General features: G+C 32.3%; 6 protein-coding genes across 10 annotated transcripts in view; 2 read left to right on the forward strand and 4 right to left on the reverse strand.

The window, feature by feature from the left end:
- Positions 1 to 4,680: 4,680 nt before the first annotated feature.
- LOC123218628 (dof zinc finger protein DOF3.1-like) lies at positions 4,681 to 6,243 on the reverse strand. Its single transcript, XM_044640139.1, has one exon. It carries the CDS (start codon positions 5,673 to 5,675, stop codon positions 4,944 to 4,946), a length of 732 nt encoding a protein of 243 aa, XP_044496074.1. The 5' UTR covers positions 5,676 to 6,243; the 3' UTR covers positions 4,681 to 4,943.
- A 10,981-nt stretch (positions 6,244 to 17,224) lies between these two features.
- Positions 17,225 to 26,264, reverse strand: LOC123218074 (serine/threonine protein phosphatase 2A 55 kDa regulatory subunit B beta isoform). Of its 5 annotated transcripts, none has more exons than XM_044639285.1 (14): positions 25,893 to 26,264; positions 23,485 to 23,588; positions 23,272 to 23,370; positions 23,043 to 23,162; positions 21,911 to 22,117; positions 21,351 to 21,442; positions 20,474 to 20,592; positions 19,744 to 19,867; positions 19,439 to 19,562; positions 18,951 to 19,019; positions 18,765 to 18,856; positions 18,601 to 18,678; positions 18,450 to 18,517; positions 17,225 to 18,253 (listed from the first exon to the last, which is right to left on the reverse strand). In XM_044639285.1, exons 1-14 carry the CDS (start codon positions 25,996 to 25,998, stop codon positions 18,114 to 18,116), a joined length of 1,542 nt encoding a protein of 513 aa, XP_044495220.1. In that variant the 5' UTR covers positions 25,999 to 26,264; the 3' UTR covers positions 17,225 to 18,113. The 5 variants fall into 5 exon arrangements, with proteins under 5 accessions (XP_044495220.1, XP_044495219.1, XP_044495218.1 ...); XM_044639284.1 differs by having other exon boundaries at positions 17,225 to 18,250; positions 21,908 to 22,117; XM_044639283.1 differs by having other exon boundaries at positions 21,908 to 22,117.
- Positions 26,265 to 36,639: 10,375 nt separating this feature from the next.
- LOC123218588 (inorganic pyrophosphatase 2-like) lies at positions 36,640 to 38,009 on the forward strand. The gene is made up of 4 exons (XM_044640083.1): positions 36,640 to 36,853; positions 36,946 to 37,067; positions 37,178 to 37,379; positions 37,471 to 38,009. Exons 1-4 carry the CDS (start codon positions 36,716 to 36,718, stop codon positions 37,843 to 37,845), a joined length of 837 nt encoding a protein of 278 aa, XP_044496018.1. The 5' UTR covers positions 36,640 to 36,715; the 3' UTR covers positions 37,846 to 38,009.
- An 8,515-nt stretch (positions 38,010 to 46,524) lies between these two features.
- On the forward strand, positions 46,525 to 47,938 carry LOC123219544 (inorganic pyrophosphatase 2-like). The gene is made up of 4 exons (XM_044641550.1): positions 46,525 to 46,724; positions 46,817 to 46,938; positions 47,049 to 47,250; positions 47,342 to 47,938. Exons 1-4 carry the CDS (start codon positions 46,587 to 46,589, stop codon positions 47,714 to 47,716), a joined length of 837 nt encoding a protein of 278 aa, XP_044497485.1. The 5' UTR covers positions 46,525 to 46,586; the 3' UTR covers positions 47,717 to 47,938.
- A 1,992-nt stretch (positions 47,939 to 49,930) lies between these two features.
- On the reverse strand, positions 49,931 to 56,035 carry LOC123217872 (ABC transporter C family member 8-like). The gene is made up of 12 exons (XM_044638951.1): positions 55,837 to 56,035; positions 53,583 to 55,531; positions 53,179 to 53,499; positions 53,023 to 53,109; positions 52,316 to 52,945; positions 52,067 to 52,231; positions 51,659 to 51,953; positions 51,355 to 51,569; positions 50,920 to 51,225; positions 50,744 to 50,807; positions 50,415 to 50,654; positions 49,931 to 50,286 (listed from the first exon to the last, which is right to left on the reverse strand). The coding sequence occupies exons 1-12, from the start codon at positions 55,859 to 55,861 to the stop codon at positions 50,135 to 50,137; spliced, it is 4,449 nt and encodes a 1,482-aa protein (XP_044494886.1). The 5' UTR covers positions 55,862 to 56,035; the 3' UTR covers positions 49,931 to 50,134.
- A 14,443-nt stretch (positions 56,036 to 70,478) lies between these two features.
- The window catches only part of LOC123219014 (putative disease resistance protein RGA3), a 2,840-nt gene continuing 1,229 nt past the window's right edge, over positions 70,479 to 72,089 (reverse strand). The window contains exons 1-2 of the mRNA XM_044640667.1: positions 70,605 to 72,089; positions 70,479 to 70,494 (exon numbers count right to left, since the gene is read on the reverse strand). The exon at positions 70,605 to 72,089 is cut by the window's right edge and continues 1,229 nt beyond it. Coding sequence (XP_044496602.1) covers positions 70,479 to 70,494; positions 70,605 to 72,089 — 1,501 coding nt within the window. The remainder of the gene's footprint in view (positions 70,495 to 70,604) is intronic.

Here is a 72,089-nt window from a genome sequence, read left to right on the forward strand (position 1 = left end):
TTGGGTGAGAATAAGAGTATGTGTGTATATATATAAAAGTACAATTAGCTTATTTTACTTCTAAATATGTATCTCTTTGATAAAATTATCTTATAGATGCATAAATGATCTTAAGATCTATACCTGTTCATACCAAACTTGAGAAACAATTGCTTTGAAATTCCGTTTTATATTTAGAAAATTGAATTAAAAACACACAGGACTTGTAAAGAATAATCCATAAGTCGAAGACGAACGTGTAAACTTCAATTGTATGTTGATTCTTGTTTTACTAAACAAATTATAATTATTATATAAATATCAACATAGGGAATTAGGAGATTGGCTAAAAAAGATTTGGGTTCAATCCAAATTACCAGCTTCTTAACCATGAAAATGGTGGATAATTATCTAGTTGATTTGTTTCCTTTAATAGTAAAAAAATTGAAAAAAAAAATAGAAGAAGCAAAAAGCTCTCCATAGACTTTTCATACCAATTAATCTTGTCAAGGATATGGTCAAAAAGAATATTGAAACACACTGAATTTCGACAAAGTTGTGAACAAGAAACATACAAGAATCAGAAACAAAATCCAAGTGGTAGGGAAAGTTGAATGAAGTTTGTCTTGTGCTTACAAGACAAAATTGGAACAAAACAACTTCGACTATGGACTTTGGATTTCCCATATCTTTCTCCCATTCCATCAAACTTATCTTGACTCAATAAACTGCATGCCAGACAAATAAAACAATTCCATAAAGTCATCAAAACCTGTGATGAATATGTTAAATTAATAACCAATAGAGAGTGAATAGCTCAAACACTCCACAAATTTAGGGTTACCACGTCATCCCCTATGGTTTCAGATAGAGCACCTAACGTTTTTTATACCCATGGATTATGATTATGCTTCAAGTTAACTTTAGAAAGACAAGAAATAGTCTTAAAATTTTAGGAGTCAAAATATTCACCGACCGACATCTTTGAAATATGTTAAGGATTTTCTGAATTATAGATATATCATTGATATTTATTCTTCCATGCAAGATATTACGCTTAACTAGAATCAAAATTCATATTGTACAATATCTTATTGTTAATTGCAAACTATACAAGGTAAATGCCAGCAAAGCCTCCCAATTTTTTTTGTTGATAAGATTTTTCGTGACTAACTAATGTAAATAATTCAGAGTCTTTGCAAAATAGGTTACAATAGAGGCATTGAGAATCCGACAATGGATCCTAATATCCATTATCGTGGTAAATGCAAAAGAAAGTTGGATAGAGAGTAAATTTTTTACTTGATTTGGCTCACCATTTGAGAGCATAGTTGTCAATGGCGGGCCTAGGTGAGACTTTACGCAAGGTAATAGTCATATCGCCTTGAGTATGGTCAAGGCGACTACTAGTTTAAAGACGATCACCTTTAGCGCTTTTTTGATGCCTTAAGAGAAGTTTTAGACATAAAAAAAATGAGTTTTATTATCACCTAGTCTCTCTTTGACTAGATTTGAGGGTGTTCAACGATTTCTAGATAGTTTTCAAGACAATGCCAAACTTTTTAGTAGATTTTGAACAATTTCTAGCAAGATGTGAGGATTATAGGAAATTTTTTAGGTTTCTAGTGAGGTTTGAGATCATTAGAGAGAACACTGATAAGCTATTTGATTGTTGAGAGGTTGACAACGAGTTATAAGATCACCAAAGAGATTATCGATGAGTTATAATGTTACCAAAGAGGTTACTAAAGAGATCTAATATCATTAGATAGATTGTCAATCACTTATCCCTTATAGTGGTTATTAGTAAGATCTAGATATAATATCTATTTGACAGTCTAATCTAAGACTATTGATGAAGTTGTTGGTCAATTTTTCAATGTTGATGTTTAAAAAATCATTTAATTTAATGGAAGATTTGATTTTTTGTATTCACCTAAGGTAAAAAAGCAATGCCTCCACTTAGCCTATTTCGCCTAAGAAATAAAATCCCTTATCGCCTTTCAATGCTTGTTGCCTTTGACAACCGTGTTTAGGAGTTTGCAATCATTGTTATGACATTAATGAATCTAAGAGAATACTTTGACAAAATGACTTCGAATAGGAGACTTAAAGGGAAGTGTTGGATTTGAGAGTCTCACCACTTAACAGAAGGAACCAATCCTAAGTATTAATAATATTTTTATTTGTTTCTTGTATCTTCCCCCAGTTCTTTTATCAATTACAATTCAAAATTCAAATTCAAATATTAACTTTCTAAGAGGTTACATTAGATTTAAGATCATGATGAGGATAGATAAAGTAAAAAGCTATTATTTTCTATTATTGATAGATGACATGAAAGAGATGCCAAATGGTAAATTACATTCTTTGATCAAGGGATGTTCATTTGCTAGTCAAGGCATGGGTCATCTAGAGATGGTATTCGTAAATCACCATTCAAATCAATGAGTTTTACAACTCTTGATAGTTTAGCCAATTACTTAGGGTGTCAATGCATTAGGCGTTAAGTAGATAATATCACTAAAATATGAGAGAGATATCACACCTGTTTATATGTTAGTTGTCATTATGAATGATTGATAGTCTTTTGCATATAATAGATATGATTTGGGATTGTAGTACTTGCTTTTTAGCGTAAATAATTGCTAGTTATTTGCAAAATAAAGTTTTGTTCTAGTGACATGACTAAAGCGATTAGGGTCCTTGATTTTACCATTAAGGTGGCATATATTTTTGGCTTATATGTTGAGGATGACACAAACCATAATTACATCATGAGTTATTGGCTCATATCACAAGTTGCACATTTTTGTTTGAAGTCACGATGGAAATAAACTTATACTTGATGGAAAATGCATGAGAACATCTTGCTTAAGGTCGAGGGAAACTTTAGGGATTGAGACAAACACTACCAATGGGTGCTCTTGCAGTAGGTGTTACATGCCATTTGTAGATTAAACTACAAGTCATGGAACACACTTAGGTCATGAGTTTTGACCTCTTCAAGGTGTATATCTTTTGTGGGTTGCATTTGCACATGTGTGAATATGATAGTCTTTGGTCCACCTTGGTATTCTTCTATGGAGAATTTCAAAAGAGATGTTCTGCCTAAGATTGATAGGGTAGAGGAAATTGTTTGCCTTCAAATAGGTGTTCAGGGGAGTAATATAACAAAAATTGATGACATATTATTGTGTTTAGAGGGAGACTTTTCTTTTAGCGCTATATTGTTGATGAGATTTCTTTTTACAAACTGATCTATGCAAATCAAAGCCTTGCCTAATAAAAGCTTCAACAGTGGCATTAAGAATTTGATAATGGACTTTAAAATCCACTATGGTGGTACAAAAAAATGCAAAGAGAAAGTTGGACATTGAATGTCTTTTTAACATAGTTTGATATGCTAATTGAGAGCTTATACCACGATTATGACATTAACAACTCTAGAAGATTGCTCCAATTGAGTGAGTACATAGACTAAATAGTAATTCCTTAAGAACTTGATTTCAGATATAAGTCTTATTGGAATTGTTGTGTCTTAGAATTTTAATATCTTCTATATGATATAGAAATTGGATTATGATATTATTAGTTACAACTCAAAAACTTTAACTTTCTAAGGGATTATATAACAAATAAAATCAAGATCAAGATTGATAAGACAACAAATTAGAATAAAATTATGTATATAAATAAAATGTATAAATTTATTTATACAAACTGATATGATAATTTCTAAATGAATAATGTGATTGTTTATTTTTTTTTTTTGGTTTAAAATCAATCAAATACTATTATCTCGATTTATATAATTTATTTATATATATAATATTACTAAAAAAATTATTATTCTCTATCGTGAATAAATGACATGAAAGGGCTGCCAAATGATGAAATAAGTTCCTTAATTGAAGGATGTGTATCCAGTAATCCAAACATAAGTTGTCACTTCCCCAGATGATTGTTTCTCGAGGAGAGGCTTCACGGTTAGAAAGTTAATGCACAACAATTATTATAAACATTTTTGTGCGTTAACGGATAATAAATATCTTCTAAGTCAATTTCCGAAAGGGAACCAAAAAAATCTTAAAATTTCAATATTTGTAAGTACATAATTAATAAATTATCGTATAATTATATAATTTTAAATTAAAAATAAAATAATATCTAATTATATAATAATATATTAATTAAATATTTAATATATATATATATATATTACTCCTATTTCAATGCATTACAAACCTATTTTAATGTGTATGAGATGTCACAAAAATTTTTAGAAATTATAGATATGTCATTGATATTTACTCGAAAGCAAAAGGGCCTAGATAATAAATATTATCTCTCTTGTATTGTATATAATATAATCTACATCCGAATCCCCATTGAAGGCGAGAGGAAAGATTCCTTGACAATAAAACAAAACCAAAGCGGCAAAGCCTTACCATAAATTAGTGATCTAAATTACATATAATAACACACCAAAAAAGTCTACCCAGTGATATTAATGGTCATTAAATTACGATATATGCTAAAGTGAAATACTCAACAATTAAATACAGAGTAAATTTATATATATTTATTTTAAATACATATATATTTATATATATTATTAAGTAATTAGATGTTATTTTATTTTTAATTTAAAATTATCTAATAATATAATTTTACGGTTAAATAAATAAGATAAATAAATAAATAAAAATACCCATTCTTCTTTCATTTAGAGAAAACACATACAAACCAACACGGAAAGCCTCATAAGAGGGGAAAAAAAAAAAAACAAGAATAAAATTACCTATGCATATATATATGTCATGTAAATTTCTAGAATGGCATATAGCACCTCAAAATGGTCCTCTCTTTTACCACTTTAATCTCTAATTACCATAATTAATCACCATACTTAACATCATTAAACCCAAATTATATAAACAAAATACTCTCTCTTTTTCTCTCTATTGATAATTAGGACCTGGGGTGTAAATAGAAAGATCAGGCCACCCATTGCCACCAACACTCCAACAGCTGGAATCACCACCCGCACCTCTACCACTGCCGCCACTTTGCATGTAATTCTCACCACCACCACCATTATTATCGCCCTGGAGATTCAACCCGGACACCCGACCCGAACTAGCACCTGAATTATAACTCTCGCCAAAGCCACCCATTTGCACCATTTTTAAACCCGAATCATTTGGGTTCAACCCATCCAAGACAATTCCCAGCCCACCATTCGACGCCAGGAGCGAGCTGAAGCTCCCTGAAATGTCCAGCATCTTATGATCCTGATCCACGGGGAATCCGTATATCCTCCCCGCGTCCTCGTTCGAACCGTCACAAACCCCGCCCGCTGCCTGCGAAGAAGTAGGCCCCAGTAATGACTGCGTGTGTGAGTGCGACGGCTCTTGAGATTTCCGGGTCGGGTTGATCCGGGAGGGATCAGGATCAGGCTTCTGGCGTTTCTTGGTGGTGTTCTTGCGGGTACCACCGCCTACGGGGATGTTTCTAAGTGCGCCACCTTTGGTCCAGTAACGGCGGCAATTCTTGCAGAAGTGGCGCGGCTGAGAGAGATTGTAGTTGTTGTAGTAACAAAACTTGGTGTTGGTGGAGTCACAGCGCGGACATTTGAGCTGCTCAAGCTCTGGAAAATGCGGCTTCATTGCCTGGAACGTTGGATCTTGCATTATCTGTTATCAAAGACCAAAAAAATTGGATTTTGATTGATCTTTAAAGAATTTCTGACGATTTGGCGAAGCGGGTTCGGCTCAGAAAATGAAACTGAAAGTGATGAATTGAAGATCTGAAAGTGTGCTAAAAAGCCGTAACAGGAACTAAGAAGAGGACAAAAGTATAGAAATTTTTTTCACACACAAACATCAGTAAACACGGAAGCTTTAAAAACTGTTTCCAATTCCATGCTTCCTAGAAAACTCAACCAAACCAAAGCAAAACCCACCTCCAAGAAGCTCAAATTTTGCCACAAAATCTCACTGAAACACAAGTTCCAAGGGGGTATTCAACTTTCTTCAGGTTGAATGAGGGAAAATTTTCGGAGGAAGAAGATAATCTAATCCATGTGAGCTAAAGCGTGAGAAGAGAGTAAGACAGTGGAAATTTTGTGTGAATTGGGTCAGAGACGCTTGTTTGTTTTGAAGCCAAAAAACAAGGGGAACCCCACAGAGAGGTTTCCACTAATCCTGCGAGTAATTAATTAGAAAGTAATTCACTTTAGATTAAATTAATAGTAACAAGAATGGTTCTGATTCTTGTAAGCATAGCCGACGTCAAAGAGATTGAATAATTTATAGTTAAAAGAGAGAACAAATGTCAACTTCCACTCCATTATGCAATGTTTTCTTATTTAATTAATAATTAGTGGGTATCATTAACCATAAAGTATTTGTTTATCATCTTCTTCAATTTGTTGCTTAAAAGAGCCATCATTTTTCTTTATGTTTAAAGGCATATGTATAATATTTTGCTTGAAAATTATTATTATTGAGATTTTGGACAAATCGGTATTTTTTAGTAAGGTTTTGTAATGAATGTATTAAAAAAAAATGTTAAACATATTCAGTTTTAAGTATTCAATTGGATAATGTGGTCATTAAATGATTGAATACAAATATAATACAAGATCAAACTTTTGATTTACTTATAATAGTTATAGGATTGATTATTGAATCCGAAGTTTGTTATATTTGATATATTTGATTGTGATTTTATGTGACTGTCTAACTCGAATAAGATTTCTTATTATTAAAAATATATATATGATTTAGTTAATCAAGGGGGAACAAGTTAAACATGAAAAATTAAAAATTAATTAAATTATTATAGTAAATAATAAATTGTAATATCACTTCGTTCGTTCATTCTCTTTTTTAATAAAAAAATAAAGAAATATTAGTTTTATTGGATATTAAACTTTAGTTTGAGTATGCAATAAAAGTAAAATGATATGTGTTAATAATCTTATTAATTTGTTTGTATTAATTCTATTTAATTAAAAAACATACGTGTCAATTAATACGAATAAGTAAAAAAATTATTAATAAATGTAATTTTATTTTTACTAACTCATAAATTCTCTATCAAATACAAATTTGAGGTAAAAAATTACTAAAATTCCTTAAATATCCATTTCAGAAAATTTCAACGTAAGAAGTAATAATATTATAACTTAATTAATTAATTATTAATGAAATTATGTGAATTTATTTTAAATATATAAATAAATATATATTTAATATATAATTGAATAATTTTAAAATAAAAATAAAATAATAATTAATTATATAATAATATATATAAATATATTCACATAATAGTATTCATTAATTATTATTTATTTATTTTATAAAATTTTTAATTTTTTTGTTATAAACTCATAGTGACATTGACTACCGTTAAGCCTCAATAGCTACTTCAGCCAACCCAAATGGGCCAAGTTTGTGAGATCTTAAAAAGCTAGCGTACATATAAAGCAAGACAGCCCATCATTCGAATTCCATCAACAAATCATAACCATCCATGTGCATTAGTCACATCTCAGCCGTCCAAGTGTTTGAACGAGTTTAGTAATTTTAGCGTTAAGCTGCCGTCACCCAGTAGCCAATGTCACCGTTAACACGTGGCAGAACCCCATGAGTATCATAGGAAACACTACAGTGCCCTCCTAAAGTGACAGTTGCACAGGTGGATCGCTGACGTGGCTCCCATCGGTGGTATCTGTTTTTGTATTTAATAGTTATCTGTATTTTATATTTTATTTATTAATCACATTAAATTTGGAAACTTCAAGGGAAATTATGGTTGCATCGATAATTAATATTAGGCTAAAAGACTTGTTCTCACTCAAGATTAGGTGTAATCTTAAATTTTTATCTTTTAATTTTTAAAAACTTAAAATTTTAATTTTATAAATTTTTTTATTAAAATTAAAGGTAGAATAATAATTTAACAAAATAATTTTAAAAATTAAAGTTTCATTACATTTTTTTTCTTTCAGTTTAAAAATCTAACATTTCACTTACCTAAAGTTTGAAAAGTAACAATTTCACTTTTAAAGTTTTGAAACCATCATCAGAGATGGTAAAGTTCGCTGTCTCTGACTGTACTTGTCCTCCCACCATAGTTATCTCTCCCTATCAATTTGTTCCCATCCATTGATTAAAGTGTTTAACTTCAACGAAGACAAAATTGCCTTCATCAAGATGTCTTTGTCTTAGATGAAAACGATTTCATCTTCGTTAAAGGATATCATTGTCGTCGATGGATGAAAACAAGTCGACAAAAGAAGATAAACTATGAGGAAGAGTCAACGTGATCGGAGACAACGAACTTCACCATCTCTGATGATGGTTTCAAAACCCTAAAGGTGAAATTGCTACTTTTCAAACCTTAGGAGGGAAAAAAATACAATAAAACTTTAGTTTTTAAAATTTTTTTGATAAATAATATTTTTAACATTATTTGAGTATTTTAATATAATTTTGCTCATAAGTAAAAGTTTAAGTTTTTAAAATTAAAATATATGAATTTGAGATTACACTCAACTTTGGGTAGGATCCAGTCTTTTGGCCTTAATATTAGAAAGTTCAACTTCATACATTTATACTGCATCTAACATAACATGGTCCATAGAATTGAAATTTTTGATATGAATATACAACAATATGTAATTAAATAGGATAATTACAAATACCGAGGAACCTTTTTTTTTTTCTAAAGTAAAATTATGAATGTTTTGATGATCCCTATGGACTTTATAATTAAAATGGCTGAAGATTTGTGGTTGAATGAGTGCATATAAAAATGCACAGTGACACACATGGTAAACAAAGGAAAAAGATGCAGTGATTGAAGGAGCACGAGACTGAAATGGTGGGGATTAAAGTGGGCGGATAATGAGAGAGGATGATGATGAAGAAAGGGGGGAGAGGAGAACCATTGATTGATTGATATTGTGGTGGGTCATGGGGGAGTAAATGGGTAGTGTTGGTGGTGGTGGTGTGTAAAAGCGGTGGCTGAGGCCGGCTGGAGGGCTCCAAATGTCTGGGGTGCGCGCAACACGCATCAGTTGGCGTGCTGCTTTTGCTTTGCATGCATGCTCTCGTTTCTCTCCGGATTCGCCGCTGATTTTACCAGTATAATTATTGTTCGTAACTGTGTTTTCAACTTTCGAATAGTCCTGTCCTGTTCGTGCATGCTGATCGTGAACGTTCTGTGTCGGAAATGAAATACACTGACAAAGTATCAGGAGCAGTAATCTGCATGAATAACGTAGATAATTTTATATATAAATAATTATATAATTAAATAATTTTAAATTATATAATGATATATTATTATTTGTATATTCATTTAAATTTGTTTGTATTCCAATCTAATAATTTTAGTAAAATTATAAGTATGTGCCCCCATCTGATAATTCAAGAGACAATGGAGAGAATTTCATGTATAAAAAAAATAAGAAAATGAATTCAAATCAATTTTCATAATATTTTAATATTAAATTTTTGACTTGTTTAATGTAGTAGTCGTAAAACCAATTACTAAACGAGAGATTTTATTTATTCAATATGATTGATTTAACCCTAAAAAATAGTTTAACAGTACTTTAAGAATGTGGTTTGATTAAATTAGGCAAAGAGACTTCAAAATAAGAATTGTCTCCTAAATTGTGGATTGAGATAATTTTTTTTTTAAACCATGTCAACCTAATGAGCATCAAGAAAGGTGGTAAAAAACAGGTAATCAACCACATTTCTTAGGGAGATATACAAGAGAGGTTCTCGGTAAATTTTCTCCCTCACACACACAGAGTTATTCACATTTTCCCACTTAAGTTTTTACCTTAAAATACTCTTTTATCCACTCAAGTGATCTTTTACCAATGGGTCAATCTCCTTCACCTTCATCGTTTCCTTCAAAATCGCTGCCCGTGATTTTACTACCATCAATGCAAGTCTTTTCCTCCCTTACACCACTACCAGTGTTTACACCAACTCCAAGCAAAATTCCATTGATTTTGACTTCTTCGACTACCATGACAATCCCACCTCCTGCGCTTTCCCTGTTAACCATTTAGGTTCATTCATTGAAGGGTTAAAAATCTCCCATCTCATTGGGGGCGAAAAACAAATCAACATCACAAGACAACCTTTTCGATGTCTTGTATGAGATTGATTATGTGATTTGATTGGTTTTCAAGTGAGAAAAATTGGAAACTTTTCAATGAAAGAGGTTATGAATCTCATGTATTATTGAAGGTTTTTTAATTAGGTTTGATTAAAGAAGAAACTCTGGCTTTTGTAGATTATTAATGAATGTAGGAACAAAACAACATTGTTTTGTTGAAGCAGATTCAAAAACTTTAAGTTTGTTTTGGACATGATTTTCAAGTTAGTTGCGATTCCTTAAAAGGTTAAAATCGAAATTAACTGATTCTACAAAAATGAAACTTGAACCAAAACCTATTTAGAATAGACAAATTTTGGCTAGAACCAAAACTATACTTGACGATTATGGTTCCTCCTAATTCCTATGCTCATCTCTAGGAGGAAGAATCCCAGATTGCATGGATTGATTTGCAAGTTTTCAAATATATTAAGAAGAAACGGCAATCACAATGATTGATTTGAAGTTGGAGTACTAAGCTTATTCGAGGTTCCATTTTTTCGTATCTTTTGGATATATGACAAGTTTATAGATTTAAACTTTCAAAGAAATCATAATGGTATTTCCTTCTTTATTTTATCAAAATTTCATTAACAAAATTAAGTTTTAGATGAAAAGTGTGATTTATACAATCGTCGGTGAAAACGTGTTTTAAAACCAAACCTTGGTGGAAAAAAAGTAAAACACTCTAAAAAGAAACACCATTTTCTAGTCCTATTTGCAATTTATTTGTACTCAAATATTTACCAATCGAGTATTGTTTTTATGATAGTTAGCACTTGCATTGATAAGAGCTGTTCTTCTTAGAAGTTGGAGTTAACATAAGCTGCATGTTTGTATCAAAAATAGCTAAAAGTAAACGTCTCATGGTCCCCATTAGAAATTTCCTTGTGGTTTATTTTGACTTCAATATTATTCACAGAAATTGTGTATAAATTCTGTCGACATTCGACAACATAGCAATTTTTCACTATCGTTTTACATTTGAAGCATACATAAATGCATGCTCAGATTCTTTCAGTGCACGAATTGAACCCAGTTTCTAATTTCCGGACCCAGTTGCAGCAGAATCAGTTCCAGAGAGAATTTATTCGGTGAACATTGTATTCTACATTTCTGGTTTCACGTGTCATTGACTTGATCATTCAAGAAACCAATTAGCACAAATTCGCTGGTTTTTTCAAGGGCTGTTAATTCTCGTGCCAGCTTGATTCTTTGAAATGCTTGTTTACAAAGTCAGTTCTTTTACATTTTTAGTTGATGGATCAGAAAAATTGCTTCAGATTAATTCATGACCTGGAAGCTTTTCCGGAAATGCCTGGAATATTATTTGGTTAATTTGACTGTTGAATGTTCTCAGGAATCAAATTCTCCGGAAAATTGTGCGCAATAGTATCAGAAATGTGTCAATTTTTTGCGGCTTTGGACAAACTAGGAGACTGGTATGGTTGGAATATCAGTATTCAAATTCTGAAAATCCTGAAGCAACTGCAGTTAAACATAGTAACCTGCAACTGTGAAGCCTCTTCCGGAAATCTCACCGGCAAAGCACTCGACTCCAAACAAAGCAGCAAGGTCAGCATTCTCTAGATTCAACTCCATTTGCCTATTCTTGATGAACTGCTTCACCCCCATCAAGTTCCCTCCAGAAAGCCTCGCGACGATGAGGGATGCTGCAGGATTGCCAGTAGCAAGTTCAACAATTCACTAGTCAACATAATGTATATACAAAACATAGAATAATCAGGCTATTCTATTTACCAACATCAGAATCCGTAATCCTAAAATTTGGAATATAATGAAATTGTCACTTTAAGGTTCAGTAAAGATTGAGGCATTGCAAAGGAAACTTCGAGTTCATATTGGTTATGGGTTGATGATTAGATTCGCCTGAATTAAAGAATGCAGAATTCATTCTGATGCAACTCATCTACTTGTAAACCAGGAAAATGAAGATCAAACCTAACAGATTTAGATGTTTAGTAGAATAAAGTATATTATTATCCTGGAATTGAATGAGTTTCATGAATTACGTGGCAAGGCGAGTGTAGAAAATTGTTTGGCTAGCAGTTGTCAATTAGTGCTGGGTGGATCCTGGACATGGTGCTTATTCTGCTCCATCAAATTCTTCATAGATGAACTTCCATTCTTAAAACGCAAATTGTTAAACCTGATCTGCCTTTGCTTGCATTTGAGGCAACTTAGACTAGTGGTGGACCCAAGATTTTTGTTGGGGGAGGCCTCTACATAGCGGTGGATATGAACAAAATTGAGTTTGAACACTCATTGGCTCAAGTTTGGTTTGAATAAAAGATAATTTGGTTTGAGTTTAACTTAAGTTCATTGAGTTAATATTAATGGTTGCTTGAATTTGGCTTAAATTAGTGATTTGAATTTGTGACTTATTGATAAAATAATGTCATTTTCCTTAAATAATGGTAAAACCACCAATTCGAACTGAATTGAGTTACAAATTTGAATTACTAATTCGAGCTATGAATTCGAGATGAATCAAGCCATAAATTCAAATCACCTATATCGAGCTAAACACCTCCTAATTCGAGTTTGGGTCAGTTTAAAATACGAGTCAAAAGTTTTTGTTCGAATTTAAATTAAATAAATTCAAACTAAGTTAAACCAAACTAAGCTAGTTTTTCAAAGCAAACTAGTTTAGTTTAAATCTAACATTATCTCTACAATTCTACCATTGTTTATCAATTAAGTAGTGAAAAGTAAAACAAAAATAAAAACGTACTCATCCTTAGGTAAAGGAGATAATATAAAAGAAATGAAAAGAGAGAAAAAATACAGAGTTTTAATCATCGATTTAAATCCAATATAATTAAAAGTATTTATATCAATTATAATCTATAAAAAATACTTCACACAAATTTGGAGTTCAATCACAATTTTCATACAAGTAAAATACTTAAAAGTATACAAAAATTATTGTTAAATTTACTAGACAAGTAATCAATCTTTAGTTTTATAATTATAAATTCAGTTGTTAAATCCAAACTTAACCGTCTACATTAAATATTCATACATTTTGCTATATACTCATAAAAAAAAAATAAAGTTAAAATAGTATATTTAAATATTTGAATATTTAAAAATTAATTATTTAATTTAACACCATTTTTTGAAAGATTGAAATGAAATCATGATGTATGGTTGCCGAAATCAAGTTAAAGATGTAGAGAAAGAAATCCAATTTTTGAAATTAATTTTCTTGATTTCCATAATCAAGACTAGACTTAAAGTTTTATTTTGCATCAAGGTAAGTATGCCTCTTACACACAATCACTGCACCTCCTTAGGAATCTTGCAGCTCTACCATTTTTGTCAACCCTGGAAGCCTAGTCCGCCTTTGACTTATATGCCATTAATCCACTCCTTGAACAAAGACTTAAATTTGTACACACAAATATAAGTTATTTAAACCCACATTGATAATTTTAATAGGTAACTCATAAAAATCAGACTTTCGATTCTTCAAAGAAGATATATAATTACATAATTAAAGGTTATGACTATTTAATTAAGATTAATTACCTTTATTAATATTTGCCAAGACTTTTTAAGAATGAGCAAGTTTAGGAGATAGAAGGAAAGCCTTTTCTTACCTCTGTCCCTTCTGTTACCGGATTCGAAGAGAGTAGCTGGGCTTCTTTGTAGCAGTCTAGCAAGAAATGTGTATTACAAAGGGTGATTAACATTTTCCAACCCTATAAGGCAAAATTGTAAGCTCACTGTCCAAAAATTTAAATATTTTTTTAAAAAATCGTATGTTAATGTTTTAAACACGAGAATTTGACCTTTTTATAAGTTTTGGATACTTGCATTTTAGCTATTTCAAAAAAACTTGCATTTTAGTCCCTGAAACCCTAGCCAACATTTTGATTGGAATCTCACAATTGCAACAACTTTTGCATCATTGCCACTACCATAACCAAGTGAATGTTCAACATGCAAAGGAATGATGTTGGCGATTGTTTAGCACTTAGTAGGCAAATTTTATTGTTTTTCACACTCCTTAAGTGAGATCAAACCACTAATATGATAATTAGGACAATAATCAAAGTGACATGGAGGTTTGTGAGAAAGACAAGATTGAAGAGGTTAAAAAAGTGTAAACCAAAGATTACTATAGTGGAAGCTTTGGCTAAACCATGATCATGGGAAGCAACATCAAAAAAGAGCAAGAAGTATGTCTAAAGTGGTTTGATCCTCTTATGTGACAAAATGGTGGTAAGGATCGACAAGACATGCAACAAAGAGGTAAGAGATGGTGAATACAAGAGAGAGGGTGACTTTGTAAGATTTAGAGTGTGAGGTGGCTTGTCGGGTAAAAGAAAGTGGCAACTCAATGATGGAAGTGGGGCCAATTAAGGCACCCAAAAAAGGAAAGTGAAAGTGAAAGGGGAATGAGTAAAAGAGAACGTTGATGCAAATTTATTATCTAAATAATTTATTTTTAATTGGAATGTAAGGATGAAAGTAATTTTGAAAAGTTAAATAATTAAAAATAATATAATAATTATCCTAATACTATGTCATAATTTGTTCAATTATTAATTTAATTAAATTACGAGAAAAAAAGTATCAAAACTGTAAAAAAACATTGTTAAGTTAAACCTCGATAGTATCCTGTTGATCACTTTGTTACAATCGGTATTATTAACCATTTTATTCTACAATAATACATGAAATATGAGAAAATTACATAATTATTTAGTGAAAATTTTGGAATATGATTGAGAAATTATGAAATAATTAGTTTGATGACAATTTAAAAAAAAAAAAAGATGTTTTTTTATAACTTAGAATATCAGGATAATGATACTTGTCCTTCATCAATATTTGGTTGAGAACAAATACCCCTATGAGAAATATTTGGATCATTTCAGGACTGATGCAGAATTTCTTTCCTTTTTTGGTTTAAAGTAGTGCAGAATTTGTAATAATTAGATAACCATGTTTTGGTGGGCTGGATCGGACCAAAAATGGTCCCAAACTGATCCATATCATAAAGCCCCATTTGAACATCACCTCAACAGCCCGGTAGGTCAGCCCAAGGATGATGACTAGGCCGCCTGTGGCACATGGTGGGCTCTACTTGAACATGATTGGAGATAAGTATACAAATGTCGTGTAATTTTATTGAATAATAATATATGTATAAATAAATTATATAAACATATTTATATAAAATGTGATAATATCTAATTAAATAATTTTAAAATTAAAAAAATATATAATCACATTATCAAATCATAAACTGTTATCTCCCTTTAATTTAGATAAATAAATATGTACCATAATTTTATTTAATTTCATCAATTATATGTTTAAGAGGCAGGCTTGATATAACATTTCTAATTCAAAACAATTCTAATTCAATACTCTAACTCATTGTCAATATATTATTTATTTTGGATATAAAATCCATTATGATTTTACTTAAAAGCTTCATAACCCAAAACATGTCATAATAGATTAAAAAGTTTACAAATTATTTAATCAGTCAAATTTTTTCATCTAATCTTGGCCACGGTTCACGGTTCCAAAAGTTAAGGACCCTGAACCGAAACCATAATAGGACGGTTCGTTCACGGTTCGGAACCAACGATTCTGGTTCATGACCCTAGTTCGAAACCGACATTAAACCGTCAATTCTAATACATGATCTTAATTGAATTTTTAAATTATTAATTATAATAATTGAAAATTAAAAAAAAGACTTGGATTTAATTTTTCAATTAAGCTTCCTACGTATTTTCTTGAGGTTTAGAAGAATTAAAGCCTACATAGTTCTTTTACCTTTGCATAATAAAAAATAAATTATATGATTAATTATGAAAGATAATAAATAAAATTAATTATAGGAATAAATTCTATAATTAATTATGAATTGTATAATAAAAATAGAAATAGAAATTAATAAAAAATAAAGAAAGAATTTAATTAAATTTGAGAGAATTTGATTGAAAGATTGAAAGAGTATTAAAATTTGAAAGAATGAGAATAAATGAGAGAGTTTAAAGGATTTAGTGTGAAAGAGTTGAGAGATTGAATGGATATATATAGGAAAAATTTTTATAAAAAATTTTAAATAAAGAGGGGGTGAAACGAAATTTTAAAAAAATTTAAATCTTTTACAGGGGACCAACCTCCTGCAAAAGATTTTGAAATATGTAGGGGACCCGGTCCCCTGCATATTTGTAGGGAACCAATGGTTCCCTGCATGCAGGGAATTGTTGATTTTTTTTTTTTTAATTTAAAAAAATAAAAAAAATTTTAAAAAATAAAATAAAATTATCAGTTCAAAAACCTTAAATTGCCGGTTCATAAACCGAGAATGAACCAGTGGTTTACAGTTTCAAATTATATAAACCGGAACCGAACCGTCAAAATTTGGTTCCGGTTACACTTCAATCTGGTTCCGATTCTTCCAGTTCCGGTTCCGATTTTATGCAGGCTGGTTTCGGTCCTATTCACCGGCCAAACCGGCCCATGGCAGATCTATTCTCATCCCTAAGCTATATAAAATGCACAAATAGATCTAATACCTCTTTCGTGCTTAGCAAATATGAAATTTGCCTAAAGATATCACATATCTTGCTAGTGGGGCTGGATTCGAACTAAACTAACCTCCAACATGGACCCATCAAACTCGCTACAAATGAGTTCGAACTTAACTTGTTTTAAGCTCTAACTTTGCTCGAGTTCGAGCTTTAATTAACTTGTTATTAAAACAATATCGTTTTAATACATATTGATCAAAATAACGTCATTTTGTATCAAAAGTTTTAATTTACGAATTTTATGAATAGTTTGTGCTCGAAATTGTAAGCTTGAGTTCATTTAACACTGGCTCGTTTCAAACTCATTCGAATCAAACTCAAACTTAAACTTGAACAAACTCGATTCAAATCCAACCCTACTTGTTAGTGAGCCAGAGAATTAGAACAAGGATACCACATTTGGTATCTTAGGATTTGAAGCAAATCATCAACAATGAATAAACAGGAAAAAGCAGAGAGGCAAATGGTAACAACATCATTTCCTTGTTATATTAGCAATGGCCCATCATGGCTCGAAAGTAATGCTACCCTTCAAATGAAAAAAAAAAAAAAATCGAGTACAAGTTTACAATGGTACAGTGCAAATCTACATATTCGTTTTCTGGGACAACAATAGTTATGATCGAAACATGAACAAGAAAAGCAAACACAGAAGCAGTAATTCTTAAAACTATCAGAAACAATGCACATCCCACCAAAGACGTGAAGAAGCCTGGAAAATTTGGGTCAGAAGTCACTCGGAAATACCTAATGACAAAGAATCAGGAGGAAGAAAAACAAAAGCTACATTTGAACTAAGGGGTTATGTTCCAAACATGACAAAGAATCAATAAAAAAATGAGCACTGCAAGTTTCAACAGCTCCTTCCCACCAAGATCTGTAAAAAAAGGAAAAAAAAAAGAAAAAAAAAAAACACTACGTTTACCTTAAACCTAGTGGCAAATATTGAACATCTTTTAGTTTTTGTTGTAGGAGAGGTACAATTACATTTTCTTCTTGACTAAGGGCCAACACAATTATAAAACTTAACTGCATCTTCTATTTTACAAGAAGATGTGCAAAACAGAAAAAGGAAGAAGGAATTTTGGGACTTGGGAAGGGGATTAGGTGAAAAGAGAATCAAGCTGCCCACCCGGGAACAAAATCAGGTAGCTTCCTCATGGATTCTTTGACAGCCATTTGAAGACCTTCCTACTACAGCATGTGATACAGATTTAAGGAGCACTTACGCAAGTGTGACAGTTTTATGTAGCCTCCGATTCACTGGTTGGTGGGAAAGGGAAAAGAAGCCTTCTCCAACAGCAACCCAAAAAAGTTAACTAACCAAGAAATGCATTTCTCTTTGTACCATCTTTATGCATAGTACATATACAGACTGTTTGCAGCAGCACAAGCAATTGAGTTTTCAGTTGGGTGCCATGCTAGGTGGAGCAACTTTGTGGTGAAATCAAAAGAATTTCCATTTGCATCAACTCCAGGACTGTCTGCTCCTGCTACAGTCCCCCAATCCACAGAATAATCAAATTTAGGTAAGATAACAGAAAAATGACGAAGAGATGTAGTAAAAAAGTTCCTGTAATTGGCATAAATATTAATATAAAGACAGTCTTTAGTTAGCTCATGAATCAACACATGAAGTCACAGTCACTTTAAAATTTGGAACAGAAGAAACTATTAAGTTAATCTTACCTCGTCTGACAACACGTGTTATACTGCTAAGGGATCTGGAAGGCCTTGAAGGTGTTTGAACTTGTCTCCTATAAGGGCATATTAGAATTTATATTCACTAGTGTTTTTACATAAATCCCCAGTTACGCTATTCTTATGATATCTATATTACCTCATTGGATTTTTGCTGGCCTCCAAAGTTGTTGCTTCAGTACTTTCTGAAGCACAACCAAACACACGGAATAGATTGCTGTGATGATAGGCAAAAAAAAATCAATATGCAGTCCAGGGTTTTCTCACAGCAATGAAATAGTGGATTTATACACAAAAATCTACCTGTAAGAACCTGTAGCTACTCGCAATCCATCACCACTAAGGCAACACTCGAATTTATCAAAGATTGAATCATTTTCATATAAATCACACAACTGGAAACAAGAAAAGAAAAGTTTATCACAATACACAATTAGCGAAAAAAGGCAATACATTGGGTTTGGTTTTGTCCGGAAATAAAATCCTCACCTTAGGTCTTAGATATTCATGAACCTGAAAAGTTGCAACAGGACCTGAATCCATGTTAATATCCCATAGCTGCCAAAGAAGTAAATGACTCAAGTTAGAATCAGGAAAAGAGTTTATCCAAGTTCCAGAAAAATCTGACATTCACGTGTGCAGACAGCTAGTCCTAGAAACAACGCTGATACTATTATTGAGATACAGACCAGGAATAAAACATACAGAAATATTGTTGGACATGACAATACAGCCACAACTAAACAAAGCATGCAACCTATAGCTTAAAGCTTTTGATGTGAATGCAAGGACGTAAATAATCATCAAAATAGGAGTACAAATTAAAAAACACTAACAGCAAGGAAATAGGCTTGAGGAAGTAGCATTCAGAAAGAGCGTACTGTCACAGCATCAATAACACAATGAGCATATAACACAAAAAAAAACTACTTGCAATTATGAATCAAAAGTCAAAAACAAAGACAAAAACCCCCAACCTTAAGGGTCATGTAATCACGACTAAGTATATATCTTCCATTCTTTGCAAATTTAATATCTGATATCGAAGCAATTATCTCTGTGAAAAATGATCTAGAACCAGGTGCCTCTTGTTCCTCAAACCTGTCAACAAAGGATATTAGAGGAAACGGGAAGCAAATTACTATCATATCCAATAACATAACAGAAGAGATGCTTTCCCTATCTTCCATGAAAAAATGTGTTCAAGCCAATGAAGCATCCACCTTTTTCCCCTTCTACCACAAATGATATTAATAATGCAAAAACCAACTGAAACACTTACAATTTAGCATGAGAATCACATAAAGCTGATTGTCGCAAATCAATAAGCCGTATGGAGCCTTTTGAACTGCTATATGCTAACATATTACAATGAGTGGGATGGAATTCAGCTGATGTTATCACCTCTGCAAGAACAAATAAAAAGGGGTAAAAGGTTTTAGCAAGAGATCAGTAAACAAAAAACTTGAACTTAAAAACAAACAATAAAACAAGCAGACCAAAAAAAAACAGGGGAAAAAATGTAGAAAGTTGTAGTTTTCAGGAAATCTATGGAAAGAGGTGTGGATTAAAAGAAAAGGTAGGCGAGTAATGTGGAACCAGATTATTCTGGCGGGTGGTGACACTGGTATTGTAGTGTAAGCCCGGTGCTAATGTACAGCCAAGTCACGTGGGCGTTGGGACTATAGAGCATGGTGGTATGCTAGGATCTCAAGTGTAAGACATGAGACTTGGATCCACATTGGAAAGTATGAGCTTCTAATGTAGGGTTTATATGACTTTGGGCTCACCAATCTCAACACCTAGCTTTTGAAGTGTGATTCTCTTAAGATTCATATTAGACACACATAAGAAGGTGCAGGGTGAGAACATGACAAGAAACAAAAGCTTCCATGACAAATCAAAGTACCAAAAATCATAATTCATCAGATCAGAATCAACTAAAAAGGAGGAAACCCACTGTGAGAAAAATTTCAATACTACCCAAAATACCAAGATATTAGGATGTTTACCAGTTAGATCCTCCATGTTTGTAGGCTTTACATCAACGATATTGAAACTCTGATTGCTAATTTCCAAGTTCCAAAGATTGATGCGCAGGTCATCAGCTGATATAAATGTTTCACCATCACTGTAGTGCAAGAAAGAAAGAGGATCAGTAAAATCATTCAAATCAATGTCAATAATGAGGCGAAGCACATATCACATAGCACAAAATACAATATGCTAGCAAGAGTCAAATCACTTCACTGAATGAAGAGGGAAATTTGATGTTCTAAAGAGAAAAATAGTGAAAGCATAAACTCAATGAATGCCCCGATATATAATCTGAACCACTGAACTCCCTAGCATTGATATTTGAAGGTTTAGAAAGGTCAAGTGATTTCTAGGCATCAACAAAGACATCTTGTATAATGAAACTTAGCGAGAAAAGAGAAGTAGTGAAAGACCAGCTACTACAACTACCAGTTCATTTAACATCTTACAAAATAACAGCAGAATTCCTTTTTTTTTTTTTTTAAATTCTGACCATCTAAACTGCAGAACTCATATCCTGACCTCATAGAAAAGAAAGGACGTCAATGCTAATAATGAAAAAAAGTTAAAATCAAGCAACAAGATACCATAAATAAGTTTGGCTTCTATCAGTTGATAGTATTTTCTACGGATAAAATTTTGTGACAGATTCTATGTTACCAATGAAAAGGCAAAGGAATTGAAGCGCTAACTATTTATTAATAAGATCTGAACCTAAGACGTATCTCAACACCAATTCCATTGCATGTACCTTCCGACATTAAGCCAATAAAACATATCAAATATAGAGCATACAGAATAAAATATCTTCAGAAAAGTAGTTACAAACTAAATAATATAAGATGAATTTACCTATTGTTTGATATAGAATTGATATGATAGTCATGAGCATGGGCATATACCCTTCGGCATCTAGCCATTAGGCTAATCTCGTTGCTAGTTATCTGAATAAAGTTTGAGTCAGTATCGTATGTAATAAAACAAGCAGTTCACCAATTGACAACACTAACCGTTATCCAACACAAAATGTTTTTTTTCCATTACTAATTAAAAGAAATTTTGGAGAAGTTGTACACTTGAGGTGGTAATGTCTAAAAATCGTATGAACCTAAGCTAATTATACAGATTATTAACCCACACCTAGCTCTCAGTTGCAGATTTAAGCCCAAAACTAATTCATCAATATAATGCACTTTATATAAGGAAAGACTTTGCAAGATCGGCTCAGGATCCCCCAAGTCTTTTCATAAGCTGAAATTCAACTTTCTAAATGTCGACACATGGTTTAAGATATGATAAAAAAGGCAAAATTGATCACACACAAGAATAACGTGGGGCATTAAAAGTTGCTGTACACCTATTCTAAATTTTTAATCAAGGGACGGAGAACGGACTGGGCTAAGTACAACTACCCTTGGTAAACGTAGTGATGGAATGCCCCCAGGTGGAATGAAAAATTCATTGCTCAGAGAACTAGATGATTTGTCCAGACATCCACCATTTGCAAGATATGGTTTAGGGCTACTAGCATTACTTGAACTAGCAACACTTCCATTTGCTACAGCTTTTAGAGGGTCCAAATTCATGTCAGAAATCTTCTTGACCTTCTTTTCCTGTACCTGCTCAACTCAGATAGATATTGCTAATAAATAAGATGTAGGGCATAGGCATGCATTTACAAGTGTCAAAATATAAATGCTTGAAAAATGACAAACAAAAGAAAATGATAAATGAATGCAAAATCCTAGTTATAACAAAAGCTGGTGAGAATGAACAAAATTGAAGATGATATCCTACTTGGTATTAACTATTCCTACCACTGGACATCCAGTAGCCTGAAGCTTCACGACATGGATATTAACATAAAGCAATGATTTATAATAGTAACCCAGTCTAGCAAGATTCATCATGCAAACTTCCCTACAGCTTATAAACCTATTTCATCCAATTTTTCACGCACTGATACAATACCCTTCATAAAGTCTAACATCACATTTTATGCAAGTAACTTCACTCATGTTAAAATACTTTCACAGAAAACTAAAACAATTTTGATATACAAGTGAATGTGCTGACTGCAAAGGAATCAAAAGAATGTTGTCTTCTACCACCGTAAATATTAAAGTACAAAAGCTTTCAATTGTGCAGTTGACTATTTATAAAACTTAGAATCCCCCCAAAAGAACAAGCCCCAGAGCAAGCAAAGATATAATGCAAGTTGCCCTTATGTAAAAGGCTCCCAGTGCATGCAAGTTATATTAACTTGAAACAATATGACCATAGATAGCAGATAATGCAAAAATGAGAAGTTGTCAAATTAGATATTCAAGTAGAAAATTATATGTACTGCTTCTATTATAAATATCATATGTGAATATGCAGACACAGAAAGGGGGTGGTTTTGGACATCATATTCTACTTGTTATTAACGAAATGTCATCTTCAGCACAATCTATAAACAAATTGGGAAAAGATATAGAAATGAAAAAGGCAAGAGAACGACAAGAGAAGTAGTTTTTGCAGATATAGAACCATCCTCCTTACCTTCCAAAATTTGATGGTTTTATCATTAGTAGAAAGAAGAAACAGTGCACCATTGGCTGTTTGGCACCATCTAATTTTGTTGATTTTCTCCTCTATTTCCAAGCTCTTTAGATAGTCAAACTGACATTAAAAAGGCAGAGATAGTATGAGTACAAACAATTCAAACTCTTAATAGCAAACAGAGGATATGTATGAAATTGAAGCAAGAGTAACAACCCAAAAATGATACCTCAGGTTCATGGCTCTGAAACTCTGTTTTGTAACGAAACTCAGGATGCCTAGTTATTGGATAATCCATTCTCTCCAGATCCCTTCTGGATCCTCCATGCTACAAATTGCAGTATAAAAGATGTTATTTGTTGTGAGAAACAGCCAACAACAAGCCAATATAAAAAAATTATATTAAAAAGAAAGAAGCATGAATATGGAAGAAAGAACCCACATCCTTATTGTCTGTTCGCTCAAAGAGAACCACCCGCCCCCCACGGTCACCAGTAGCAAGATGATCGCCAGATTTGTCAAATTCAATTGCTGATATTATATCAACTGTAGAGACAAGGAAAGCAGCCATTTAGAGAAATCCCATCATACCTTCCAATAAAATAATGAAAATATAACTGCACTATGATAAGAGAAACATCATCATAATCCTCAGATCAAAATGATGAGTAAATATTTTCTTCTGTAGGAGACAGATTTGATTTACTAGAATATGCTAAAACTACAATTTCTCCCTTGAAGACTACTGATTACACTGCAAATACACCAACTACCTTTCCTAGGCCACAGTTATAACTTTTTGTTCATAAGCAAGACATATATACATAAATTTATTCTATATATAACTGAAGGTTTAAAACTTGACATGTCCACCAAATGTCTGCTTTGCTTCAATTGTCTCCATACAAATACATTGTGAATATATAATGACACCACAAAAGAGAGTCTGGCATATTTTTCCAGTTTGATAAACTAAATTATTTAAAAACTAATACGCACTATATCAAGAGCATCTGCTCTGAGCATTGCACGGTTCCTCCGGGTAATCGGTGTTCAGTCTCCACAAATTCCCACCAGAAGCTATAACATGACAGTGAACAACAATTTCCATCTCCTTTGATTATTCAATAATTCTACTTAAAAAATACTTTCTAATGCCACAATCCATGGAAAAAGAAAAATTATGGAGACTTGACAACAGTGCATAAGTACATGCAGGAAGAAAATCATCAACTTGAATTGCATTCATCATCTACTTTCTTGAGCACAGGTCTTCAACTCTTAAATGGTTTAACATAGCTATCACAGAAAATAAGCTAACTTATGGTTTTTATCAGAACCCATCAGATGCCAACCATGGGTCTTAAAGTTTACATTTTAGTCTAAACGGTAAAAGCCCTTTGCCATCAACCAAGGGTCAAGCATTCAGATCCCAGAGCAACTAATTAAGATAGAGTAGTGCTATGTGCACAAATAACATCATGTCATCATGTGATTGAACAGTTGAAAATTAAAAATAAAACAACACTCAATCATATAGTGACACATCGTTGTTTACACACAAAGTTGTGCACATAGTATTATTGATTAAAATATAGGGTATTCAACCTAAATAATCTCGTCATTAATGTCTTCTAGGGCTATATCCTCCAATGAAATCTGGAATCATAGTCTTGACTTAATACTTGAGCCATGATTGTTTTGGTAATTGTGATATTGTTCAAGCTCCTGGATCAAATCTTGTAACCATTCCTTTTGGTGCCCCATTGTCATTGACTTCTATTCCACATTACTTTAGATTGCTTCTATCGTCTTTTCCTTGGTGATGTCGCAACCAGATTAGAATCCTCATTCTTGTCTAAGTACTAGATGATGAAACCCCCTTATATTGATTCCACCACTGAAAGAGATATAACATAACACATAATTCCTGAAACTCATATGCAGATTCTCCACAGGTGAATGCTAATCAAATCAACATAGAACATAGACACAGGCTGATAAATTATGTCAGTAGATTGCAGCAGAAGTTATCGCTCCTAGACATGTATGATATCAAGACCAGAAATGACTAATCAACACGTCAGTCCCAACTTCCACAGCAATGCGACAAGTTTCATAAAATGAGCTCACTCATTGATTTCCACATAGTGGTTAATAAACACTCAACCCAAAGTAATCCGGGTTTAAGCCTTTCTTAACATGAATTGAGTTCAGTTATTTAACTACCAAAATATAAAACAAACCAACCACTTACAAGAACTACAACCTCAGAAGCAATGTACATATCCCTGAACCTGAATAATTACAACAGATGACAGCTACTTAGCTGGTAATACATTCACCATTACATAACTAACTTGAAATAGAATCCCCAAGCATTAAACGCGGAAAAAAGAACTTTCTCCCATGTACCTAGTTGGTTCTATGCATCACCAATAGTTGCATAGCCAAAAGAGAAATATCAACATATTATCTTCATTATAAATCAAGCTAACAAAATATGCTTAAACCCATATCGCAATTTCGTCATAATTCCAAAAAATTCACAACTTGATGCACGCAATACAGTCTCAATGCATCAATTAACAAAACCAAACAAGATCTAAAACATAGCTAATAACTTCGACTTACAAAAATAAAGTGCATGCATTTCACTTCAACAGAATATGATTAAAAAAAAAAGCCACACATCTAAACCCCGATTACTCAATACCCACGATCCGTTTTAGATCCAAAATCAAACCCTAACTGCATCTAACACAAGCAAAACCTAATAGATCCAAAACACATAACGACACCAACACCAAAAAACCAAATAAAATAAAACAATAGAATGAAAAAATTTACCTTCTTGGACTTCTTCCCCTGCGGTTCGCTCACCGAAGACCTGAGAGAACTTCCACTCCAACGGCTGCGGTGGAGCAGCCGTGCGAACCTCTTCACCGCCATTCATTTCTCCCTTTTGTCCCTTGTTGTTGACCCCAAGTAACCAAAATCAACGGCCAAAGCAAATCAGCAAACCCAAGATCGCATCATTATAGAGCCAATGAGATTCCGATTCCCAATTCAACCATTGAACACAACACAACTCAAAACCGAAACAAAAACCAAACTTTATTATTATTATTATTATGTTTTTGTTGTGCGTTGGTTTTTGTTTCTCTCTCTAGAAAATTAAAAAATAAAACAAACAAAATAAAATGCTTCTTGTCTCGGTTTCTCTCACTAAATTTTTATTTTTATTTATTTATAAAATTTAGAATTTTGGTTTTATTATTATTTTTATTATTTTCAAAGGATTAAAACGTTCTTTGGTTCTTTCTTTCTTTTCACCTTTGCGTTTGTGTGTTTCTATCAATAATGGAACTTCTGGATCTGTTATAGAATGACAGGTGTTGAGATTGCCTGTTGTGACAGACGGGTTTGATTAGTTAGTTGGTGGTGATGTGGCAAGTTATGGAAGTTGGATGTATAAAAGTAATATTAAAGGAATTTAATAAAAAATACTAAAATTAAAGGGACCTATAGAAAACAACCAACTTTTTGAAAGACATTCGGATTATCCCAAAACAGAAAATTTAATACATTAATACTCTCACACTTTTTTTATATAACTATAAAATTATGTGTATAATACAGATTTAAGTATCGATAATGATATAATGATATAATTTTAAATTTAAAAAAATAATATTTAATCATATTATAACATATCATCTTTGATATTTAAATTGATATTTATTATATAAATTTAATGTTTTATACAAAACAACATTATCAACAAATCGCACAAACTTCAAAAATCTATATTTTCATGTTTCTACGCAAATTCTAACATCGTGGTTTCGAATTCAAGGAAGAAAATTTATTATATCAAATATTTATGCAAATATTAGTTTAATTTTTCATTTATTTGATTATTGTATATTATTTTTTGGTGTATTGAATTTATTTGATAAGTACCAGAGTGTATTTTAAAATCAAGAATGATAGAAATTCCTGGTAATTTTTTTTTTTTTGGGGTAAAAAAATGTAGGGTTTTTTTATATTTAACCACGCTGTGGCTTTTAATATTTTACCATGTAGGAGGATTTATTGACAACTTATCATGTAGGGGATAACTTATGTTTGACCATGTACAAGTGAACAAGTATTTTACTACGAGGGTTAAATTGATATTTTACCATGTGAGTGGTTGAAATGATATTTTTCAACTTTCATATCAAATTTTTTTAACGTATATTTGTATATTCAGATATACAATTTCTCATTATTTTAGTTATGAAATACTTATAGGAAACTTCGATATGGATGTAAAGGAATATATTATCATGCGGGAAGTAAATAATATTTTATCATGTTAGGGGTAATGCAATATTTTCCAACATTTGTGCTAACTTTTTTTAATATTATACTTATACATTTAGTTAAGAAATTTTTTGTTACTCTAATTACAAAATAATATATAAAAAAAAATCTATATGAGTTTAAATTGATATTTGACGATTTAAGGGGTAAACTAATATTTTTATCAGATAGGGTGTAAATTGATATTTTATCATGAGAGGTAAATCGAAACTTTTAATTCTAAACCCTAAACTCTAAACTCAAAACTCTAAATCCTTAAATCTTAAACTCATAAATAGGACTATCAAACAAGTTAGCTTCGAGGCTTGTGAAAATATTTTAGGCCTTAGATTTTTTTTTTGTTGCCCATTTTGCTATAATTTTTCAGGTTTTGAGCCTGTTTTGGGCCAATTTTATAATTTTAGATATTTTATAAGATGACTATGAATAATTATCTATCTACCATGAATGTACATTCATTGTTTCTCTTATGTATGATTGTCCATTACTTGTGAATAAGCATGCACTGACTCAACATGAATATTCATAACTTCTTTTTTCACAGTCTTTCGTGCCCAATCATTTGTCTTGCTTGAACGACCATACATCCTTAACACCATGAACAGTTCTTCTCTTTCACATTCATGACCATATATGACCTAAAGGACATAACCAGCTTTTTGCTAATATAAATGGGCATGCACTCTTTTGTATGGGTACTCATTGCATCCTAACTTATGTGTCACAAATGATGCATAAGTTCTATGTATGATCGTCTATTGAATACGACATTTCTATCCTAATTGGTGAATGATCATGTACATCTTGTACATTGCTTCCTAGAGGACACAATATCAATTTTATAAATGGATAAGTATGTTATGAAAAATAAGGCGTCGTGCTAGAACGTGCCTCTTTAAATAGAATTCAAATCAGCTTACTGTTGGAACAATTGTACATTCTTCATGAATGGTCATTCAACCTATTAAATTATTTGATGTTACATGATATTTATATCATCCACCTAACACAACACGAATAAGTGTGCAATTTTCATGTATGACCATTCAATAGGCCAAATTCTCAATTTTTCAACATTTAGTCATTTTCTCATTCATTAATGTCAAATATAACTCATAAATTCAAAAAGAACTAAAATGATTTTGCTACGTATTTGTGGGAGTTACACACAACAGAGCACGGGTGATGGTATTGTAGTCCAATAAATGTGTTTAGAGAAATATAGCTATGAAGTTTTGCTACTCACATGCCAAGGTGTCTGATCCCTTTCGTAATATAGTTTGAACGACACAGAGCATACGTTTAGAAAATATATTTTAAAAAGAAAAATGTTTTCACCATTATTTTTATATGCATAGCATATAGAGATTTATCCACAAAGTAGGATTTGGAGGTGCATCTAAAATGACCGAGAGAATTCTTAATGCACGTTTTATTATCAAAGTTCTAAGATAGAAGGTGTTCCCTAGATAACTAATTTTAAGTTAAGAAGCTCATGTCATCAAAGTTCGAAGACGGATGGTGTACCCCAAATGACCAAAGTCATGTGGAATGCAAGTGATTGAATGGAAAGGAACAAGATAGAAGTTGTGTAAGACACATTAAATTAAAAAAATAATACTAAATCATATTATAAAATATTATTATTTATACTTATTATTTATTGACATAATATTACTCTTTAAATTTATATATAAAACACGTATTAATTTAGCAATATTATTTTATCAATTTAAATACATAATTAATAATATTTTATATTATCATGTATGTATTCTCTACTATAAAAAATTAATATGAAAATTTTTATAGTTAAATTTTGAGAATAGACTCACAAAAGTATCTCAAAAAAGCTAAAAATTGATAGGGCTGCAATTGTCAAATATAATATAATATTTTAAAGGTTTTATTTTCAAAAGCAGAAAATCCAATCACAGTAAAAAGACAGCTCGGTTTTTAATATAATATATTTCTGATAATCATGGATTTAATTGATTTTAAATGAGCATACGGACGAAATTAGTCCCTTGTTTAGCAATCATTATTAAGCGAATAAATATATGAAAAGTCTTAATCAGCCCATAATTAAAAAAAAAAAGGGGGCCGAATGAGAATTTTTCACCCAAGGTTTTGATAAAATAACATAGTCTTACCATATATGTTTGAAAATTCTATTTGTCTGATAAATTTTTAAAAAATATATTATATTTTTATAAAATTGTTAAAAAGATAAAAAAATCTACTAGCTAAATAACACTTTATTCTTAAATTTTATTGGATAATTTTTTTGTATCTTTAATTTATATTATTTTCTATTAAAATAATAATAAAAATTTGTTAGTATAAATATAAATAAGGATGTTAATGACGTATAATTATATGTTTAAGATAAATTATATTTTTGAAAATATTATGAGTGTTAATTAAATTTTCAAGGGGGTTTTGAAAATTATAAACAGTTCAAGGGTGTTTCAAATTTTTAAAATTCTATTTTGTCCCTGAATTGTGAACAGTATTTGAGTGTTAATGTCATTTTTTGAAACTTATTAGGCAAAAATGGATATTTCCCTTATCTTTTTAAAAAATTATCTTGTTCACCTCATATATTTTTTTGAATATGTTATCATGTTACTAATTTATAATATAACATTTACATTTCTAATTTGTTGTGTTTTATTAAGTTCTTTAGAGTATAATTATCATTTTTGAAACTATTGATGGGTATATTAAAATTTTAAAATTTTGATAACACCCTTGAACCTTTTTGAATTTTTAAAAATCCCTTAATACTTTTCTAACAGTCCTAGCATTTTTAAAATTTATGATTAGGCCCCAAACATATGCTATATGTTATTGACACCCTTATTTAGACGTGTACTAGTAAATTTTTTATTATTTTTAATTGAAACTAACATAAATTAAGGTAAAAATTATTTTAAAAAAATTTGGGGGCAAAGATTATTTAGTTTGAGAGTTTTTTGTCTTTTAAATAATTTTATGAAAAAAATTAACATTTTTTTAACAAATTTCACAAGGGGGTGGATAATTAGCTTTTCCAACATAAAAGGTAAAAATCTGTATTTGATCCAACCTTAGGTAGGACATAGTGATTTGTCATTTAAAATAAAACGAAGAAAAAAGGCTACTGAAGATAAAAAATGAAGCCAGGAAGGAAATGAAGGAGATTAATTTTGAGTTTAATATTATATAATATTATCTAATTACTTAACGGTGAAGCTTTATGGGCCAAAGAACTATTTCCCACCCAAGAAATGCTACATTCCCAAGTTTCCCCCTTTTAACTTTGACAATCTCAAATACCTACCCATAAATAATTAAAATTAACGGAACCGTAACCCTTTAAGATTTTATCTCTTTTTGCCCCCTAAACTATAAAAACTAAAAGTTTCCCCTAGCCTAAGTTTTAAAAAATGACAATTTCCCCTTACAGTTTCGTTTTGAAATCTCCGACGTTATTTTCGATGCCATTGTCAGCGACCTCTGCCTCCCAAAGCTTACTCTCCCTCCGATTGTCTCTCTCCTCCCATTTGGACCCCCAATGGGCATCAGAGTAGTCGTGGAAGACGAATAATTTTATTGGGGAAGACGAAGCTCTTTGTCCTCCCAAACGAAGATGAAGCTGTCAGAAATAGACCTCTGGGAATGGGAGGAGAGAGACTACCAGAGGGAGAGTAAGCTTTGAGAGGGAGAGGTTGCCTGCAATGGCCCCAGGGATGACGCTAGAGGTTTCGAAACGAAACCCTAAGGGAAAACTGTCATTTTTTAAAATTTAGGCTTAGGAAAACTTTTAGTTTTTAAAGTTTAGGGGGGTAAAAAGAGATTATATTTTAGTTTATTTTTAATATTATAGATAAAATGACGATTTTATCTTTATTATCGTTAATTTTAACTGTTTATGAGTGAATATTTGAAAATATCAAAGTTAAAGAGGAAAAACTTAGGAATGCAACATACCTTGGGTAGGAAATAATCCTTTGACCAAGCTTTATAGTAAGCGAATTCATCTCACAAGTTTTGCACTGTTTTATGGGGTCTAGCCAAACACGGATTTAATCTGAATTATTTCGAGCTTATATGCCGATTCGATTTAGTTATGTTTGAATTGAGCTTGCATTTTGCATGGCATGACTTCTGCACATCAAGATTTGGTCTCATTAGGCTCACTCAGAACTAGGTTAAAGCCCAATGGACTTCGAGCCGTTGCCCAGAAATGAAGCCTGATGTTAGATGAGTCCTTTTTGGGGATTTTGGATGGATTAGACATAGAGGACGAAGGCAACCTCTAAATTGGTCTCATTTGTTGCCAAAGGCCCAAAACCTAGTTGGTATTTCTACATGTTTTAGGTAGTATTCGAGATATATATATTATCAATAAATAAATAGTTAATTAATTACACCAATGTGAAATTATCAATTACCCCCTTATGTTAGAAAAAATACAAAAAAGTTTCACCATGTGCATCACACATATCGAATAAAATACATGTATATGACAAATTTTATTTTTTAACATCTTTACACATTATTTATATGTTTAACCCCATTCCTTTATATATATATATCAAAAGAGCTTGAACAAACCCTATCACTGTGGCCTAACCTGGCCAGTCGAAACCTCGGGCAAACCCTAAATAAGCCCAAGGCTTAAGCTCGTTTTCCACTTGTATATGTATCGTTATACTTTGAAAAACACGTAGTGTAATTAATTTTTTTCTTTTAACTTTCGGATGTTATATTAAAATCAAGTAATGTAGCATATGTTATTGTTTACATTGATGCATATATATGGACATGAAAACTACCTACCATTTTGATAATTAAATAACCATCGAATCTTATATAGAAAGTTATATCACATGCATCTCTCTTGTTTTATATTGATTGTCTGTTTCTTCCTAATGCATCTCTTCCCATATACATCTTTCTTGAATTTTAAACATTTGTACAGAGATTGAGCAATTATATAAAGCAAACCCAATTTGTCTTCAATCAGGAAATGATTCCTCATATCTAGGTAATTAAATAATACATAGTTTATATATGTAGCCAGAGAGATATTGTCTCAGTGAGAAGTTTAAGCCTCACCAGACAATTGATCCCCAACCATGTGAGGCCTAATTTTTAAAATTAAAGACGAAAACTGAGATAGATTGAATCACAGAACCTGCCAAAAACAATGCTATAGAAATATTATTACAGTGCACACACTAAAGACTAAAGTCTCTTTTGGAAAATTAGCTATAGAAGAAAGTCTATTGTTAATTTGGCTTGCTAACTGAGCCTTTGGTTGGCTTCATATTGGTTGCTAGCTATCATCAACAACAATTTTAGCAATTTTGAGGGCATATAAATGAGGACTGATCTGTTGAATGTGACCTGATATAGATCCTGTCTGTGAATTAATGAATAAGGGAAACTAGTAAAGAACAAAAAATGTTCTCATGCTTTTGTGTTAGCACATGATGCCAAATGCTATTCCTTCCACTTCGACATAAAGCGTCATAAAGGAGTATTATAAATATTCTTGCAAGGGTTATGGTTTGATTAGGTTAGAATAAAATAGAGGCAAAAGACGAGTAAACTTATATGTATAAATAATAAGTATAAATTTAAGTATAATTATTGTATATTATCATATGGTTGAATATTATTTTATCTTTAATTCAAATTCATCTAATCATATGATGACATATTATCATTTATACTCAAGTTTATATTTATTATTTATGCATATAATTTTACTATTAAAAGATCACTTTATGTATAGAAATTTGTATATACAATTTGTTTAGGAGTAATGTTATATATTCATATTTTTTAGTAAACAAATGGGTATGCATATATCGTGTTATTATAAAAATTGAATATTATTTTATTATTAATTTAAAATTACTCGATTATAAATATATAATTTTATTATTTATTTAGATAAAATTACAAAATTGGGTTATTTCCATTTTGGGTATAGCCAGCCAAAGGCCAAAAAATGGGGCTGGCTTTCTTCAATTTTGGTTTTGTGAAGTAACCTAAAATCAGCGTGGTTTTCAATATGGCTATTCATTCCTTCACATGTAAGGCACAAACAATTATGAAGTCAAATAAGAATTGTCAGGTTATAAAAAATCCAGAAATCGATTAAGCAACCGTGATAAAAAATTGAACATAATTAGAGCGTATTTGAGTTTGTAAGGAGGACCAGTCACCCTATCTAATAGCTTCGGATAAGTTTGGCAGGCATTCTTTTATCATTAAGTAGCTGTTTATCTGCAAGTGGCTGAGATGCACAAAAAATCCAGGGGACAGACCAGCAATCGTGGACACAAAGCAAACAAGGCCAAAGCTCTCGTCAAATTTGGATGTGCACGTTATGCAGAATGCTGACAGATGTTGTTAACTACTTTGCAGATAAAATATTATTTAATATCTTGATTTGTGAAGCCTCCAGGCTTGATCCCCAGATAAAACCAACTACAAAATGGAAGAATTCCCTTCTGTATTTCGGTCTTGCTTGTGGCGTTTTCCATTCTTCTTCTGGTAGTTTGAGATAACCATTACACCATTGCTAATATTAATAAAGGTTCTCCATCCAAAAGAGATTTCTCTTTCGTAGGGAATAATTGAGACGTACTAGGTTCTGTATAATGTGACAATTGGGTATACGAGTACATGTTTTTCCCTGCTTTTTTCAGGGAGAAGATTGTGCTTTATTATTCAGTTTTGATATCAAGATATGGGAGAGTTCATGCTGTTAAGCATCAAACGTCTGATTTTCTCTTAAAGAAAATCAAACGGTATTGATGAAGTATAGGAAATCTTATACGTAAGAAGCTTTCAATGGAGATCGATGACTAAAAGATACCAATTATCAGAACTCAAGCGGCTTAATTTATATTCTTGAAGAAACATGAATCAAATCCTGCAAAGATTAGACGAGAATAACAACAAATTCAACTAGAAATCAAGGCCTAGCCATGCCTTTACTTTCCCAGTGGAGTAGGTAAAGCTGGCGGTTCGTACTACCGTAACGTGTTCAAATTATATTAGTTTGAATTTTGTGTTAAAAACTTTTAATTTTAACCTAGCTCAAATTAAAATTGTGTCAGAATTTTTAACCCCAAACCAACATTTAAATATTCGAGCTCACTTAACCTTACCTAAATTGATATGAAATTGTCTATTGTTTTTATTTTCCAAAGTGTTTTTACCTTTTTAATTTTTTCACGAAATTATCCGAGTCTACTATTAATAAAACACACAATATAATATTTTATCTTGTTTATAAATAGTTTAAGAACTACATACTAAGACCTTTAAAACACATCGATAATCTAATTAATCAAATCACATTTTTACTACTTAATAATAATATAAAATATTTAGATAAAAATAAATAATAATATGAGTAATTACAATTATATAAAGATACAGTTATATTCAATATATAAAGATTCTAACTATTATTGATATTGTCTTTTAATATTTTTTTTAATTCATCCCTAACAAATTCGATTAAAATAATATTTTTTCAAAATATTCTAATCGATTCAGATCGTATTAGATATTTTTGTGTGAACTCTAGTATCATCCCATTTAATTTTAAATTGTGTCAAGTTGACCTGAAATAAATTAAAATGTACTACCTTATGAGTAATGTAACAATTTCCCTTACTCTTTTAGGAAGAAGATTGTGCTTTATTATTCAAAACGTTTGATTTTCTCTTAGAGAAGATTATTCTTCTTGAAGAAACTCGAATCAAATCCTGTAAAGATTAGACGAGAATAACAACAAACTCAACAAGAAATCAAGGCCTAGCCATATCTTTACTGGTGGAGTATATTCGTTGCACCTTTATATCTAATAGCTATCAAAGTTGAATACAAATTAGGCCAAAAGAATATTTCCCTCCCAAGGTTTTCTGAAATGAAATTACCACTCATTAGGTTTCAAAAAGCCAGATTTTTTCCACTGGTCATCCACTTGCATTAGTAAATTCCATTAAGTGAAAGGGTAAGACAATCATTTTGCATAGAATTTTTATTTTGTTTTTTGCTTTTCAAAATGATAAATGTTTGAGGGTGAATTTGATTTTTTAAAATACCAGGGTGTCAATGAAAAATTTTAGGCCTTCTAGAAATTTAAAAAAATTAAGGATTTTTAAAATTTTTTTAAATTTTAATATCTCCTCAATAGTTTAAAAATTACAATTATATCCTAAAAAATTGACCAAAATATAATTACTTAAAATTGATTAGAGTTTTGATAATTTTAGAGATCGATTCCAAATGTTAAAACCAAAATATGTATTGAATATTACTAATATCATGATATACATCTCTAATTTATTGTTGAATATTTACCTTAATATGTTGTTATTTTTCTAAGATTTAACGATCTTATAAATTAAAATATACTTTTAAAAATTATTTTAAAAGAAGTATTTTTATTTTGATATGTCATAATATTAATACCTAATCATATTTAAAAAAAATGTTTATATTATATAAATAAATATATATTTGAGATATACCTTTAAATAATTAAATTATTTTAAATTAAAAATAAAAAAAAAAGGTCGAAATCATACGTGAGCTCATTTAGAGACTTTAAATTTTATTGGTTTTCGAGTTAGGCATATCCCATTAATAAATCATAACAAAATTCCGAGTTGTATTCTGCCAGGATTGGGCTCCTGTTAAAGTGCGATTACAAAAAAGCAAAGCAAAGGTCAGCAGCCACATAAAGTAGCAGGAATCAACACTGGAGGAGTTAACTGGATATTCCAAGAATATTAAATCCTGAAGAATATTCCTTTATTCCCGCGTTTCCTAATTGTTACAATCTTGACCCTTTTGACCCTTTTGACCCTTTGATCTCCTGACCACAGCCCACCAACAACTTTGGCAAAATCAAGGCCATCAAACCGGGTGGATAGCCCAGCATGAAATATATTTATGTATATGATATGTTATTATGTAATTAAATAATATTATTTTATTTTTAATTTAAAATAATATTATTAATATAAAATTTATGCTCATTGTTTTTATATAAAATTCCATTATAACATAAAGTTTTTTACTCATTGTTTTATTTAATGATAGCTTATTGGAAAAGTAATATTCCTTTGGCATAACCGTGATTCTTCAGGATTGCACCCACTTTTCTGAGTATAAATAGCCTTCTCAGTTTCCCCTGTAACCTACAAAAAATTGTTCGTTCTTGTCTTGTTTTGGCACCCTAGGATTCTCTTCTTTTCTCTCCAATTTGCAGTGAGATCTCCATGGCCGGCATTGTTGTAATCTTCGATTTTGACAAGACCATTATTGACGTCGACAGCGATAATTGGGTTGTTGATCACTTGGGAGCTACAGACTTGTTCAATCAGCTCCTCCCCACCATGCCCTGGAACTCTCTAATGGTCAGTGTAGCACTTTCACTTTCTGATAAATTTTGTTAGTTTTCTTTAATTTCTCCGCACGAAGTTTATACTTCTTGTTTGAATATTTCCAGGACAGGATGATGGATGAGCTTCATGCTCAAGGCAAGACCATTGAAGACATTGTTGAGGCTCTGAAACAGGTTCCTATTCATCCCAGGATTGTCCCTGCCATTAATGCAGTCCATGATTTAGGGTAATGAACGATCGTTAATTTTCCAATTCTTTAAGATAAATTTTGCATCTTTCAGAGGAAAAAAAAAAAAAAACTGACATTCATTTGTTATAATGGGATTTTTTTTTCAGATGTGATTTGAGGATTGTTAGTGATGCTAATCTGTTCTTCATTGAGACAATCTTGGAACATCTTGGGATCAGGGATTGTTTCTCTGAGATTAACACTAATCCCAGCTTTGTTGATGAAGAAGGGAGGCTCAGAATTTCCCCTTACCATGACTTCACCATTGCTGCTCATGGCTGCCATCTCTGCCCTCCAAATATGTGCAAGGTATTTGATTATTCAGTCAATTTTGATAATTTGTTGTCAGCTTATTGTCTTTTACGCATTAATTAAAAAGAAAATTTGACTTTGTCAACAGGGTTTGATTATTGAAAGGATCCAGGCTTCTTTATCCAAGGATGGCAGCAATAAGAAGATAATCTACCTGGGTGATGGCAGTGGTGATTACTGTCCAAGCTTGAAGCTTGTTGGGCGAGATCATGTGATGCCGAGGAAGAATTTCCCCGTTTGGGATCTGATTTGCCGGAATCCAATGGTCGTAAAGGCGGAGATTCATGGCTGGACCGATGGTGAAGAGCTTGAGAAGATTCTTCTAAGACTAATCAACTCAATTTCTGCTGAAGATAGCCATAGCAACTCTGCTCAATTGATTTCTGGAGAGTGCAAGTTGCAAATAATGTCAGCCGCTGCTGCACCTGAGGCCCTGCCACAAGCTGTCCCAGTCCCCCAATAATTATTTACAGAATAATTTTCATTTTAAGGCGGATGCAAATATGCTAGCAATGTGGCACAAAAAAGTGTAACATTGCCCATGTTACATGAGTCTTGTGACTTCTTGTAGTCAATTATGTCAGCCCACACAAATGATAAATAAAGCTAGACCCCAATTATGTCTCAGCATATAGAAATGATCACTAAGGTTAAAATAATTTATCTACGCATACATTTGATTAAAAAAATTGATGTACTAACACAAATATAATATTATTTAATAAATTATTAATATATTTAATAAAATTAATATATATAAATAATTATTATGTTTGGTTGGTACTAATTAAAAATATATTAAGTATTTTCACTTAAATACTCCTAAAAAATTCTTTTTAGTATAAATTAATATTATATTTGATTAAACTGACATGTGTTAAATATTTGTTTTGTGTATAATTTATAATATTTTTATTTTAATAATTTTAGGCTTTCTGATATTATTAAATTATTTTTAAAAATTGTTACCTCTTTGTCAATATATATTTATTTTTCTAAAATATTAATGATAGTTGTCATTTTAATTTAAAATGAGATTATTTTTTTTAAATTTAATAAATAAAAATAAAAATATAAGTATGTAATAAAATTATGATTATTTTACTAATCTTTAAGTATCTAATGTCAAAGTAATAATCAAATTATCTCAAACCAAACACCCCTCCAATTTATTAGGAATCTGAGAAAAATCCTCCCAATCAACTAAATTATGCAGTTTATATAGTCTTTTTCTTTTTTTGTTGTGGGATTGATTTCTTATCTTGAATTTGGTCGCCAAACTTTATAATATACACACTCAAATTTGGTTTGAAACCCACCAAATTCTTGAGTTCTATTATGGCATAAATGAAAATTTGGAACCAGTGAAAGCAAAGTTGTCAGTTTATTATCACCATCATCCACAGGTTCATGAACTGAAAAGATGTTGGTGGGCAAGAGGGCCCTTCGTGATGTCAAGCACAATGTGCATCCTATTCTTTTAAGCACATTGAATTGCTGGTATTTTTGTCACTTAGTTAATATAATTGCGTAGCTATCACCTTTTTTGATTCCTTCTTGAGGAGAAATGAAAGCCTCGAATTTACTTTGAAGTGGGACTTGTCTTCCTTATGGTGAAACAGTGACAGGGTATTCGAATATTGGAATACTTAAGAGAATGAAAACAATTACACTGTGGTCTTTAGTGACTAAGCAATTTAATTGTATTTGTTATATCATCATTTATTGACCATATTTTTAGCTCAACATTCTTGATATACAGTCTCTATTTTCTCTTTTGTGTTTGACCTAATTTCTTGTCTTCTAATCGTTAATTAACATAAGACAACCTCCAACCTAAACCTTCGAAACTCGAGATTATTGTTCTTTTTTAATGTTATAATGACAAAGACATGTATTATAATTAACCAAGACAAAAACATATACAAATCTCCCATATGACTATAAAAAATTGTGGGGAGCAAACTTTAGAGGTGGACATGTTTAGGATGTGAAAATGTCAAACAGACAAAGACAAGGTAAAATATTTGATAGTTCATATTAAAAAATATATTTATATATCTTTGTGCATGCATTGAAGGCCAAACGACTATTTCCCACCCAAGGTTTGATGTTTTCTCAAAAGTCCCCCCTTTAACTATGGAAACACCAAACACCCACCCATGGCCGGTTAGATTTAACCAAACCCTAACGGTGGTAGGGGTAAAATCGTCATTTTTGCTATAATATTAAAAATAAACTAAAATAGAATCTAATTTTGCCCTCCTAAACTTTAAAAACTAAAATTTTCCCCCAGCCTAAGTTTTAAAAAATGGCAGTTTCACCCTAGGGTTTGATTTTGAAATCTCCGGCGACCGTTCCGGCTCCATTGCCGACGGCCTCTCCCTCCCGAAGCAACCTCTCCTTCCGGCGAATGTTTTCCTCCCATTTGGAGGATCGATCGACGTCGGCTTGGCCTTGGGAGATGAAAAACTTCGTCGGGGAAGACGAAGTTCTTCGTCTCCCCAGACGAAGCCGACGCCGTCGTCTTCGTCTGGGAAGACGGTCGTCTTCCCAGAGGTCCTCGGAGGTTTCAAAATCAAACCCTAGGGTGAAACTGCCATTTTTGAAAACTTAAGCTGGGGGAAAATTTTAGTTTTTAAAGTTTAGGGGGGCAAAAGGAGATAAAATTTTCAAGCGTTAGGGTTTGGTTAAATCTAACAGGCCATGGGTGGGTGTTTGGTGTTTCCATAGTTAAAGGGAGGACTTTTGAGAAAACATCAAACCTTGGGTGGGAAATAGTCGTTTGGCCTGCATTGAATTGCATTATTAGCTAAAGCTCCAGCTGTTTCCGAGAAATGTTACTGTAAATTAGGAAAAAAAACAAAAATCACTGGAGCCACCAAGGAGGACTCTTGTCAGCCAACAGGAATTGACATCCCATTTTGTATACAAGTCGATCATAAAGCTTGTGCCACCATAAACATTGAAATAATTTCACTAGTTTCTTCTGTTTACTATTTAATTTACTAGCCTCCGCGTATTTGAAACTTCAAACCATCTTCTTCAATTTACCATACCAGGTGCAATTTGCAGCTTTGGTTTTTGACCTTCAAATTCATGCCCAATAAAGTAAGATTTTGAATTGTGATATAAGGTAGCTAGATTGATCTCTATCATAAAAATAACAGCATCAGGGAATAGTGGAAAATTTTCTATCTTATCACTGTTATCATCCACATATTAAGTTTGAACATTTTGGATGGTAACTACATATGAAAATTCAATGATAAAAATTTGAACAATAGAAGTGATTTTGGAGTCTAAAAGTAGGCATCAAATTATATATAATATTCATGTCAATATATCATATTTGATAAAAATATTTAATAAACCTAGGATGAGTACATGACATTATATTTTCTAGGAAGCATCCGAGTTTATTTTTGGCCAAAAAGGTCCACAGTATTAAAGTGACTCATTCAAAATTCAGAAATGGCCTGCTCTCATGAATTCTTTAACCAACAGTAAATTGATCTTGATGAAATATTAGTCCCTTGGCATATTTCGAAAATCACAGCTGTTATTTTTACGTGACCTCCACATATACTTCCTATACCATTTACAAGATAAAAAACCCTCTTTCTTGTAATAACCTAAAAATAGTTTTTCTTAATCCAGAAATAGCAGGAATTTGGTGGATTTTGATTTTGATAAGCCACTGCGGTGATAACTGGGTGGTTGTTGAGTTAGGTGCCACTGAGGTGTTCAATCAACTCCTCCATACCTTGCCTTGGAACTCTCTCATGGTAATTAGTCCATAATATTGCATGCAAGATCTTGATTGGTTTCCTTCAAGACTCTGCTGAATTCATGTTATTTAATGCACAGAATCTGCAGGATAAAATGTTGGAAGAGCTTCATGATCAAGGCAAAACGATCGAGGATATTACAGAAGTTCTGAAGCTAACTCCTATACATTCCAGGATTATTCCAGCCATTAAGTCAGCTCCTGACTTGGAGTAATTAATTTTATATATAAATTATCTCTCTCTCTTTCAATTTGTTTGAGTTATGAGCTAAGTAATTTAACAAGTTCATTGATGAATAAACTAATTTGTGGTGGTGACTGTACAAATATGAGTAAAATTGTATTTATGTATATAATTTGCACAAGTACAATACAATCCAATAAGGAATCATAATCCTATAAAAATGGACTGATCGAATTACAATCAATCACAATCAAAATACAGAAATAAGTATATGCAATGAATCAAAACAAAACCAAATTGTATATTCACTTAACTCTTCCCAACAATTTTAGTGGGAGAGCACGAAGCTGCAATTAGAGACACAAATAATAGAGGTGCTTATATGATAAACCCTTGATAAAAATATCTGCAAGTTATTAAGAGACCAAAGGATCATGTTGCAGGCAAAGAACTCCACAAGCTACTAACTCAATTATGAAGCGCACATTGATGTTGATAAGTTAAGTGCAAACATGAAAAACAAGATTGGTGGTCATATAGAAAACAGACTTATTATCACAGAGCAAATATCAAAAAAGAGCAAAGAAAAATGTTGACTTCACACAAAAGATAATGGAACCATCAAACATCAATAATAACATGAACAAAGACTTGATACTTTAACTTAATTACTAGATTAGGATATAACAACTTGTTTCTTTACAATCTAACAAACAAGGTTACAACCAAGAAAAACATAATTTTTAGTAATAGATCGCCGAGTAGAAACATCGACAACTCAATCAACATAAAAATAAACCAAGAGATGAAGACTAAAGTCATGATGAAGTTGAAACCATTAAACATGGTGCCCCTAATGTACAAAAAATTGTGTTTCACTACACAAGTCTCTTTGAGTATAGCAGATAGTCACTGGACAATGTAATTCACAACAAAAATATGTAATATCAAGCCTAATAAGAGTAAGATACTGAAGGCCACAAATCATATTAAGAACTTGTGTAACTTTTTCAAAAATTAACCTGAATTTACCATATGGGAGAACAATACAAAAAAGCAAAATTTTCTAGACTGCTAAGACAACAGTATCAAAATCATGGAGAAAGATTATCTAGTATTTTGATAAACAATGGAGAGAGTCATGGTAACTTAGAAATGGTATATGTTTATTTTATTACATTGTCACTTTCTATTTTTAAGAAATTAATGCACACTCTTAATAAGAGGATAAATCAATTAAGAGATAGAAAAGATATCTCAAAAAGGTTATTGGTGTAATGATTCTAGGACTGATCAATAACTCAAATAGTTGGTCTAACTGAAATAAAGTTTTCTCATTATGAAAAAAATAAAGAAAGAAAGAAATGGTTGGTGATTTTCAAACGACAACCCGTTTTTATAATCCACGATTGTTACAAAACCAAATCAATTGACCAATTGGGTAAAGCTTCCCACTCGTCCAAAATTACCAGAAACTTCCATCTCTTTGGCCAAAATGCTAGAGCTTAAGATTCACCCAACGGGGATGATGACTTAGCTTGTGAAAATTAGGGGACTGGAAACCAACCCATGTTTTATATATTTTCTAAAAATCCAGAATTATATTCTATTATATTACATACATCTTTAGTTCTGTTCACAATAATTGATACATGCACATAGAACAGCCTTTGCAAAATACTTATACTATTCAAATACATTAATAACCTATAAAAATGCTAGCTATGTGACAACAATATCAATTGCTTAACTCTCTTTATTTTCTAATTATACTATCATCACTGCTGGTTGTCAGGTTTTGGTAGGAGTTTTTTTCCTGCAACTGGACTAGTACTCAGCTGCCAGCTTTGAAAAGGGATGAATTTGTCTCCATAAGCTTTGATGGTTCATTATATTCTAACAACTTCCCTGGAAATCATAAACCAACAGAACAATCAGCCAGAAGGTGTTTCTTATCAGTTTCAGTTGACTTTCTTAGAGGCATACAACACAACAACACTATTGATTATTGAAATGGAATGCCCAGTTCCTGTTACAATTTTGAGTTACGAAAAAATCCGATATCTCTTATTGACTCTTTCATACAATAGTTGATCAATACAATAGGTTTAAAACCTTTATCATTGATGTAAAAACATACATTTAAATATGCAATAAAGGAGATTGTGAGATAAATGAAACAATTTTATTTATTAAACAATTTTTTACACCATCTTTGAATGCATTGTAGTCTTAGGGCATGACCCCAACACTAGTTTCTCAATGATGTATTAGATACAAATGCCAATATGAATGGTCTTGCAAACTTGAAATGCATTTTTTTTTTTGGCTAGGGAGTTTAAAATGGAAGACTCTGGAATTGTAAATCAGATTTTCAAGATTGTGGTATTTGAAGATAGAAGTAATGGGAAAGCCTAGACAACTCAAGTTGTTTTGAAAGAATTTTGCAATGTTTCATATGCAGGATTTAAAACCAATTAGAATCTTATTAGACACAGATTCTCTTTTAAACATGCACTTACCATAAAAGTAGAGATCATTAAAATATAGTAAAGTGAATTTTTTGTTACTTGGAGGGCATTTCTAAGATTGTCAATGACATATAATTGTATGCTTAGGATAAATTATATTTTTGAAAATATTATGGGTAGTTAAAGTAATTTTTAAGGGGGTTTTGGTAATTAAAAAAAGTTCAGAGGTGTTTTAAAATTTTTAAAATTCCATTTTGCCCCTTGGTAGTTTTAAAAATGACAATTATACCCCTATAGAATTGAACAAAATGTAACAAAATAGTGGTTTAAATATTATATTACAAACTATTTGAACTATAAATAAAATTTTAAAATATACGAGAGTAAATATAATAATTTTTTTAACAATATAGAAAACATATATATTTTCCCCTAATAAGTTTTAGAAAATAAAATTTATACCCTCACAATTAAGTTACACATAAATATTAGGCCAAAGGACTATTTCCCATCTAAGGTATGTTGCATTCCCAAGTTTTCTCGTTTTAACTTTGATAATCTCAAATGCCCACCCATAAACAGTTAAAATTAATGGGATCTTAACTCCTTAAAATTTTATCTCTTTTTGCCTGTCTAAACTTTAAAAACTAAAAGTTTCCCCCAGCCTAAGTTTTAAAAAATGACAGTTTTTCCCTAGGGTTTCATTTTGAGATCTCCGACATCATTTCCGGCTCCATTGTCGATGACCTCTCCCTCCGATGGTCTCTCTCCTCCCATTTGGACATTCGATTAGCATCGGAGGAGCTGTGGAAGACGAAGAGCTTCATCGGGGAAGACAAAGTTCTTCGTCCTCCTAGATGAAGATGAAGCTATTGTCTTCGTCTGGGAAGACGATTGTCTTCCCAGAATAAGACCTCTGGGAAGATGACTGTCTTCCCAAACAAAGACTACAACTTCGTCTCCTTGAAGAAGCTCTTCTAATGCGGATCCGACATCCAAATGGAAGGAGAGAGACCGCCAGAGGGAGATAAAGCTTTGGGAGGGAGAGGTCACCGACAATGGAGCCGGAGATGATGCTGAAGATCTTGAAATGAAACCCTAGGGGGAAACTGTCATTTTTTAAAACTTAGGTTAGGGGAAACTTTTAGCTTTTAAAGTTTGGGGGGGGGGGGGGCAAAAAGAGATTATATTTTAATTTATTTTTAATATTATAGAAAAAATAATGATTTTACCCTTAGGGAGCGTTTGGTTCAAGTTATTGAATATTACCTTGATAATCTATCTTTTATTCCCTTGTTTGATTTATCAGTAATAAAAGAGTACAGTAATATTCTATTACCAATGCTGACGTGACAGGTAATATAGGTGGTAATCTGATTACCACCTTCATCTTAGGTATTTAAAGTTTACCAAAGTAATTTTAATTTTATTATAATTATATTATTATTTATTAATTTTTTGAGATAAAAATAAATTTATTTTTAATTAATATGATAAATAATATAAAAAATATTTAAAAATAATTATATTCAAGGGCATTTAAGTAATATAATTTACTAGTAATCTTTTATTATCTTTAACTAAACACAATAATTATTTATACCTACCAAATTTTATCAAACATAGTAATTATTTATATCCAGTAATCTTCTAAGTAATTTATCTTCAAGGTAATCTTTCTATTTTGGTAATAAAACATTACCCAAACCAAACGCCCTCTTACTACTACTAATTTTAACTACTTATGAATAGATATTTGAGGTTATCAAAATTAAAGAGGGGAAACTTGTGAATGCAGCATACCTTAGGTGGGAAATAGTCCTTTGGCCTAAATATTATTGTAATATTCTAAGCTTCAAGAAAGAATAATAGTTAACCTTTGTTATAATATTTAAACAAAAAGACATATTAGTGAAAACTAACGGTTAATTTTGACAAACCAGTGAAAAATGACTTTTTCAAATTTAAATTGTGGTAATATAAGTTTTCATCACAACTTAGGGCAAATATTATTTGGCCTAAAAATTTGACACTTAATTTTCGTAAATCTTTCCAATCAACCTAGCTTACTAACACTTTAATATAAAATAGGCCAAATAACTAGTTCCCACCCACAGCTTGATTAATAGCAATTTTTCATCTGTTAAGTTTGAAAAAATTATATTCTCATCCGACTATCAAAGTCATCTTCTAGTTTTAATAATTTAAGGGTATTTATGTAATTTTATTCAAATATTATATATTAGTATAATTGATTAAATCCTAAAAAATATTCCTTTATTCCCGCATTTCCGGATTCTGATGATCTTGGCTCTTTTGACCCTTTGATCTGCTGACCAAAACCCATCAACAACTTTGGTTAATCATTGTCACCAAATCGGATGAATAGCTAAACATATTTGTGCACGTGATATACTATTATATAATATAATAGTATTATTTTATTTATAATTTAAAATTATATAATTAGATATCATTATTTATATAAAATTTGTACTTATTATTTGTGAATAAAATTTTATTATAACATAAAGTTTTTTTACCCATTGTTTTATTTAATAAGAGCTTATTCTAGATTGATGAAGCCAAACTAGGTTTTTTACCTGTTTCACGTAATGTTCCTTCGGCATAACCGTGATTCTTCAGGATTGTGCCCACTTTTCTGAGTATAAATAGCCTTCTCAGTTTCCCCTGTCACCTATAAAAAATTGTTCGTCTAGAATTCTCTTCTTTTCTCTCCAATTTGCAGTAAAATCTCCATGGCCGGCATTGTTGTAATCTTCGATTTTGACAATACCATTATTGACGTCGACAGCGATAATTGGGTTGTTGATCACTTGGGAGCTACAGACTTGTTCAATCAGCTCCTCCCCACCATGCCCTGGAACTCTCTGATGGTCAGTGTAACACTTTCACTTTCTGATAAATTTTGTTAGTTTTCTTGAAATTCTCCGCACGAAGTTTATACTTCTTGTTTGAATATTTCCAGGACAGGATGATGGATGAGCTTCATGCTCAAGGCAAGACCATTGAAGACATTGTTGAGGCTCTGAAACAGGTTCCTATTCATCCCAGGATTGTCCCTGCCATTAATGCAGCCCATGATTTAGGGTAATGAACGATCGTTAATTTTCCAATTCTTGAAGATAAATTTTGCATCTTTCAGAGGAAAAATAACAAAAACTGACATTCATTTGTTATAATGGGATTTTTTTTTTCAGATGTGATTTGAGGATTGTTAGTGATGCTAATGTGTTCTTCATTGAGACAATCTTGGAACATCTTGGGATCAGGGATTGTTTCTCTGAGATTAACACTAATCCCAGCTTTGTTGATGAAGAAGGGAGGCTCAGAATCTCCCCTTACCATGACTTCGCCATTGCTGCTCATGGCTGCCATCTCTGCCCTCCAAATATGTGCAAGGCATTTGATTATTCAACCAATTTTGATAATTTGTTGTCAGCTTATTGTCTTTTGCGTATTAATTAAAAAGGAAATTTGACTTTGTCAACAGGGTTTGATTATTGAAAGGATCCAGGCTTCTTTATCCAAGGATGGAAGCGATAAGAAGATAATCTACCTGGGTGATGGCAGTGGTGATTACTGTCCAAGCTTGAAGCTTGTGGAGGGAGATCATGTGATGCCGAGGAAGAATTTCCCCGTTTGGGATCTGATTTGCCGGAATCCAATGGTCGTAAAGGCGGAGATTCATAGCTGGAGTGATGGTGAAGATCTTGAGAAGATTCTTCTAAGACTGGTCAACTCAATTTCAGCAGAAGATAGCAATAGCAATTCTGCTCAATTGATATCTGAAGACTGCAAGTTACAAATAATGTCACCTGCTGCTGCAAATGAGGCTCTGCCACAAGCTCTCCCAGTTCCCCAATAATTAATACAGGATAATTTTCATTTTAGGCGGATGCAAATATGATAGCTGAGTGGCACAAAAAAGTGTAACATTGCCTAAGTTACATGAGTCTTGTGACTTCTTGTTGTCAATTACGTCAGCCCATACAAATGGTGAAGGGAAAAGGATAATTTCCCACCCAAGTTTTGTTAAAATGATGTTTATATATCTATAACATATAAAAAAACTCAAATATCCATTCAAGTTTTAATTTATTAGAATACACCCATAAATTTTCCTTTAGCGTTAAGGAGTAAATTTGTCATTTTATGTGTAATATTAAAATAATTAAAATTATATCTCATTTTACTCCTCTTAGTTTGGAAAACTAAATTTTTTCCTAAATTAATTTTGAAAAATCCACTTTTTCCCCTAAAATTCAATGACTTTCTTCTGTAAACAGTTGACCAACAGTGGAGGAACATAACGGAGTCATCTAGAAGATGATCTTTGGACAACGACTATCGTCAAAGAATGATGATTGTTGTCCAAGGATGACGACTGTCACCTAGATCTGGACAATACTTCTTGTCTAGAATGGACAATAAACATCATCCAGTAAAGGACGATGAGCATCATCCAACAACCAACCATGTCAGTCGTTGGTGGCAAGAGGGAGGAGTAAAGAAAAGATTAGGGATTTGGAGAGGGGGGGGGGGGGGAAGTCACTTTTCAAAGTTTATGTATGAGGGTTAAATGTTAATTTTTAAAACCTGATAGAGAAAATAAGATAAAATTATATATATTTTTTAATATTATTGTTAAATAAAAGTTTTACTCTTGTATTTAATAGTAGTTTAGAAATTGGTGAGTGTTTAAGTTTTTCATCTGTTACGGATGTATTTTTAAGATTGAACTAAAACTTGAGTGGGAAATTGTCCTTTGCCCAATGGTAAATAAAGCTAAACCCCAATTATGTTTGGACATACAAATTAAAAACATTTATCTTTGGATTCATTTGATTATATTAGCACAAATATAAGGTTATTTAAAAGATTATTAGGTATAAATTATATAAATAATTATTACATTTGGTCGGTATTAATAAAAATATATTAAATATTATTTTACTTAAATACTTTGAAAAAATTATTATTAGTATAAATTAGTATTAGTTTGATTAAACTAACATGTGTTAACATTTGTTTTGTGTTTAATTTATAATATTTTTATTCTAATAATTTTAGGTTTTTTGATATTATTAAATTATAAAATTAATTAATTAAATTATTTTTATAAATTGCTTCCTCTTTGTCAATAGATATTTATTTTTCCAAAATATTAATGGTAATTGTCATTTTAATTGAAAATGAGATTATTTTTTAAAAAATTAATAAATAAAAGCAACATGCAAGCATTCAACAAAAGCCCACGAAATTCTTGAGCTTTATTATGGCAGAAATGACAATTTGGAAACAGTGAAAGGCTAAAAGCAATGTTATCAGTTTATTATCGTCATCCACAAGTTCATGAACTGGAAAGATATTGGTGGACAAAAGGCCATTAGTGTCAAGCACAACGTGTATCCTATACTGTTGAACATGTGGCTAAATTTAAGCCACTATTAAATTGCTGGTGTTGTTGTCACTTGGCTAACATTATAGAGTAGCTTTCACCATTTTTGTTGCCTTCTTGAGTAGAAATGAAAGCCTCAGATTTACTTTGAAATGGGACTTGTCTTCCTTATGGTGAAACAGTGACAGGGAATTCGAATATTGGAATATTTAAGAAAATGACAATTATTACAGTATGATCTTGACTAAGCAACTTATTTTGTCTTAATGCTATATTGACAAAGACATATATAATTAACCAAGACAAAAACATTTGCAAATCTCCCATTTGACTATAAAAAATTGTCCGAAACAGACTTCAGACGGGCATTGAATTATTAGCTAGAGCTCCAGCTGATTCTGAGAAATCCTACTTTAAATTTAAAAAAAAATAATAATAACGGATTAATGGAGCCATCAACAGGGACTCTTGTCGGCCAATTAACAAGAATTGACATCACATTTTGTATAGTCATAAAGCTTGTGCCACCATGACCATTGAAATAATTGCACTAGCGTCTTCTGTTTACTATTTAAATTTCCACTCGTCCGAAATTACCAGAAACTTCCAGCTGTTTGGCCAAAATGCTAAAGCTTAAGATTCATTCAACGGGGATGATGACTTAGCTTGTGAAAATTGAGGGACTGGAAATCAACCCATATTTTATATATCTTCTAAAAATCCAGAATCATATTCTATTACATTACATACATCTTTATTTCTGTTCACAATAACTGATACATGCACACTGAACAGCCTTTGCAAAATACTTGTACTATTCAAATACACAAATAACCTGTAAAAATGCTAGCTAAGTGACAACAATACCGATTGCTTAACTCTCGTTTATATTCTAATTATACTATCATCACTGCTGGTTGTCAGGTTTTGGTAGGAGTTTCCTTTCCTGCAACTGGACCAGTACTCAGCCACCAGCTTTGAAAAGGATGAATTTGTCTCCATAAGCTTTGATGGTTCATCATATTCTAACAATTTCCCTGGAAATCATAAACCAACACGTACAATCAACAAGAGGGGTGTTTCTAATCAGTTTCAGTTCCCTTTCATCTGATCCAATATTGTTAATGTTCCACGAATGTGATTCAAGTGAGAAATAGAGGCTTACCAAAAGAGAGGACCATGACCATGTCACTATCAATAACAGTTGGGACTCTGTGAGCTACTGTGATCATCGTGCAATTGACAAACTCCTGCCTAATAATTCTCTGTAAAATGGCATCTGTTGCAGAATCTATTGAAGCAGTAGCTTCATCTAGAACTAGAATTCTGTTTCTCTTCAGGAGGACTCTTCCAAGGCAAAACAGTTGGCGTTGCCCCACGCTCCAGTTTTCGCCTTCATCACTCACTGCATCCCAGCCATAATAATCACACATTCAGCTTGAGATACACACAGGAAATCAATACACAACTACAGTTGTTCTGAAATTAGCTTACCAGATGAATCTAGTTTGTTAGGCAGGCTGCTGATTGTTGCCTTGAGCTGACACTTCTCCAGAGCCTACAAATCAAAAGCATATCACAATGTGTGATTAATGGCTAATACATAAGAGACAAAGTCATTTTTTAAAATTATGAAATCAATAATATAAAGCTAGAGTCAGCTAGTGCACCTTCCATATTTCTTTGTCCGAATAGAGGCCTAGAGGATCCAAGTTGGTTCTAACACTACCTCGAAAAAGACTTGGTTCTTGAGGGATGATGCTGAGCTTCATTCTTAAATCTTTAAGACCAATTGAACAAATGTCAAGCCCATCTATCAGAATTGTACCACTTGCAGGCTCGACCAAACGAAACAAAGCACCTATAAGTGTGGTTTTGCCACTTCCAGTTCTTCCCACTACTCCTACCCTGGTGCCTTCACTAAATGTGCAGGTGATTCCCTTGAGTACCAATGGTGCATTAGGACGGTACCTAATCTGTAACCAAACAGCAGAAATAACAGTTAAATTGTAAGTGTATTCTTGCTTTAGTGATCAAAAGTGATATCCAGATGGCTCTTACTGGAAAATATTCGTGGTAAACATTACATTCATTAGGTAGCATACCTGCAGTTCCTGCAGTTCTATCCTGCCCTTAAAAGGCCATGAAGACGGTGGTCTCTTGTCTTCTACTATAGCTGGAGGCTCTGGTGGTAGGTGCATGAACTGTTTGATCCGTTCAACAGAAATAATGTAGTTTGCCAAGTAGCAGTACCATCGCGACATGAAAACTTGGGTGCCCGTTAGTGAAAGAGCATAAGAAAGAGAGAGTCCAACAAGCCCTGCAAAAGAAATTTGAGCCATACAAATCTTCCAAAAAATCTGGAAATTTATGATAGTGTTCACAACAATTTCAATGAAGTAATTTTACCTGGAGCTACATAGCCTTTAGGAATTAATACAAGGAGGAAAGCAGCAGTGAAGAGAGTAAAATTTTGAATTGCTTCTATTCTGAGAACTAGCCACTCCATGACAGCATTGGAATGGAAAAAAAGTATGGCATCTGTATCAACAAGCTTCAAGTAGTTCTGGAAAAATCTATCCACCATATTAAAGGCTCTTATTGTGATCACTCCAAGTGATGTCTCAGCTGTATAATTCATAACAGGAGCTTTCGTTGTTCCATTTATTCTGATTAGCTCCCTTGCAGTTGCTATGTAATACCCCTTCAGGAGAAAGAAAAAAAAAAAAAAAAGAAATTGAAATGAAATAGCTCAGTATTTGCCTCCATTCTGTGGAAGAGAAATTGCAGAAATCAAGAAGTAGGACTTGAATCCACCTGAATATATTTCACTGCAACCATAGCAAGAATGGCCACAATGAGAACTTGCCATGTTACAAAGGTCATAATTCCAATAATTGCTATCATTTCAACACCAGCAGCAGCCACAAAAATAATCGCAAACGGTATGTCAAAATCAAGGACACACAAATCTGATGAAGCCTGCAAAATAGGAATGTTGAGGTCTTCAAATGTTAATTTACAGTTAAATTACATTTTCGAAGAGTGTACTTGAGATTGTCTTACTCGGGTTAAAATCCGCCCAACAGGAGTAGAGTCGAAGAAAAGCATGGGAGCTTTAAATATCGAATTAGTGAAACCAGAGAAAAATGCTTTAGAAGCTTTTAGCCCCAGAAGTGCTGCAGATAATGATCTAAAATATACAAAAACAGCACTGGCTGTTGAGATGCCAGAGTAGACACCAATTAGAATGCCATTATTGATTTTAGGAAATTGAATGGCATATGCTAGCCAATAAGTTGAACCAGCCTGAAGAGCAACAAATCCAGCCTGAGCCAATAGGCCTAAACCTAAAAGAAGGGATCCTTTTGATACAAGGAGATAATCCAGGAATGGCTTCCATCCGACATCACCAGTCTCTTTTTCTTCTTCTTCTGTTAGTTGTACTCCTGGCAAACCCTTCACGGAAATCTCCCTCTCACTGTTTTCTTTAACAATGTGAGTCCCATTGGGCTCCTCTGCTCTAACCATCTTGTCTTTATCTTCCTTTGCAGCTCCTTCTTGTCCTCCATTATTCGCAGGATCTAATACTGTTATTGCATCTCTGTGTGCATTCACAAGTTGTTCAAATGCTGTACCAGCCAAAAAGAGCTCTTGATAGCTTCCTGACTGAATAACTTGTCCACCTTCCAGAACCTATGATCAAACAGGATCATTTAATTTAAATTAATAAAATTACATCAAATGAGTCACAGGAATTAGAGTTTGATTACCAGAATTTTATCAACTGAAGAGAGAAATTCCACTTGATGAGTCACTAGAATGACAGTTTTGCTTTCTAAAGCAGCCATGACACAATCCTGTAATCACATAACATGAGCAAATTGTTTCAATGCTTTAAAAGAGGCTTAAAAATGTGTTTTTCTTACATTGAATAGAGTTGCAGCGGTATGTGCATCAACTGCACTGAAAGGATCATCAAGGAGATAGATATCGGCATCATTATAGACAGCTCGAGCAAGTTGAATTCTCTGTTTTTGTCCTCCACTCATGTTAAGCCCTCTCTGACCTATTTCTGTGAGATCACCATGGTCAAAACTATTGATGTCTTTATCCAACGCGCATGCTTTTATAGCCTTATCATATCTGTCCTTGTCCATTGGCTTCCCATAGAGAACATTATCGCGAATGCTTCCACTTTGGATCCAAGAAGTTTGAGATACATATGCAATGGAGCCATATACATTAACCTGTTAAATGGCATCAAAACATTAAATTTAGTATCACAAACTTAGAGCATAATATATGCTTAAAATTGTTGTTTACAACTCACAGTTCCTGAAGTTTTGGGTATCTCTCCAAGTATGGCATACAAGAGAGATGATTTTCCAGCCCCAACTGACCCGCATACAGCAATTTTTTCCCCCCATTTCACTTCCAAATTTACATTTCTCAGAGTTGGAATGGGGAGCTCCGGATCCCAACTAAAATTGCCATCTTTTATAATTACACTTCTCTCTGAATTCTGCATTGAAATTCTACTTACATCATCATTTTTGAGTTCATCATCCAGCAGAACAGCATTAATCCTATCAAATGAAACCTTGACTTGGATCATCACAGAAAGAGCTTCGGGAATCATTCTGACAGGTTCTCCCATGCTCCTCAGTGAGGCAAGAACTGTGAAGATGGTGCTAGCATTCAGCGGTGCACTTCCAATCAGGGCACACCCCAAGAAGATAACCGAAGAAATGAGAGTTGGAGACATCCAATAAATGACTGTGCCATAAGCCTTTCTTAACTGAGATTCAGACAACCATTTAAATTCTCTTTCGCGGAGCGATTCAATCAAGTTCTTGAACTTCTCTTCCCATGACTGTAACTTTATAATTTTCATACTGTTTAGGATCTCAGAAGTGGCCCTCAGCCTCTCATCTTGAGCAACCATGAATTCTGATTGACACTTTTGCAGAATCTTTGCAAATGGCACATTAAGGAGTCCACAAATAAAAAGGGGGACTAAACCAGGAAGGGCACCAAGACCAACAACTCCGAAAAGGACAGCAATGGACAAAAAGAGTTGCAGAGAAAAACTCCACATTGAGTGGAACCACCAAGGAAATTCTCCCATTCGGTAGGCATCAACTGCAATATAATTTACAATTTCCCCAGTTGAATGCCTTCTCCTTCCGAAGCTAGAAAGCTTTAGTTGCTTCTGATAGACTGCCACCATTAAAGCTGATCTCATCCTCAATCCCGACCTCCTTGAATCAAAGTAACAATGCCTCTGAGACAGAGACTCAACAACCTTGGTGATTACAAGACACCCCACTATGGAGAGACCTTGGTGCAAATTTTCCTCACTGCGGTTGGAATAATTTACGAAAGCATAAACCAAAAGAGGAAGAACTACTACAGCAATTGTCCTGAGCAATGCACAGATTGCAATTAATATATTCTCCGTCCAGTAAACTTTTGTTATGGCTTGAAGGACCAAGTTCCCAGAATCGTTTGAGTTCTTCACTTTTACAAGGGAATCCCACACCTTAGCAAACTTTTGGTATGCTAAATTGGCTTCATCTTCAGGAACAAGAGATGGAATGTCTTCTAGAACTAATGGTTTTGAGTAACCCAAAGAAAGCAAAGGATTAATCCAAGAAAATGTCAATTTGCTAAAAAAACTAGCCCTGCCTAGAGCTGTTTGCTTTTTCTCAGCCCTTTCGCCTAATAGAGGCTCGGATAAACTCTTATCTTCTGTAAGTTGTGAAGCAAAATGACTGAAGTTTCTGAAAGCACAAAAGAGCAACAAAAGATTGATAGGCAATGACACTATATCAAATATCTGAATACTCTTTGTTCTTGATAAGATTTCAATGTTAAGAGCTGAAACCATTAAAGAAAATGACATCCACCAGAGAGAGATGAGAATGATGATCCATTTGGACCTTCTCACGAGCAAAGAGATTGCCAGGGAGGTCCAAATAAATCCTCTAACAATCTGAATCAACCAGCTCATATTATTAAAGTCTTCAGTTTTGGCTGCAAAATTCCACAAACCGTTACTGAAGTAAAATATGCTAACAAGAGCACAACAAATTGAAGCAACTACCGAAAGCCGGCCCCTTCTATTGCTCCCACTGCTGTGATGTTTTCTGATAGAACTTACAAGCAAAGACAGATAGAAAACACAAAGAAATACTACATTTATGAAGTCTATGATGGTTCTTTGAATGCAAAAAGAACCAACATCGAGTTCGCCTCCACAAATCCAAGAGAGCCTCTCTGAAAACTCATAAAAACACAGTTTTAGAAATTGCAGAAGAGAAAATCTATACTTGAACTAAAATATGATCGAAGAACAAGAAGAAAAGTGAAGAATGTCTAGATGATGGTATAAATGTATTCAATATGTATGTTCCATACATCAAATGTTCAAAAAGCTTGATCTTTTTCAAACAATTAGCCTGCAGTATTGCAACACAACAGAATTCTACAATCTTATATAACAAGAACCTCATAAAGAGATGTAGACTTTAAAAAAAAAAGATTCGTACAAATAACAAGAAGAAGAAAGCCTGAGAAGATACCAAGTGAGCTCCCCGAGAAAGCCATTGTTGCTTAAGTGACTTTGGTTTTTGCACCACTCAGTAGCCCAAGTAGATAAGATTCAACCAGAACTCACTTTGAATGAAGTGAAACCAGAGAAACTATGCCGGCAACTGATGCATTCAATAAATTATCAATGCTTACAACATATTGCCAACATTTTTGTTCATTCACCAGCTTTATATTTCAAGTTGGCAATTTTTTGTCCTTATATATCGAATGTCCAAGCCATTTCCCACCCAACTTTTGATGCATCCTCAAAATCCCACCCGTGGCAGTTCAATCCCACCCATGAGCCGTTAACGTTACGAGAATTTGTCTGAGTAAAGGGGCATTTTAGTAATCGTAAACATTATATTGTTAAAAGTGAACGAATAAAGAATTTGTTTATTAAACCAATAAAAATTAAGTGTGACAGTAGTAAAGGGGCATTTTAGTAATCGTAAACATTATATTGTTAAAAGTGAACGAATAAAGAATTTGTTTATTAAACCAATAAAAATTAAGTGTGACAGACTGTTATCTCGCACGCTATCTACCAAAGCATGACGTGTGGTGAAGTTTATGGAGGAAGGAAGCATTTTTGGCGAGTTGTAGCGAATTTGTCGGCGACTTGTTTTTGATGGATGGTGTGGTGAAACGAAATGAAGACACATGGGAGCAACAAAATAATTGCACTGATTTAAAAACAAAGAGGTGGTGCATTTTGCCGCACTTGGACGTAGCGCCTGTAGGAGAATTTAATGCGCAATGATTTTTCAAAATCAATGGCTCATATTGTTTAGATAGAAATCAACGGTCATGGAGAATTTCAGAATCGATAAGCCAATCAAATTTGGACACATGTAGGGGCATTTTTGTTATTTAATGGGTTTTGAATAAATATCAACGAAAAAAAGAATTTTTTATTCTTTGGAGAGCGAACAAAAAAATGACACATGGCTTGCTAATTCTAAATGCATTTTGAACAAAAGAAAGAGAACAAAGGTTTCATTTTGTTCTCAAACGATTGGGTTGCCTTATATGTTTTCTCTAAAATTTGAGCATCCTGTGAGTTCCAAAAACGGACAACGGTGAACCGCGACTGCCAAATGGCGATGACGACACTAACAACAATATCTTCAAGGGTGAATGAAGTAATGTTTCCACTAATGACAACGTGAAGGGTTTTCTATTGTTGGCTTTGAACCTATGACATCTACTTTTTAGATAGTGGTTTTTTGTGTTGTTTGAAGCAGCAATGACGACAAAGAGTACTCCAACCAAGGGCTATAGAAGTTCTTTGGCCTCAAGGTTTGATCTGTCCATATCTCCTTGTTTTGTGCACATTATTTCAACATTTAATCATTTAAGATTGTCTACTCTATTGGTAAAAAGGTTAAATGTGTTGATGTTAACAGATGTTTTTATGATTTTTTTGATATGTTGGTTTAGGGTTAATGCTAGGTTGATGTATTTTACATATATAGTAGGGTTAACAAATTTACTTGTGGGTTTTGCATGCTTTCATGCGTACTGTTGCTACAGTACTTACGGTTTGTTTTTCTTCACCGTATTCATTTATTTTTTTGTTGCTTCACATGAAAAATTGTGTAGTTCATGATGGGTTTTTTAGGGTTTATCGTGTATTTGTGGTTTTTATGTGCACTAATAAATCTGATGTTTTTAATTAACTGTTGATTGTAAATAAAACTTCTGATTAAGGTTTCTTTGTAGTTGAATATCCATTATTTGGTATATTAGTTTGACATCCAGAAGTGCAGTATTACTAGTGCAATAGGAAAAGGTAATACCTTCAGGTCTCCTAGTTTAATAATGCCTTGTATCAATAATGTTTAAATGTATGTTGTTTAACGTTTACTGATTTATTACTAAATGCATGTTTGCATGATAAATGCATTCTGTTTATATATTTGTAAACTATGAACATGCAAACAGTTTACATATTTGCATGTTGTTTATATGCTTACATATGTACTGTTAGATTAAATGAACATGTTTACTATTAATGAATGTTTGAAATGTTTGATAGTTGTGAATATCCATTATTTGGTATATTGGTTGGACATCCAAAAGTGCAATGTTACTGGCACGATAGGAAGGGGTAATACCTTTAGGTTTCTTGGTTTAACAACGATCTGTACCAATAATGTTTAAATGTATATTGTTTGATGTTTACTGATTCATTACTAAATGTATGTTTGCATGATAAATGCATTCTGTTTACATATTTGCAAACTGTGTACATGCAAATGGTTTACATATTTGCATGTTGTTCATATGCTTTCATGATATGTATAACATGCTTACATATGTACTATTAGATTAGATGAACATGCTTACTGTTAATAAATGTTTGAAATGTTTGATGGTTATGAATATGCATTATTTGGTATATTGGTTGGACATTTAGGAGTGCAGTGCTACTAGCGTGATAGGAAAGGGTAATACCTTCAGGTCTCCTAGTTTAACAACGCCCTATACCAATAATGTTTGCATAATAAATCACATAAACATTGTTTAAATTGTTTGACATGATGTGTTTAGATACATTCACTTGATATAAATTCATTTAATTAGGGATATGCCACATATAGGATGTTGCCCACGATATAGTTTAATTTACAATTTAATCCTTGTGATATTTAGTGTGAAATTAACAATGTTGATTCATATGAGTATAGTTACATTATCTTCATTAAAGACATAAAAAAATGTATAGCCAATGAAAATAAAATAATGGAGTTGTATCTAGATGAGAAAATAAATATTGAAGCAAAAAAGCTTAATAGAGTGGGGAGATATGTCATAAACAATGATAAAGATATGTGTTATATGTTTAAAGAGTATATTAAAGTTGGAGTGTAAAATATTGACATGTTTGTGGAATTCCTTCCCATTATGATAGTTGGAAATATAACCCATTTGCCACTTAAACAACAGTTTACACAACCCTCACAACAGCCTCCCCAACCTGAACAGTAGTCTGCCCAACCATCACAACCCTCACACCAACCTACACAACCACCTTTTTAACTTAAACAACAGTTTGCCCAACCATTACAACCTTTACACCAACCTGTACAACCCTCATAACAACCTTCTTAACCTAAATAGTAACCTATCGAACTACCACAACGCTCACACCAACCTGCATAACCTTCACAATAGCATCCCAACCTAAACAATAGCCTACCTAACCATCATAACCTTTACACCAACCTACACAATCCTCATGACAACCTCCCAACCTGAACACAACCTGCCCAACCACCACAACTCTCACACCAATCTACACAACCCTCACGATAGCCTCCCTAACCTGAACAATAGCTTGCCCAACCAGCATGACCCTTACACCAACCTCTACAACCTTCAAATAGTCTCCACAACAATGATCTAATTAGAGTAATGAATCTGATGAGTATTAAATAGAAATGTTTAATAATGAATATAGTGATGATGGTTGTCATTGGAACAATGCCTTCTATGAAGATGCATAATTTAATGATATTGATGATGATGTGAAAAATATAAATTAAAATAGAGTTGCAAAAGATGTAGACAATAAAAATGAAGAGACAGGTACATGTGTGAACTTAGAGTCTAGGGGTCTATCTAATTGTGAAAAAAGCAGTGGAGATGAAAATTCTAATTCATCAAGTTTTGAATATGATCTTGCTACAAGGTTGTCCAGGTTTATGAAGGGTAAAGCCTTTACATATAGTGCAGACAGGAAAATTAAGTGATTATACAATTCAAAGGGGCTTTCAGTTAAAAAAGATATATAATGAAAGAAAGGCGAATAAAATTAGTTTGTACAATAGAGGGTTGTCCGTTTCATCTTTATACAACCATGATGGTCGATCAATAGTCTTCCAAATAAGAATATACGAGCACACACACATACACACACTTGTTTGAGGGTTCATAATAACCTAGTAGTTAGTGCTTTTTAGATAGCTAAAAAGATAAAGAGCTTTATTCAATCGTAAACTATCAAACCTTTGACTGACCAATTGGAAATGAATCATTTTTTGAAGATTAACAACAAAAAAACTCTATAGGACTAGGAAACTTGCAACTAGGATGACACTAAATGGGCACTCTAACTCATTCAATTAGTTGTTTCAGTATTGTAACATTTTGTTGGTTAGTAATCCTGGTTCTAATTTGTTTTGAAAGTCATTAGGGAAGAAATCCCATCAAGTCCAAGATTTAATATGTTTTTTTATGAGCTTTGTAGCACAAAAAAAGGGATTTATTGAGAGATGTCATCATTTCGTAGGAGTAGATAGTTGTCATCTCAAAGGCCATTTTGGGGGAGTTATTCTGTCTGCTATTTCATTGGATGCCAATAATGGGATATTCCCATTGGTTATTTGTGTGCGTGAGGTTAAGAATAGTGACACATAAGGTATTTCATCATTTTATTATATGATTTTTTTGGGGGATGTCAAGCTTATCACTTTTATGAGTGATAAGCATAAAGGGTTAATAAATGCTTTAGAAACATAGTGGTCGAGTGCCAAAAGCAAATTCAGTTCAAGATATGTTTATGCAAACTTTAGGAAACATTTTCCTAAGATACGCATGAGGAACCTCTTTTGGGCTGTTTATAGAGCATCCAATAGGGTTGATTTCCAAGATGCATTAATAAAAGTATGGGAGGTTGATTAGACAACATATAAATGGATCATTAAAAATGAACTTGACTAGTGGTCTAGGTTTGGAATTGATACAAATGCCAAATCTGATCATATCACCAACAACATGAGTGAATCCTTCAATAGCTAGCTTAGAGAAGATAGAGAAATGTCAATTTTGAGTTTGTTGGAATTTTATCAGAAAAAGAGTAATAACAAGAATTCAAGGTAGGTTTAAGGCTGCGATAGAGTGGGTTACCCTATTGCCTCCACTGGTGTTGGCCAAGCTGAATAAGAATATTAAATCTATTAGAAATATGAGGATTTTCCATGCTGGTCTGATGGAGTTTGAAGTCATTGACATGTCTATTTTGCCAAGTAGAACATACACATTGGATATTTAAAAAAAAAACTGTGATTTTGGCCTATGGCAGATTTCTGGTGTCCCATGTTAGCATGCAGTGTGCTTCATACTGCATATGAATTTTTCTTCATTTGAATTATTTGTTGATGAGAAACTCAGAATTCCAGCATTCATGACAACATATTATGGAATAATTCATCTAATTGTAGATAAAAAGAATTGGCCAACCACCTCTAAAAGCAAGCTGTTCCCACCCCATGGATATCAAACCCTTGGCAGGCCAAGAAGAGCAAGAAGGAGAGACTCTAATGAAGGACCAAAGAGAAAAAAAATGTCCACCATCAAATGCAGTTTATGCAAGGAATTTGATCACAACAAAAGGTCATGCAAAAATAATTTTGCTAGTGCTAATAGAAGAAATCAAAAGGTAATTCTTATACATCATTTTTTATTATTTTATCATATCCTCTAGTCTTTTTATCCTTAATTAATTCTATTAATTTTTTGTTTTGTAAACAAAGAAAGACAATACCAACTATGACAACTCACTCAACAAGGGCAGAATTTACACAAACTTCTTCTAGCCAACCTTCACAATATGATATTAATGATCCAAGTATTTATGCAATAGAATACATCTTCAAACTCAATTTATTTATTTTTATATTTTTCCTTCTATCTGAAAGTTGATAAATGTTGTGCCAAGAAAGTTTCATTGTTGCAAATGTTTTTTTTCAGGGGTCTAATTCAAGTAGTTACATCAAACCTGTCTCTCTAGCCTTTCATGAAGAGTTTATTGCATTGGTTTTTTTTTGACAGAATTGAAAAATGTTAAGATAATTTCAGTTTTATTAATATGTAGTGCTCATAAATAGTTTTGGAGTAGAATTTTTTTTATTTTTGATATACTACTGTTGTTCAAAACCATTTATTGATGTATTGTTGATATTTTATCGTTGATAATTGTAGTTATAATGATATTTTGTTGGTTGTGTTGGTTTATTGCATTGGTTCCTGCTTATGTGGTTTTTGCACTAATAGGTTAAAATTTGGATTATGGAATTTAATTGATTCTGCATTTTTTTTTTCTAAAAGTTTATTGTTTTCCAGCATACCGTTTACAATTTGGTTTCTGCGTTGTTTGCATACTGATTATGCATTGATAACTGAAACTGTATTTTTATTGTTTCTAGATTTTGGTTTTTGCATTTTCAGTTTAGAATTTAAAGTGACATCTAAACAGCAAAATTATCCAAATATAACTATGCTTGTATCAACTAAAGCATTTAAAATGGTGTCTAAGCTTATGAACATGAACAAAACTAATTTCAGTCTTGCCTAGGCATAAAACATAAAAGTAGAAGTTAGGTTATTACATTCTAGGGGGTAAATTGATAATTTCAATCAAACCCTAATGTAAATTTATTGCACTAATTTTACAAATTAATTGAGAGGTATTTTTGTTATTTCATCTAATAAAGATAAAATGATCATTTTAACTCTATCTTAATAGATATCATCCACATTAACGGCCCATGAGCGCGAATAAAGGTTTTCAAACTATTGTGGATGGCATTTTGAGAAAACATCAAAAGTTGGTTGGGAAATAGTCCTTTACCCAAAACTGTAATTACAGCTGGCTGCTGCACCTCCAACCCCAGAATCAAGCAAAATTTTTTGGCTTTATGCAAAGTATTTCACCAAAAACATGTCCATTGAATACTTGCAGTCAAGACTTTGCCTTTTTAGCGATGCATATTCAAGTAAGCCTGTCAAATATGACACTGCTTACAAAAACAAGAATCCAACGAAGTAGATACCATTTGCTTCACATGGCATTTTGCAAGCTTCACGGATTTATTTTTAACATCATGTACATGCAGAAGCATATATAAAATAATATTATTCATTAAATGTAGCTGCCAATTTCAGTCCATTCAAAATCAACCAAGCCAGGCTCCTGGAAATTAATCTGAAACCATTGTTGCCTTATCTTGAGAGAGTTTTTATTTATATAAACCATTATAGTTTTTATTGTGAGAAAAAATGAAGAACCTACCAAAAATGTGAGCACCACCGTCAAATTAGGCTGTCATTGTGAGAAAAAAATGAAGAACTTAGCAAAAACGTGAGCACCATCGGCAAATTAAGCTGTCATTGTGACAAATGACTAAATTATGCATAACAATAATTAGTGGCCTTGTAATTTGGTTCATTTTGGACCATCAACTGATTCCTGAAAGGGGCAATCAACTGTCGGTTACAGCCAGCCATATCAACTTCAACCTGAAGCAGGCCATCATCAATGATGCAGCAGTTGCGTGTCAACCTCCTCTGCTCTGCAATAATTTATCCCCCAAAATTAGAATATTGAAAGAAATAAATTTTATCCACGCATCAAGAATTTTTTTTTTTTAAGCCAAGAGCCTTGTGGTAAATTTTGGACCAAACGATTTATTCTCACCCAAATATCTTCTTTTCACGAATTTTCATCTCCTCGTATTAAAAATTTTATTTATCTATTTATAAATAATTAATTTTTAAAACAATTTTATTATATTATATATAATAATAAAAATAAACTTAAATTTTATTTTTTAACTTCAAAAATTAACTATTTTTTTTTATAGACAAAGTTTTAAAATATAACTTTTTTTAGATTTTAGTTTTTAAATTCTAATACTATTTCTAGCACTATTGTCAATAATCTCTCTTTTCTGAAATTTTTTTCTCTACAATGATCTCTTTTTTTTATTTGAGTATTTAATCAATATCAAATGAAACTGAAGAAACAAAAAGCTTTACAGGGAAGATGATATTCTTTGTCTTTTTAGATGAAGGTCAAGGTCTCATTTAAAGACTCTTGGTTGTTTGTCATTGAAGTTCCTTGGCAGCTTCTTTTATGTTTTATAGCCTCCTGCAACCACATGTTCTCTTGCTCCGACAGCTGCCAATCAATGCGACTCCAAAAATTGTAGTGAAACAATTTTACTTGAAGCAGAATTTAACCAAAGTCTTGTGGTCTTAGTCATAAGAAAACAAATTAAAATTGATAAACGAGGAAGACGACAAAATAAAGCCATTCATTGCTGATTGTGGACCTCTTGCGAATTCGTAAGGCGTTATTGGCGGCAAATTATTATACACTTGACCGGAGATTTACGACAATCATTCGATTCGTTGAAAGAAAATTAATATTAAAAAGGAAAGCAACAGCAAATATTAAAGAAAGAAGACGCTGATGTTCAATGAATCAACTTTATTAATTCATTTGTTTATCTTCTGTTCAGTACCGATTAGATTGTCCCCGTACCGTGGTATGCACGTTTTCAAACTTATTATTATTATTAATTCCTTCTATTAATCCCAGGAAGTGCGAAAACTTATCCCTTGCCGCTCTTCTATCTTTCCAAAACATTTTCGTTTTTAAAATGCTTCAAAACTAGGATGAAAAATATTTTAGGGCGACTCATAAATATAAAAAGTTTAAAATTAATCTATTAAAAATTAATTTTACATCATTTTCTTTTATAAACTTTGTTATTTATAAACAATTTTTTATAGTTATATATTTCACATGTTTTTATTTTTTATATTTTTTAAAAAACGTGTTTTAATATTTTTATTTCTATATTTATATCTCTATTTCCGTGCTATATAGATTAAACCCTTTTATGTGATCTCATAATTATAAATACCACGTTTCATGTCATTAAAACTGTTCTTTCAGTAACATAGTGATCTAAACTGTCACATGGGATAGTTCTGATTATTAATGGGAGAACCCTAGATGTATCTATGGAAACGCACATGCATGAAATGAGTGACCACTCAATGTTTGCGCTTGCGTATGGGTCACAAGACAGCACTGAAATAGCCATCATCATTGAAGACTCATGCATGGCCACAGTTGGGTCGAACTTCTGTGGCAGTATGTATACAAATCACCACAATAATTCAGTTCATTGACCTAAATGGACCAGTAGTGTTTGTTGGTCAACAAGCAGAAATCTTCTGGTTGTTGTTGAAAGTTCGGTGGAGAAGGTTAGGTTGGACCGCTCCAGTGCCATAAACACGAGAAAAAATGTCATGATTAGGTTTCGACAATTTCTTGTGGCTGAAAATTTGGCCAGAATATTAGACTACAAAAGCACATATCATCTTTAAGATCATCATCTTAATTTCTTTTGAGGCTTGAAATATGATTCTAATCAAATATTATTTGACCATATAGTTTGGTTCAATTATATTTTGTCTTCTTGTAATAATCACAACCAAGCTTGGAGACGTCTCTAATTTTGTCCCAAAAAAAAGAAGAGTGGACAATCTCTCTAACATATTAAACCTATCGAGTTGAGTTTGTCATCTTTCAACTCAGATCAAATATTGTATGAGCCATTTTATTGAATCTCCCCATAAACAGATGGAATAATTTATGGTAAATGAATGGAGAAAGGTTTTTTTCTTGGATCAATGGATTTAAAGAAGTCCAAAGGATTATTTCACACTCTATATATGATGAAACTGTGAAGTAAAAAGAAATATTTAATGAAATTCTTTATAGTATTTAATTAAAAACCCTTGAAAATTATAAGAAGTTATTGCGACATTTATAATAATTAATGTTATAAGAATATTTAGTGATATTTTTAGTATGATATTAATATTGAAATCCACTAAAAAATATACTGATTTAAAAAAAATTAAAAATTGATTAACGTCATAAAAATATTTAGTAACATTTAGTTTATGATATTTATATTAAAACCACTAAAATTTATGGGAAGCTAAAAAATTTTAAACCTTGCATTATGATAAAATTTAGTGGCGATAATTTATTTACAGGCAGTTTGGACGTGTTAAAAAGTTCTACAGAATTAAGCACACTTAGTTGAACCGACAGCACCTTTAACAAGGAAACTTGATGGAACACAGTTAACAACATGAATGTCACATCTTTATGGCATCATTTGTTGCTAAATCATTCTCAATGCTTTCTTGGCTGGTCGAGAGTAGCTACTCAAGTCACATGGCCAAAGATGAAGACCTTTACAAGGTAAGAATCAATCTTTACAAGTTTTAATTTTCGATTCTTGTTTTTATAAAAAGATATTGAACAATTGAGTGGTCCGTGGGCCAATGTAGTCTTCTATTTATGTGAATAATTAACCATTTAATTTCTTTTAAAAATATAGTTTTAGTGTTCAAATTGGGGTTTAGAGCTTAAGCTATTTGTTGACCGCAAAATGATGTACATTGGTGGATTAGTTTTGGCTTAATTTGTCATTAAGATCCCAATTCAAAGCGGGAATATATCAACTTCAACCAACAAATGTATAATCATATATAATATTTCATGTATTAATAGAAGGATACTAATAAAGATTAATAGATAATATCATCATATGATTTAGCAATTTTGAATTACAGATAAATTAAACAGCTAGATTTTTTAATCGCATAACGATACATAAGTTTATTAGTATCTATTAATACTCATTTGTTTATACAAATAACATTACTTATAATTTTATAAGTTTGTTTTTAACCTATAAATGTAATATTTTTCCATGAAAACTTGATATTTAAGGTATTGTATTTGTTAATTTCTCCAATAATGCCTAATGTTTTTTTTATTTTTTCGAATGAGACTTATTTGGGAATATACTATACAGTACATATCAGTTGAAAGGAAAACGAGACATATGAGATTTGCTTTTTGGATGATAAGTAAACATTTTTAATGATATGTGAGGAATTAAATATAAATGAAAATTAATTTATTTTATCTTATGTATAATTTATTTTTTCTTTTTGCAATAAAAATACCCCATTATGATAGTTTTCTGCATAAACCCATATAAAAGAAATTTTAATTTAGTTGCAATTTTTTTTAAGGAAAACAATATTTGATATATAAACCTATACAAAAGAAATTTTGATTTAGTTACATATATTATTATTATTATTCGCAACAAGGAATAATATTTGGTAAAACTTAAACACTAAGCTTGTATAATTTGTCATTCTGATCACAGAGACCAGCATCCTACTTTAATACGAGCATATAACATAAGATGTTATTATGCATACTCAAGTGAATAATACAGACATTGGTATAAAGTGTTATTATGTGTATGTAAATCCATTTGTAAGAATTGTGGAGTTGAACTTGAGTTTTTTAACTGTATGAATGAGATTCTATATTTTAACTTCTTGTTTCACCCGTGCTAATATCATTATTTCAAAACATGTTTGCTTTCTCTACATGCAAGGTGAAGCTTCAACCTTTATGTCAAAAACACAAAATTCAACCTTTTGAGCACTCTTGATAGGTTAATCAATACAAGAGTGAAGCATAGCAACGGTACAATTGTGGAATCTATAAGAAGGGGCAGAGTGACGATTTGGACTAAAAAATGAACCAAAAATTTCAAATTGTTCTATTTATATTGATTTGGATCAAAATTTGTTGAATATAGCCCAAATGGTAAACAAGTGTTACTCATTATTTTTTTGAAGATAACCTTTGCATGATATATAATGCCAAAGATATTAAATAGTTAAAATTATGATGGTTAATTACAATTTCTCCTTTAATGATAATCCTATAAACCATCTTGTTTATGTCTAAAAAATTGATGATTCAATACTTTGGCATATGAGTTTTGGGCACTTTAATATGAGATCCCTAATATTTATGTAATTACATTGTTTGGTTAGAGATGTATCCGAAATTTATGTTAGTTGGTTCATATTGATCTATGTGGACCAATTAGGACAACCTTTTTAAGCCTAAATCTCTACTTATTGCTCTTTATAGATGATTTTACACTAGGATGACTTGGGTTCACGTATGAACCGACAAGTCTCAAGTTTTCTCAATCATTAAAAAGTTCAAGAGGTTAGTTGAGAATAAAAGTGGATGCAAGATCAAGACCACCATATTAGAAAGTGGAAATTAAAGAGTACAACTCAATTAAATTTGATATATTTTGTGAAGAAGATGGAACAATTACTATTCCCCTTTTTGGCTTAGTAATCTATGATATAACCTTGGGTGTTTTTGTATAGCCCTAAAGAACTGGGCAATGACTTGAATTTATTGACCAATAGAAATTAAAGGGTTGTATAAATAGTTATTGTTGAAACAAATTCTATGCACACTTATTAATTCGAAAAAGTATGCTTAATTTCCCGAATATTCTGAGACTATGGTGTTTAACTAATCGAAGATAATGTTGAATTGCATTAAGATATTGACATGTTGTTATTATCAATTTTTTTTTTAAAACTAAGTCAAGTTTACCTTGAAATTGTATGATAATAAAAAATAAATTATAACAAATAAAAAGGTTACAAAAAAATAGAGAGACAAAATTTTATCGTGGTTCGGCCATAAACCTAACCTACGTCCACGTTTCAAAGTTGTATAAGAACTTTGAAAATTCCACTATGAATTTTCAAATATAGCTTACATTTGATGCTACACACACCCAAAGCTCTCAAGCCTCTTGAAATCAAATAAACAATCTTTAATGACTTTTTACAGACAAAAAGAAAAGAAAAAGAAAAAGAAAAAGGGAAAGGGAAAAAAGAAAAGATAAAGAAAAAAGAATAACTTCTCATCCACAAAGATTGACAAACCCAGCACAAAGAATGATTCATCAATTTAATGCACTAAATTTCATTCAAAATAAATAAATAAATAAAAACATTTTGAAAATCATCAATGAAGCATTAATCATAGGCACATTCACGTCCACAATTTTGGCTTTGTTCCCATACACATGAATATCTTCAGGGTCCTTATGTTATGTGATATTAAAATGCAAATCTAATGGGAAAAAAGGAAACATAGTTTTATATAGATAATAGAAGCTCACCAACCGAATGCAAACTCAAAGAATGATCGCTACAAATAGTTTGATCGAATGCATTTTCCTTTGCCCTGTGACAATTTCGAATCTGTTAGTTGGCATTACTAGTAAGTTTTACATTATTTGAAGGCCAAAAGACTATTTCCCACCCAAGGTTTGATGCAAACCCAATTTTCCACTTGTTAACTATCGTAAATTCAAATACCCATTTATCTGTTAAATTTTACTATTATTGTCTGGGATAAAATCGTTATTTAAAAATTTTAATTACTCTAAAGTTTTAAAATATTTATGTTTGTCCCCTAACCTCATATTTCCTATATTTAAAAACTTATTCCCCCTCCCCCAAGTCTAGGGTTTTAAACTCTCATCTTTTTTCCCATTACAACCGTCTCCCAACTTTTTAAAACATTTCAATTTCACCATTTATCTCTCTCTCAATTTCCAGATCTAATATCTAGCGACCATCTATCATCTCCAACCACCAACTCTCTCCCTCCCAACCACTCTCCCTCCCTTTTTCAATCGTCTTCATCAGAGATAAAGATGGCTAGTCTTTTCTGATGAAGACTCATTCGATGAGTCTTTGTTTGAGACAAAGACAACAAGTCTTTTTTTGAAACAAAGACGATGAGTCTTCTTCTAAGACGAAGACCATTCGTCTTCGTTTAAGACAAAGATAGTCAAAGAGGGGAGGGAGAGTGGCCCAAAGAAAAAGGGAAGGCGGGATGGAGAGAGCTAGTAGCTGGAGACGGTGAATGATCGTCAGATATTAGATCTGAAAACCAAGAGAGAGATAAGGGTTGAAACTGAAATATTTTAGAAAGTTTGGGAGTTGGCTGTAATGAAAAAAAGGATGAGAGTTTAAACCCTTGAATTGGGGGGGGGGGGGGGGAGGGGAGAGGAAAAATCAGTTTTTAAACCTGAAAAATATGAGGTTAGAGGGCAAAAATAAATTTTTTAGAACTTTAGGGTAATTCTAAAATATGAGTATAAATAAAATTTTCTAAATGATGATTTTATCTCTAATAATAACAATGAAATTTAATAGATAGGTGAATATTTAGATTTTCAATAGTTAACAGATGAGAAATTAGATTTGTATCAAACCTTGGGTGGGAAATAGCCATTTGGCCTAATTTGAATGCTCAGTTAGTGCCCGAGGATATACAAAGAAGAAACTTACATGCTTTAGAAGAAAAAGGAAGAGGTATATAATTCATAAGAAGTAAAGTCACTGCTGAGGCTATCGGAGGAATTTGTCACACCTTGATCTGGTGGATGCAGAAGCTGAATAGTAAAAAATAAAAAACACAGTTTCAGGGCAGATAATTTTTAATTAACATGATGGAATAAAATAAACACATTACTTAATTACACATAAGGTAAAAGGAAATATTGATTGTAAATTAAGAAAAGAATTTACCTCAGGGTCGAGTTTTGGTACATCGGACAAGGAAAAACGCATTCCATTCACATATATGTGAGAATGAAATTGAATGAAAGGGATGTGAGAGACGTTGTACCAATCCTTTCCTGTCTCCTTTAGGTACTTCTCTTCTAGAAAGGAGCACTCATTGATAACTAATTTCTGCAGCGCTGGTCTTTGAAGAAGGTCGTCAGGCAATGCCACCAAATTGTGACATGAATGAAATTTCAAGGTCAGAAGATTTGGCATAACTCTTTTCTCCCATTTAACATCCCATTCTTCCCACTCTCTCATATCCTCAAACTCAAGATTTCTCAACTCTGGAAAGTTATTCACCGTAGAAGAAGCAGATGATACTGCTCCCAAAAATTCATTACCTGGTCTTTTCACATTCAGTATTTTTATAATGAGTGATTCCAGGGAGGGTAACTCTCCTAGAGGAGACAATGACTTCAATTTTGGGCATGAATCAATAACCAAGTAACGAAGACACGGCATGATTTTAACACTCTTACTCTTACTACTCCGACTCCATTTTAACTCCTCCCACGCTAACATGTTCCATAACTTGAGATACTTCAATTTTGGAAACGCAATTGAGGTATTTGGTGTGGATGAGCTAGTCACATCAGTATCTTTTCCAAAAAGTACGTTATCCACCTTTTTCACACTTTTCATATTGCATATAATCAAAGACTCAAGTGATGATAGTTTTCCTAACTCAGAGAAATCCTTAAATTCAAAGCAAGACAATAGCTTTAACATCCTCAACTTGCCTAATTTATCAATCCAATCTGAGGGCATAGTTTTGCCTGTGTAACACTGTATCACTAATTCCTCTATATTTGGAGGTAGGTCAAAGGTTTTAAAAATTCCTTCATCGTCATCATTTGTCCACCCATCAAATCTTAGACTTAAACCATAAAGATTTTTATAATCTGCAAGTTCTCCTTTCTTGATCTCACCATCTCTCACATATCCCAAACCTGTTATACTAAGAAACCCTTTAAGCTGCTTCAGATTTGCCAAACATTCAAAACTACCTTTCTCATTACTGCTACTATCGCTCACAACAAATTTCGTTAATGTTTGAAGACAGCTCAATCTTTCAATTCCTCTAGGCATGTAACTTATACAAGTTTTGTGGTTCATCAAATGCCTAAGGTTGACTAAATTTCCAATCTTGTTTGGTAGTTTTTGCAGGCCAGAACAGTTTCGCAGATCCAACGTTTGCAGATTATATAGCTCACACACTGTCTCTGGTAACTCTTCTAATTTTTTATTATGAGATAAATTAAGATATCTCAAATGCATCAATTTATTTATGTTTCTTGGAATTATCTTTATTGAACAATCACTCAAATCCAATGTTCTTAAACATGTCAATCGGTCAAACAATATGGATAAATCAACTCCAATCTTTTTGTTTTTTACAGCAAGGCTACGCAACTTGCTATAAGTATAAGAGACGTCAATGTTGTCAGCTAGTACCATTGCATGTCGAGCCTCTACATAAGGAACCTCTAACTGAGATTTTGAAGGACCATCATCTATTAAATTCAAACATTCTTTCTCCATAAGAAACTTAGCAAAGTCGTGCACTATATGGGGCATCTTGCATCTCATTATGCTTCCATCATAAACACTTCTTTCGAAATCATGAAAGAAATGACGCATAGCTAAGATTGCAAAATACTCTTCACCCACTAACTCTAAGTCTGCCCTCCCTGATACCTTAAGATAACCTTGGGCCATCCATAACCTAATCAAATTATCTTTATTTATGACAAAATCTTCTGGAAAGATGGCACAATAGGAAAAGCATTTTTTTAATTTGGAGGGTAACTCAATGTAACTCAACAATAAAGGGGTAGGAAACTCATTTTTTATCTTTTCTAATTCTGATAGCTCTCTA

The sequence above is a fragment of the Mangifera indica genome, chromosome 6 (genome assembly GCF_011075055.1).
Source record: "Mangifera indica cultivar Alphonso chromosome 6, CATAS_Mindica_2.1, whole genome shotgun sequence".
In the NCBI taxonomy this organism is placed as follows: domain Eukaryota; kingdom Viridiplantae; phylum Streptophyta; class Magnoliopsida; order Sapindales; family Anacardiaceae; genus Mangifera; species Mangifera indica.

Coding starts and splice junctions, on each gene's coding strand:
- LOC123218628 (XM_044640139.1), bottom strand. CDS start 5,675: ATGCAAGATCCAACGTTCCAGGCAATGAAGCCGCATTTTCCAGAGCTT.
- LOC123218588 (XM_044640083.1), top strand. CDS start 36,716: ATGGCCGGCATTGTTGTAATCTTCGATTTTGACAAGACCATTATTGAC. Junction 37,068..37,177: donor AATGCAGTCCATGATTTAGG/GTAATGAACGAT, acceptor TTTTTTTTTCAG/ATGTGATTTGAGGATTGTTA. Junction 37,380..37,470: donor GCCCTCCAAATATGTGCAAG/GTATTTGATTAT, acceptor CTTTGTCAACAG/GGTTTGATTATTGAAAGGAT.
- LOC123218074 (XM_044639283.1), bottom strand. CDS start 25,998: ATGAATGGCGGTGAAGAGGTTCGCACGGCTGCTCCACCGCAGCCGTTG. Junction 23,163..23,271: donor TTCAGAGCCATGAACCTGAG/GTATCATTTTTG, acceptor TTTTAATGTCAG/TTTGACTATCTAAAGAGCTT. Junction 19,868..20,473: donor AAACATGGAGGATCTAACTG/GTAAACATCCTA, acceptor TTGTTCTTGCAG/AGGTGATAACATCAGCTGAA.
- LOC123217872 (XM_044638951.1), bottom strand. CDS start 55,861: ATGGCTTTCTCGGGGAGCTCACTTG. Junction 53,110..53,178: donor CCGCTGCAACTCTATTCAAT/GTAAGAAAAACA, acceptor ATGTGATTACAG/GATTGTGTCATGGCTGCTTT. Junction 52,946..53,022: donor CTTCAGTTGATAAAATTCTG/GTAATCAAACTC, acceptor GTTTGATCATAG/GTTCTGGAAGGTGGACAAGT.
- LOC123219544 (XM_044641550.1), top strand. CDS start 46,587: ATGGCCGGCATTGTTGTAATCTTCGATTTTGACAATACCATTATTGAC. Junction 46,939..47,048: donor AATGCAGCCCATGATTTAGG/GTAATGAACGAT, acceptor TTTTTTTTTCAG/ATGTGATTTGAGGATTGTTA. Junction 47,251..47,341: donor GCCCTCCAAATATGTGCAAG/GCATTTGATTAT, acceptor CTTTGTCAACAG/GGTTTGATTATTGAAAGGAT.